General features: G+C 33.7%; 9 protein-coding genes across 13 annotated transcripts in view; 5 read left to right on the top strand and 4 right to left on the bottom strand.

Moving 5' to 3' along the window:
- Positions 1 to 296: 296 nt before the first annotated feature.
- On the top strand, positions 297 to 1,328 carry LOC108201471 (uncharacterized). Its single transcript, XM_017369750.2, has one exon. It carries the CDS (start codon positions 297 to 299, stop codon positions 1,326 to 1,328), a length of 1,032 nt encoding a protein of 343 aa, XP_017225239.2.
- A 3,560-nt stretch (positions 1,329 to 4,888) lies between these two features.
- On the top strand, positions 4,889 to 6,698 carry LOC108202152 (histone H1). The gene is made up of 2 exons (XM_017370533.2): positions 4,889 to 5,020; positions 5,652 to 6,698. The coding sequence occupies exons 1-2, from the start codon at positions 4,889 to 4,891 to the stop codon at positions 6,192 to 6,194; spliced, it is 675 nt and encodes a 224-aa protein (XP_017226022.1). The 3' UTR covers positions 6,195 to 6,698.
- Positions 6,699 to 8,395: 1,697 nt separating this feature from the next.
- LOC108200870 (serine carboxypeptidase-like 50) lies at positions 8,396 to 9,992 on the bottom strand. The gene has a single exon (XM_017369136.2). The coding sequence runs from the start codon at positions 9,908 to 9,910 to the stop codon at positions 8,537 to 8,539; it is 1,374 nt and encodes a 457-aa protein (XP_017224625.1). The 5' UTR covers positions 9,911 to 9,992; the 3' UTR covers positions 8,396 to 8,536.
- Positions 9,993 to 10,760: 768 nt separating this feature from the next.
- Positions 10,761 to 12,474, top strand: LOC108203061 (serine carboxypeptidase-like 50). Its single transcript, XM_017371774.2, has one exon. The coding sequence runs from the start codon at positions 10,907 to 10,909 to the stop codon at positions 12,278 to 12,280; it is 1,374 nt and encodes a 457-aa protein (XP_017227263.2). The 5' UTR covers positions 10,761 to 10,906; the 3' UTR covers positions 12,281 to 12,474.
- Positions 12,475 to 12,620: 146 nt separating this feature from the next.
- Positions 12,621 to 15,058, top strand: LOC135149300 (probable aquaporin NIP-type). The gene is made up of 4 exons (XM_064084691.1): positions 12,621 to 13,719; positions 13,935 to 14,132; positions 14,513 to 14,574; positions 14,690 to 15,058. The coding sequence occupies exons 1-4, from the start codon at positions 13,390 to 13,392 to the stop codon at positions 14,898 to 14,900; spliced, it is 801 nt and encodes a 266-aa protein (XP_063940761.1). The 5' UTR covers positions 12,621 to 13,389; the 3' UTR covers positions 14,901 to 15,058.
- A 1,283-nt stretch (positions 15,059 to 16,341) lies between these two features.
- On the top strand, positions 16,342 to 20,837 carry LOC108203079 (protein WVD2-like 7). Of its 4 annotated transcripts, none has more exons than XM_017371801.2 (10): positions 16,399 to 16,542; positions 16,669 to 16,755; positions 17,500 to 18,168; positions 18,384 to 18,593; positions 18,841 to 18,884; positions 18,964 to 19,056; positions 19,174 to 19,270; positions 19,399 to 19,470; positions 19,608 to 19,715; positions 20,140 to 20,801. In XM_017371801.2, the coding sequence occupies exons 2-10, from the start codon at positions 16,708 to 16,710 to the stop codon at positions 20,539 to 20,541; spliced, it is 1,743 nt and encodes a 580-aa protein (XP_017227290.1). In that variant the 5' UTR covers positions 16,399 to 16,542; positions 16,669 to 16,707; the 3' UTR covers positions 20,542 to 20,801. The 4 variants fall into 4 exon arrangements, with proteins under 4 accessions (XP_017227291.1, XP_017227288.1, XP_017227290.1 ...); XM_017371800.2 differs by having other exon boundaries at positions 16,654 to 16,755; XM_017371802.2 differs by having other exon boundaries at positions 16,342 to 16,755; positions 18,967 to 19,056; positions 20,140 to 20,837.
- Positions 20,838 to 22,065: 1,228 nt separating this feature from the next.
- Positions 22,066 to 34,013, bottom strand: LOC108202744 (uncharacterized). Of its 2 annotated transcripts, XM_064084581.1 has the most exons (8): positions 33,793 to 34,013; positions 28,825 to 31,061; positions 25,437 to 25,470; positions 23,806 to 25,279; positions 23,634 to 23,719; positions 23,331 to 23,564; positions 23,063 to 23,249; positions 22,066 to 22,974 (listed from the first exon to the last, which is right to left on the bottom strand). In XM_064084581.1, the coding sequence occupies exons 4-8, from the start codon at positions 25,276 to 25,278 to the stop codon at positions 22,231 to 22,233; spliced, it is 2,724 nt and encodes a 907-aa protein (XP_063940651.1). In that variant the 5' UTR covers position 25,279; positions 25,437 to 25,470; positions 28,825 to 31,061; positions 33,793 to 34,013; the 3' UTR covers positions 22,066 to 22,230. The 2 variants fall into 2 exon arrangements, with proteins under 2 accessions (XP_063940651.1, XP_063940652.1); XM_064084582.1 differs by lacking the exon at positions 25,437 to 25,470.
- Positions 34,014 to 53,791: 19,778 nt separating this feature from the next.
- Positions 53,792 to 55,206, bottom strand: LOC108200599 (uncharacterized protein At1g66480). The gene is made up of 2 exons (XM_017368813.2): positions 54,480 to 55,206; positions 53,792 to 54,099 (listed from the first exon to the last, which is right to left on the bottom strand). The coding sequence occupies exons 1-2, from the start codon at positions 55,110 to 55,112 to the stop codon at positions 54,043 to 54,045; spliced, it is 690 nt and encodes a 229-aa protein (XP_017224302.1). The 5' UTR covers positions 55,113 to 55,206; the 3' UTR covers positions 53,792 to 54,042.
- Positions 55,207 to 58,754: 3,548 nt separating this feature from the next.
- The window catches only part of LOC108200714 (uncharacterized), a 5,805-nt gene continuing 3,611 nt past the window's right edge, over positions 58,755 to 60,948 (bottom strand). The window contains exons 6-9 of the mRNA XM_017368956.2: positions 60,770 to 60,910; positions 59,278 to 59,454; positions 59,125 to 59,196; positions 58,755 to 59,015 (exon numbers count right to left, since the gene is read on the bottom strand). Of these exons, the coding sequence (XP_017224445.1) occupies positions 58,863 to 59,015; positions 59,125 to 59,196; positions 59,278 to 59,454; positions 60,770 to 60,910 (543 nt within the window). The 3' untranslated portion in view covers positions 58,755 to 58,862. The remainder of the gene's footprint in view (positions 59,016 to 59,124; positions 59,197 to 59,277; positions 59,455 to 60,769; positions 60,911 to 60,948) is intronic.

The raw sequence follows: 60,948 nt of genomic DNA, 5'->3' as shown, positions 1-60,948 counted from the left end.
ATATATATATATATATATATATGTTTCGGTTGCAAGTATAACTTTTTGTAGTTATATGTATGCATGTGAAAATTAAATGTGTAGTTGTATATATGTTTGGAGCTTGGGGTTTCTTTTTTATGTACTGTTTTATATATGTTTTAAGCTTGGGATTTGTGTTTTATGTTTTATGCACAGCTGTGCAAATATATTTGTGTTTGTTTAGTTTGTAAATGTAATTGTATAATGTGTTTGGGTCTTTGTTACCATGTAATTTGATATCATATTTATTGACAATCAGGTAGTTTGAGAATAACATGGACAAGTCTTGGATTTTCAAAGATAGGGATACACTTGACTATGAAATTGGGGTTGAAGAGTTTTTAATATTTGCCGAGGAAAATGCTAGTGATACTAAAAAAATCCCATGCCCCTGTAAAAGATGTGTTAACTTTAAAAAATTTGCAGTTAAGATTATTAGGGGACATTTATATGAATACGGTTTTAGTTTGGGATACCTTGATTGGATTTGGCACACACAAGGGTGTGGAATCACTGGATCAACAGTTCATGACAATGCCCCTAGCCCTGCACCTACGCTTGACCCTGCATCGATGCATTCCCCTGGTCATGCATCACAAACAGTCAATGTTTGTGATGCTGCGTATAATTCGAGTGAGTACAATAATGAGTCGTATCAGTTTAGGAGATTTGTGGCTGATGCTCAACAGCCTTTGTATGAGGGTAGTGAATGTACCAAATTGGAGTCGATGCTGAAACTGCATAATTGGAAAGCAAGGTTTGGAATTAGTGATAGCACCTTTACAGATTTATTGTCTACTGTTGGCTCTCTCCTTCCTAAAGAAGATGTGATGCCACCTAATGCATATGAAGTCAAGAAAACATTATCCAACTTAGGCCTAGAATACATAAAGTACCACTCATGTCCAAACGATTGCATACTATATCGGGGGGTATATGTTGATGCTTCTGAGTGTCCTAAGTGTGGTCTATCTCGCTGGAAGTTAGGAAAGGATGGTAAAGTAAGGATTAATGTTCCTGCTAAAATAATGTGGTATTTTCCAATTATTCCGAGATTCAAGCGAATGTTTAAATCTCCTTCTACATCTGAACTGATGACCTGGCACGCAAAGCAGCGAATAGAAGATGGAAAGATGCGGCATCCAGCCGACTCTCCTTCTTGGAGAAATATCGACTATAGGTGGCTTGCCTTCGGTAGTGAGGCAAGAAATATTCGCTTGGCGTTGTCTGCAGATGGTATAAACCCGCATAATAACGGTCTAACCAATAGATACACTTGTTGTAGGGGTGATCAGAAAACCGCATAAACCGCCCACACCGCACCAAACCGCACCACAAAACGCGGTTTTTAATTTTTGTGGTGCGGTTGCGGTTTGAATTTTTCACAAACCGCGCGGTGCGGGTTGCGGTTTGACATATTAGTAGTGCGGTTCAAACCGCACCGCACCGCGATATTATAATATATATATGTGTATATATATATTAGTGATTATCAAATAAAAATATATTAAATACATATATATTATTTATAATTATGTTATATATATATTTGTTAAATATCTTCAAATAATAGTTAAATATTATTTTATCAATCTCGCATTACTATTATACCAAATTTGTATGAAATGATTATATTATTATAATATGTCTCTTTGTAGTTAGTACTCATATTTATTATCATATTTACACTTTTGTTTGTGTTTTTTATTAGTTGTTGTAGTTTTAAAATGATAAATATCATATAAATTCATTACAAGAAAAGATTTTAATTATTGTATATTTAAATTTTATTTCGAACTTCAACTAAAATATTTATTCTTAAGCATACAAACCGCACAAACCGCACCGCACCACACCGCATTTTTGTGGTGCGGTTTACACGGTTTTTATGCTAGCGTGGTGCGGTTGTGGTTTGAGTTTTCAACCAAACCGCATGCGCGGTTTGGTTCGCGGTTTTAGCGAAAAACCGCACCGCCCGCACCGCGATCACCCCTAACTTGTTGGCCAGTAGTACTAGTGACTTATAATCTTCCTCCGTGGTTATGCATGAAGAGGAAGTTTATGATGCTAACAGTTTTAGTTCCCGGTCCTCATGAGCCTGGTAATGACCTTGATGTATATTTACAGCCTCTAATCGATGATTTAAAGAAGTTGTGGGAAGAAGGTGAACCAAATGTCTATGATGCACACACTGAGTCGTATTTTACTTTAAAAGCAATTTTATTGTGGACAATAAACGACTTTCCCGCATATGGAAATCTGTCCGGATGTGTTAATAAAGGTTATATGTCTTGTCCAATATGTGGTGATGATACTGTTGCAAAGTATTTAAGCCATAGTAGGAAGATGTGTTACCAAGGTCATCGACGTTACTTGGCTAGAAATCATCCATATAGGAAGCAAAAAGCTGCTTTTAATGGACAACAAGAATTAGGGCAGGCACGTCAACCTCTTTCGGGAGAAGAGGTTTTATTGCAGCAAGAAAAAATTGAATTTCAGTTTGGGAAAGAAGTAAGGAAGTCAAAGAAGGTTGACTGTCCATGGAAGAAAAAGTCAATTTTCTTCGAGTTAGAGTATTGAATCTTCATCTTGTATGAAAACATAGTCGCCTTGCTGGAGTTTAATATGATTGGCCAAGCAGCAATTGCTGCATACATGGCGTGAGTAAACTTTTTTTAATTACTGTCTTCTAGATCATGACTGTTGTTTAGTTATAATTCATATTCGTGTAATTTTATATAATTTCATTTCATTTACAATGTAGATACTTGCATTGCGTGGTTCGTGAAAATGGCACTAAGGATCAATTTGCTTTTTGTGATCCTGGAGCCTCGCTGAACTTGATGAACAATTCTTTTGAAGATAACTTGGTTAATCGATTTAAAGAGGGTAATCCTGATCGTCTCTTTTTGATGCCGCATAATAGCAAGTAAGTAGCTTAAGTGTTTTCTTATTTATTATAAATCTCTTTTATTTAGTTTTTTACATGACTGAAAATAAAATTTATATGATTTTGATAGTAATTGTGTTTTTCATAAATATTTGTTAAAAATAGTTTCCATTGGGTATTGGTTCTGTTTTGGGGTGGCGAGGTTTTCATACTTAATCCTCTGCCTCGTTCAACTAGTTTCCCCAACTTGGAAAAAGCAATATCAAGGTATTTTCATTTATTTTTTTATTGATTATCTTTCTTATGGAGATATAAATGCATGTGCATTATTAACACTGCCAAGATGACAGGGCTGTGATTACTTTCAATGTTCAGGCCGGAAGGGGAAATAAAGCCCCAAGCTTCAAATATATTACAGTAAGCTTTCGTATTTATTTTTAACAATTTGTGCTACTGATGCTTAGAACCAGGGGCATTACTTTACTTACTATTTTGAGTTTTTTTTGGTTAAATAGGGATGTCCTAAACAGCCCGGTGGAACTGAATGCGGCTATGTTATAATGCGGTATATGAAAGAGATTGTCATGGACAATGAAATGACATTTTTTAAAAGGGTATTTTTCTTTGCCTAATCCATTGTTGATATAATTAAATGGTGTACATATAAATTTAGGTATAATTCAATGTTATTGTTTTACATTTTTCAGTGGGCATCCAAGAATCGAAAAGTGATTTGTTCCAAGACTGAGCTTGACGAGGTTCGGTTTGAGACACTTAGCCATATCGAGTCCTTCTTATAAACAGGCCTTTGGTTTATTGGAGAACTTTGGTTTCCTTTAATTAGTTCAGTTTATGTAAGACAGTGACACTAGCTAGCTAAGTAGATTTTGTTGATAAATGGAGGGAAATGTAGTTGGTAAATTATGGTTGCTGGAGTACGTGGTGAACTGCTTGTAAATTATGGTTGCTTGGTTAATATTTAGGATTTGTGCAGTTTCTTTGATTGTGGGATGTAATTTGATTGGTAATGATTGATGGTAATATATTTGGCTTTTGCGGAAGTATTGTTTTGCTAGCTAGTTTTGTTTTAGTTATGTTATGGTAGGCTAGACATTGGTAATTGGTTGTTTAATTAGTATAGCTTTGGTGTTGTTTTGGAATTTGTTGGAAATTTAAATGAAACAGGGGGATTCATAAGAAACAGGAGGATTCATGGCAATTTAAAACTAACATTTACATCACTTAGTAAGCGATGTCATAAGAATGAATACATATCAATTAACAAGAAAAAGCCTGATGTTAAACTATATAATAGATATCAGAGTATAAAAATCACTGATGTAAAACAAGAACAAAGACATCGCTTTCTTAAAGAAAAGAAGGGTACCACATCACTTCCTATAAAAGCATGATGTAAAAGGTTATCATATACATCTATTTTACAAGTTTTAAGATGTTAAAGTATCATTTTATTAAGCATGTGACAAGTTTAAAATGATATAGAGGGCATAGGAATGAGGAACTGAAATTATAGTGAAGGTATCTACTGTTAAAAAATACATCAGATTGTCATATTAAACGATGTGTAAACAGGTTATAGACATCGGCTAGAAAGCGATGTGTAATGCACTTACTTTTCTCATCACCCACGAAGACATCGGTCTGATTTTACATAGACATCGCTTTTTAGCCGATATCTATTGACAAATTTCTAGTAGTGATCTAACAAGTAACAAAGGCCCCCCAATATTCCTCCTAATTTCGCCGATGTCTGTTGACAAATTTCTAGTAGTCATCTAACAAGTAACAAAGGCCCCTGATCATCTAACAAGTAACAAAGGCCCCCAATATTCCTCCTAATTTCACCGAACACTAGCTAACATTACGAAGACCCGAAAAAAATAAATTGCATGTATGCTGAAAAACAAACCCTTGTTACAGAAGTTCCAGTAGCCAAAACCCTAAAATTCAAGCACAATGGATAAACTCAAAGATGCTGTAATGAAGCTCTTTGTGAACATTGGTCCTGAACAGAAAGGTTCAATTCAAGCACACATCAACAACTTCGTCTCTGATTTCAAGCCTCCTCATCATCCTCCATACGCTGCGGTAACAATTATATATTTATAATTATGTATAGGATCACGTTCTATGAAGAACAATTTAATACTGAGAACACCGAGAATAATATATTGTTGTCAAAGCAATTCACACTGTTCTCGCATTCAAAACTGTGATCAACTATATTGTGCCTATATATATGTAAGATTTAGCATGGATGTGTGTTTTGATCATGTGGGCTTTTAGAATTTTGGCTAAATTTTGATACACATAGATTTCGATTTTTATTCCTCTCGAAGCCATAAATTATTCTATCTGTTGTGTTTTTATAATTTATTGCATGTCAATGTAGATAGTCTTTCATGATCCCATTCATAGCTAGAAGCTTTTCTATCAGTTAGCTGTGGTGCAGGGCATTCTGTTCATTCTGTTGCGGGCTATGATCCTCGTGTATGTGTAATGAGTCGTGTTCACCCCCATTTTCGTGGCTGAGAATATAATGAATGTATGTTAGAGAATTAAGTGGTATTAAGGGCCCTTGTTCATATTGAAGAATTTGGGGCAACCTGTTGAGAATGTGGTATTTTGGTCGATCTTTCATATTTAAGTATGCATGTGTGAACTATTTGATCAGCTTAAATTGAGAATAACCCCCAAATTTTGTTGTTTAATGATATAGATGATACATAGAGCAATTGAAGAGTTGAGCGAGAGAAGAGGTTCAAGTGAAGATTCAATATCACAGTATATTAGGAAGCAGTACACTGACCTTCCATTAGCTCACAATTCGTTGTTGAAGCATCATTTGCGCGAGCTGAGCAATTCTGGTGAGATCTTGATGACTGGTAGACATTTATATTTAATCCCTAGCACTGATGCCAGGCTGGAGCCTGGTGTTACAGCTGAGAAAGTTAAACTGAAGAGAAATAAGAAGACACGAAGGGGTAGTGGTAAGATTGGTAAGAAATATGAGGAGTCTGATGAGGATGAGGAAATATATTATGAGGAGTCTGATGAGCATGAGGAAAAATATGCCGAGGCAAAGGGAAAAACTGGTAGGAATGACAGAGAGGGAGATGAGTTGATTGGAGAACTTATTCATGCTGCCAACCCTGCACTGGAGTTTTGTGTTACAGCTGAGAGTGATAAGCCAAAGAGAAAGAGGATGAGGAGGGGTAGGGGTAGGATAGGTAAGAAAAATAAGGAGTCTGATGAGCATTGAAATATATGGCGAGACAAAGGGAGAGGCTGATAGTTGTAACAAACAGAGATGAGTTGGTGAATATAATGAATGTCGACAAAGTCAGAGAACTTAGTCATATAATAAACCTGAAAAAGGGAATTAGGAATAAACGAAGAGCAATCACTGGCAAGCTGTCACCTGGTGTGACTTAAACCAAGTAGAACTCTGAAGCCCCGAGAGGCCTCCTGGATTATAGGTTTTTAAGTTCCAATCAGATGGAAAAGATCTGATTGAACAAGAAGAAAGTGAAAGGAACTATAATTGGGAAAGGCTTTCTGAGTCTGAAACACTGCAGCAGCTTGAGAGTAACACCGACTACTACACTGCAAATTACACTATCTCTCCAAGTGTAAGGCCTTTTTATTATGCTTGAGTTTTGTGTCTAATAAGTGGTAACTCTGTATTAAATACACTATAACTTGCTTGATTAGCTAACAATAGTAAATTGCGACAGCTGCTGAAAGCTCTTTATTGCCATGATCATCATATATATCTTAAATTTGTGATTATACATGTCGTAACAAGAAAATAAAATAGTTTTCCTTTCCGCACTCCCCTCAAACTGGGGAATATATATTATCTGCCAATTTACTCGAAATCTTTTAAACTTGTGAACCATACTCCAACATGTGGAATATTTCTTGATCCGTTGATCAATTTTCTTGATAAAATGCTGCTTAATTTTTGTATGCTTGGTTTGGTCATGGTTCACCAGATCAATGTAGAGTAACGGAAGACATAACTGCTGAAACTAAAAAGATTGTGCAGACAAAAATCCTGGATCTTTCTGATCTAGATAAATATCACGAACTGCTGTAAAATAGCAGCAAAAATTTGAAATTTGTAAGGAGAAAAAAGTATGCGCGAATATGTTCTGTAGTGGATAACATGTTTCTTAATTTTATCTGGTAACATTGACTTACTCTGATGTAGATACAGATGCAAAGGAACCTCGTAGAGTAGAAGAACATGATAAATCAGTTTTGAGAAGTCAGCAACAAGGGACAAATAAGGTAGTACCAATCTTGACGGGTAAAATGGCGTTTTGGTCACTGAACTGACCTATAACTTTCACTTGGATCATCGTACTCAAAAAGCTGTCACTCAGGTCACTTAACTAGTAAAAATATTCAAATGAATCATCAAACACAATAAAAATTTCACAGCCGTTAAATCCTTTTGACTTTAGACGGTGCTTCGTTAAATTCTCACGCCTGTGCAGCCAGATCAGCGGGTTAACCCACCTACTAATAAAATCACCCAACTTTCTTATAACCCGACCCAAGTAATAAAACCCCCGACCTATCTCCCCAATTCATATCATTTCATTCTCACCTAAATTAACCCTAAATTAACTGATCTACACCCTAATTGCAACTATGGTACAGACTCGATCGGGTATTGAGGTTCGTGTTACTCAACCAAACAATGTTGAAGACGAAGTTAGTGTTGGAGGTGGATCTAATGATGTTATGGATGTTGAATTGGAGACTTGTGGTGAAGAATCGAATGGCGAAGATGAGAATCGAGCAACTGGGGACATCATCTTGGGTTTGAATGTACTTGCTTGTAATCATATATCTGCGCGTTCATTTGATATAATTTTTGGGTTTCGCGGTAAAAACAAGTGATGCCCAGATGGAGAAACATGTTGCTGTTGAAGATGTTAGAGCAACAATTACACCTCCGCCATCTTTCACTTTTGCTTCTTTTATTCATTCCACACCAATTTCTTGTGAAAAATGGAGGAACAAATGGGACCCTGTAAGTTCTTGTTTGTTAATCTTTTGAGTAATCTTTGATAGAAAAAGAGGTCTTTTTTATTTGTATGATTGATTTCATCTTCAATTTATAGGTATTCACAATGTTATATACTCTAAAGTTTGCATTTTTATGCTTTTAGTTCACTGGTTTCGGGGCTTGTTGGAAATTTTATTGTATTTATACCCGAGTGCCACATTTCACACTGCCACGTTGATGAATAACAAGCCACATCACCTGCTGATTCATCTTTCCGTCCAAATTTTAACGTTACTAACGGGCAGTGACCTGATTGAAATTTTTTAACAGTATAATCAGTTGACTGACAGCTTTTTGAGTACGATGATCCAAGTGAAAGTTATAGGCCAGTTCAGTGACCAAAACGCCATTTAACCCCAATCTTGACAGGCAATAGGCACTGAAAGAGAATTATAGTGTTTCAATATTCCCAAAACAGGCTAAAATGATGATCAATGATCACATTTTTATTAAAACGAGATGTTTTGTATTACAACAGACTTGTTTCAGCTTCAAATACCCATAGCAGGAAGTTGAGTAACTCACTCTGAATTGTAAGAAGGATTCAGATGCTCCACAATCCCGTTATCGGAAAACAATCCTCTATTTAACACCCAATCTTCAATCATTGCCTGAGAATTCACAGCCTGATCCGCAGGCACGAGATGTCCAGCATTAGACACAATAGCATGACTCAAGCTTCCCCATTTTTGTACATAGCCTGCAAGCTTCCCTTTCACTTTCCAGACCTTCCTATCTGCTTCCAGAAAATTTTCAATTTGATCCCATTTCATTTTCTTCATCCAAGCCTCAGCCGCGACAACACCAACCCTTAGATCAAACTCCCCTTGATAAAGCAACACCTTGGTATGCTTAACTAAAAATTCCACCATATATTTAGTGCTCTTCATCAAATCTTCATGCAATATCTTGCCTACAGTATCACTACATACCTCAAAATCTATCGATACATTCGCTCCTAATGCTTTCTTAACCTCCATGCTACTCAAATATGTCGTCACTAGGTCTTCTTCATAAGGAATTGATCTCCGGAAGTCATATAAAGTGGCCAAGCCCGTCATGTTTTGCAACAAGTTTAGGACTTTACTTCTTGCATCCGTCGCTACACTCCAGTTACCAAGTTTTGCCAATCCAATAGCTTCATCTTGAACTTTCTCCAGTACAGTCTTCTGCTTCTCATTGACAAGTCCAGAAAAATAAGCACTCATAGCATGAGTCGCCACTTGTGTGATTGGATCAATCAAACCGTTCCCTATAGCCACACCAACTAAATTCACTTGACTCGATGTTGGCAACCCTGCATTTCTTTTCAGAATATAATACCCTATTGCTGGAACATATTTTCCAGCATAACTTTCACCAGTAACATAAATGGGACGAGTTTTAAACAGCGATTCCAATGCAATAAACGCTCTTATGGCCTTATAAAGGTGCTTACTAACAGCTTGCTGGTCTCTTGGAATTTCTTCAGTTGTTGTAGCTAAGCTAAACCCAGTTCCAATCGGATTATCAATGAAAACAAGGCCAAATAACCTATTCCAAGAACCCTGATTAGGTTCCAGGGCAAGCTTTTCGACATTATGCCCCTGAGAAGAAACAACGCGCCAGGGTCCTAGTTCGTAAAAATTCCCTAACATGGAGGAACAACCAGGTCCACCCTGAAGCCAAATGAGAATCGGGGTTTCAGAAAGCAGTAAATTAGGCTCTTTCGCTTCGTAAAAAGTGTAAAACATGGCAGATTTTGTTGTTGAATTGACTTGGAGATAGCCTGATTTTGTCGGAAGTGCTTCATTTGGGATAGGGGAGATCGAGTGAACTCTTGATGGGGTTGCTAACAAGTAGTATTGATTGAGGATGGACAGAAGCAAGAGAAGCTTAGTTGAAACTGACTGCATTATTTGCAAGAAGACTGACTAATGTGCTTCAGTGACTCAAACATACACTACTATGATTAGATCAAGAACAACTTATTTAATCCATAAAGTAAAATAGTGCCTTTTACTTTTTTAAGAACACTAGGTGGGTTCGGATTGTCTCGTACGTATACGTATGATGTAGCATATTATTAACGTTTTCTTCATTGAATAACATTAATCATAAATTTCTGATAAAAATGCAAGAGATTATTATATTTTTCAGCGAAAAAATCACTCATTCTAGAATATTTATCATCCAACAGCACTTATAAACAAATGTTGTGCACTATTAGCCAAAGTAACAAAATATAAACTAGCTATTCTTGCAAATAAAAGGATTGTTGTCCCTCTTGCTCTTCATCATCAATCACTTCTCTTTTCTCGCAATCCTATCATTTATCAACCATCCATGCGATCTCTACTATCTCATATACAGCACTTCCCACTATGATTAATTTTTTCTATTTTAATTATACAATATCTTCTGTGCTAATATTCCTTTCTGCTATAAAGCTGTTGTGAATTTGCGAAACAGATTTGCCCGAATTCATAATCTCTCACGACAATGCAAGAACCTCATTTTCACCAAGAGACTTTTGTAATGTTCATCAAGCCACATTATTCCTTAAATATGAATTGTAAAATATTTATTTTATCGAACTACAAGTCTACAACATACTATAAGACTCGGCTAACTTTCAAACTTGGATTTTCGAAAAATTATTTATTGTATTGAATGACCAGCACAGCTGACAGAAAGTTGTACTACATAAAATCTTCTTGAAAAAGATAAAAGGTTCTTTATCTTGTTATCTTGTTATCCTTTATCCTTTATTTGTCAAGATTTTCTTGTTATTGTCAATCTACACATCCAACTCATATAATTATTGACTTGTCTTTTAGGTAATCATAGTAGTGAGTTTGAGTTTGAGTTTGAGTCACTGACACTCATTGAGCAAGTCTTCTTGTCCTAAAATGGAGTCAACTTCAGCTAAGTTGCTCCTCTTTCTCTTCATTCTTAGTCACTACTACTTGCAAGCAACCTCATCAAGAGTTCTTTCAATCTCTCCTATCCCAAATGAAGCACTTCCCACTAGATCAGGCTATCTCCAAGTCAATTCAACAACAAAATCTGCCATGTTCTACACTTTTTACGAGGCGAAAGAGCCTAATTCATCGCTTTCTGAAACCCCGATTCTCATCTGGCTTCAGGGTGGACCTGGGTGTTCCTCGATGTTGGGGAATTTTTATGAACTAGGACCCTGGCGAGTTGTTTCTTCTCAGGGGCATAATGTCGAACACCTGAAGCTTGAGCCCAATTCGGGGTCTTGGAATAGGTTGTTTGGCCTTGTTTTTATCGATAATCCGATTGGAACTGGGTTTAGTGTAGCGACAACGACAGAAGAAATTCCGAGAGACCAACATGCTGTTGGTAAACACCTATTTAAGGCGATAAAAGCGTTTGTTGCGTTGGACTCGTTGTTTAAGACTCGTCCGATTTTTGTTACCGGTGAAAGTTATGCTGGGAAATATGTTCCGGCAATAGGGTATTACATTCTAAAAAGAAATGCACGGTTGCCTAAAGGGAATCAAGTAAATTTAGCCGGTGTGGCTATAGGCAATGGTTTGACTGATCCGATCACACAAGTGGCTACTCATGCTATGAGTGCTTATTTTTCGGGGCTGATCAATGAAAAACAAAAGACTCGATTAGAGGAGGCTCAAGATAAAGCTATTGGTCTTATAAAAGTCGGTAATTGGAGCGGAGCAACCAATGCAAGAACGAAGGTTTTGAACTTGTTGCAAAACATGACAGGCTTGGCCACTTTATATGACTTCCGGAGATTAGTTGCTTACGAAGATTACCTAGTAGAAGATTATTTGAGTAGCATGGAGGTTAAAAAAGCATTAGGAGCAAATGCATCAATTGCTTTTGAGGTATGTAGCGATAAAGTGGGGGATATATTGCATGAAGATGTAATGAAGAGTGTGAAATATATGGTGGAGTTTTTGGTTAAACATACTAAGGTGTTGCTTTATCAAGGGCAGTTTGATCTGAGGGATGGTGTAGTCTCAACTGAGGCTTGGATGAAAAAAATGAAGTGGGATGGAATCGAAAAGTTTCTGGAGGCAGATAGGAAAGTTTGGAAGGTGAAAGAGAAGCTCGCAGGCTATGTGCAGATATGGGGAAGCTTGAGTCATGCTATTGTGTCTAATGCTGGACATCTCGTGCCTACAGATCAGGCTGTGAATTCTCAGGTGATGATTGAAGATTGGGTTTTAGATAGAGGGTTGTTCGCCAATAAGGAAATTGTTGACCCTTCAGCTCCTTCTTACGACTCCAAGTAAGATATATTTTGCTTATTGTTGTTCAACTTGAAGTTATGTGTAGCGGGAGCTGATATATGTATGTTGTTAATACAGCACATTTTGTTCCAGCAAAATTACAAAATGTTGATTACTGTACTAGTAGTTTGTTTTAGGAATAATGTAACAGGATGATAATAACCAATTTGGTTTAACAAGGCTATCTCTTCTCAGAAGTTAGCACAAGGCTACAGTCTACTTGTGATTAAGCACGTTCACTGTTCTTTCAGTAGTGTCTATTTCCAGTAAAACTGTGACTGAGTACACAAGCTTGATAGCTCTTCTGGATTAAAACTGGTCCGGCACGTTTCTGAGAAATGCTAGGGATCCCGAAAAGGTTCCTGAATTTGTTCATGAATGTCAAGAGGTATGATTTAATTCGTCCTGTTCAAGTGCATAGGGCCGTTTATATGTTCAAGATTCACATCCAATTCAATCTGCTAACATTTGAGGACGAATTCGGGTCCGTGCCATTTTTCTTTCTTAAATAATATTTCATTTTTTTCCAAAATTACTATTGCATGTGACTTTTTTTTTATTTCAAAATACTATATTTTGTTCGCATTATTTACTAATTCTAATTGTTTACTATTCTAATATGTTCTTTTGATACCAGTATGTTTAGTCGTAAAAAACGAGAATCAGACTTAATCGGCAAAGACACGGGACAAGGATTAATAAAAAATTAATTGAATTTATCGAGATTAATAGGAAATTTAATCAGTTCAGTGAGTTACGGAACAAGGATTAATCGGTGATTAATCTTAATCACCGACTTAGAACAATGCTAGTATGATCAGTTTCATTTTTTTATATTTAAAGTAAGCTGTTAACTGAAAATAAATAATTGCCAGATGTTAAGAATATGACCAGGAAGAAGTTGGCTAAGTTTGAACTAATAAAGACCGTAGAAGAAACTACTTGTCTTCGCTCAACTACACAACCTCTAAAAAACAGCTTAGCCATTGTTCGCAAACTCACCCCATACATAAACAACACCACTGCTTCACAACGCAAAGGTACACGAAATAAATAAATAAATCTCGACTTCAGAATTTTAGGAAGTAGGTAAAAAAATCAGTACATAGATAATGACAAAGAGTGAAGATATTGAAGAAGGCATTGTAGAAGAAGAGGAAGAAAAGCCTGAAGCTACTAGTTTCTGGACTTCTGTAGAGGTTGTCTTACTATTACAGAAGATTTTCGCAGAACTGGTCGGCTCGTATTTCCTGTTATTCATCGGGGGCGGGTCGGTGGCAGTGAATAAGAAATATGGTTCGGTATCGTTTCCTGGGATTTCTTTGTGTTGGGGACTTGTTGTAATGGCATTGGTTTACTCTGTCGGACATATATCTGGAGCACATTTTAATCCAGCTGTCACGGTCACATTTGCTGTTTTCCGTCGTTTCCCCTTGAAGCAGGCATGTAACTTTTCTCAGTGGCGGAACCAGGCCAAGGCTAACCTTCCTTGGAAAATAGCTAAAATTGATCTTTTACCCAGAGCAGAATATTAAAAGCTAGTTTAAGACCTTTTGGAATTGTTCGTCTCATGAAATCTTGGTTCCGTCACTGCTTATTTCAAATCAAATGATCTAATTTATCGGTTGCTAGTACTGAATTCACATTAAACGTGCAGGTACCTCTGTACATGGTGGCACAAGTACTGGGATCAATTCTAGGAAGTGGAACTTTGGTCCTTATATTTGATTCAGACAATGAGCATTTTTTCGGGACAACGCCTATAGACACTGCTACTCAGACCTTTGTCCTAGAGATTGTCATCACCTTCATTCTCATGTTCGTTATTTCTGGAGTTGCCACAGATAGCCGAGCAGTTCAGTAACGCACTCTGTCTTATTTTTATTTTCTTAAGATTAATAACAGGAATTCAAAATGATATCACTCGCACCCAGGCCTGCACTAAGGGCCTAAGGCTAGCTTAAACTACCAACTTCTCAGTTTTCATGAGAAGAGCATATTAGTGTTAAGTGATCACTTCTCCCAAAACCTCAAAGTGTTGAAAGGAGGGCTTACAATGATCATATTATATTCTAACATTCCTCTTCACTCAAAAGCCCATTTTTGAGCCCGTGAGCTTGAGCTCTGATACCATGTTATGTGACCAGTTCCCCAGAATCTCAAAGTGTTGGGACTTGGGAGGAGGGCTTACGATGATCATATTATTTTCTAACAATTAATGTTTCCATTTTCTAGATTGGAAGTATGGCAGGACTTGCCGTTGGAGGTACTATAACCATGAACGTTTTCATGGCCGGGTGAGTAAACATTGATAGCATACACACATACATATGTTACGTGTCATACGAAGTACACACACTGATTGTGTCATTTGAACTGAATGTGCAACATCTGGTGGTGCCGTAAATGCAGGCCAGTATCAGGAGCATCAATGAACCCCTCGAGGACACTCGGGCCAGCTCTGATATTTCATATATATAAAGGATTATGGGCATATATGGTAGGCCCTTTTATTGGAGCAATACTTGGAGGATTTGCCTATAACATGATCAGAAGGACTGATAAACCGCTGCGCGAACTCACCAAAAGCAATTCATTCATCGCGAGTTGTGCTCGAAGGTAGAATCATTAGACTGTTAAATCGAATTTTCATGTATGATGCTTTCTCCTCAACCTGGGTTATGAGATGAAAAAGTGTAACTACTGTTTCCCAGACTTTCTTATACCGGAAGGAGGATGCATCGATCTATTTTAATGAACATTGACATCATTTTTTCTGAACCATAGCTTCTTAATTGTTCATTGTCTTTAGAAAAAGCAAGTGTCATTTTCTCCGTCGATAAGGACTATATTTATAAAACCAGATAAATATTCGATCCAGATTTTAACGAACTCAAATGCCAATTCAGTTTTTGTACAAATGCTAAAAGTTAAGGTGCCTGAAGGTTAATATTTAAGGCCATACACCAGCCTCAGATCTATTTTCTGAACTCATGACAGTTGATATACACAAGGAACTACTGATCTTATGGTAGTATTTAGTTAAGGATCCAGGTCCTGACATACGTATGTTAGTAGTATATGTTCAGCGGAAAAAAAAAGCATCGGACAGTTTAATCCTAAATTTTTGATATATATAGTGGGTGCTACAGTATCATTTAGCAGAAAGTTGCCTCATTCTAGAATTTTTCAATTCCAAAACTTTTTTTCTGCTAGATATATGCTACTATCATTCGTATGTTTTGAACCAGCTCAGTTAAAACATGAACTAGATTACTATGTTTGCTAATCATTAATTCAGAATGTAATGTTGTGAACAAAGTCAAAATAATGGGCACAACTACATAGTATCTCTTAGCCCACATGCTGGGGCTTGAGGTCCACATGCTGCTTAGATCAACCTCACGAGACCTATCAAAATGATTACAATCTTCTGAAAGTTAGTTTCACTATCTCAAATCCCCAAATCCCACTCTATTGTTTCTCATCTTATTAACAAATTATCAAATCAAATCGAACCAAACATATGTATCAGATTTAGAACACGGTCGAGTACTGTTTTCGTAAAGATCCCGAGTTAACATAAAAAATGTAGTGTGCCTGATACTAGTATCAGTGCCAACTTCCCACCAAGATTTTGTGGTATACTCACATTCACAAATACAATCACCATCGGTCATTATTTAAACGCCAACCACCTTCTGTACAGTAAGATAGGATGTATACTAAGCAACCACTTCACAAACATATTCTGTGTGTTTGATTTCAGTAATTTTTAAAAAATCTGACTGAATTTTCTAACAAGTTCAATTCGAGCTTGTTTTCGATGGACTCATCTAGATTTAACTAGACTCAAGTTAGACTCGACTCAACTCGACTTAAAAGCATTGCTCTTTTCTTTATAAAAATACTGGACTTCTTTAATGTACAAGATGAGGCCAGCAAGTAAAAAAACAAGAAAAAAGAAAAAGGGAACAGAGCACATGACATTCTGATATACCTTTTATGTATCTGAACTCTTGATAATTCATATTTGTACTCTTTTTAACTACCACTTTCTAATCAATCAGTTCAGACATTAAAGTTTCTTTATTTATCACCTTTTCTTTCTCTCCCTTTAAATTGATACCAAAGCAGAGATTCATTTCTTTCCAATCTTGCTCAGTTTAAGCTTAAAGGTTTCATCTTTAGATTTCTTGCTTTCCTTTTGAGGCACCAATCCTTCCCCACAAATCTCTCTCTCTCTCTCTCTCTCTAATCTCTGTGTAATCTCTCTCTCTCTCTCTCCCTCCCTCCCCACATATGAATATTATGTACAACTTTTGATTGCTTTTGAAGTGGGCTTACTGTTTTTTGATTGCTTCTGTTGAATATAGTTTGCAAATGATTAGTGTCTGTAGGAGTGATCATTGGAGTGTGATGATACAAACATGATGGCTGGTAGCAAAATTGAAGACCCTTTTCAACTTAGTTTCAAGGTATCACTTGTTCATCACATAACTATTCAGCCTAATATTTGATTATACTTTTGATCTCTAAATGATTTGCATTTAGGTAACTTCTGGAAAATTTTATCTTTGACCACAGTAAACATGAACTCTTAACTTTTCACTAGTTGATTCATAGATAAACGTCGCCTAATGAAGTGATTCTTCTTGTTTGGATCTGATCTGCTATTAAAAGATAAAATGTAAGTTGCATAAAAGGAATTATTTGGCCTAAACAATTAGGTTGAGTGAGCTGTGAAGGTTGGCAGAATGAACTATAGTATAGTGATCACAATATGTCAACATTGGTCATTATAGTAGTTACGGCATAGATTTTAACTTGTGTAAACTTGAAACAGTTTTTCGAGATTAAACCAAAATTGGTTTGTGCAGACGTATGTAAAAAATAGACATATCGTCAGGTAAAATAAAAATTCAGAGGATGATATTGGACCTTTTGAATTCACTTGTATTAATATAAATTTGGAAGACGGCCTTTTGATCTCTTTAGGACTCGTTGAATTTAGTTGTATGCATAGTTTTCTGGCCTAAGATACACTTCATTTGTTTGAGGAGTCTTCTCCTGTATTTGTAATTAAGGATGTGGAAGTGTGATCAAAGACTTAGACAGGAATGTTGATATGAACAAGGTCTACAATTATATACAAGACGACTAATTTAAGGCTTCCTGTTATTGTGTCACTGTCCTTTAATATCTACACTAAAAACTGGCAGGCAGATTCATGGCACTCTGGCTCAATCTCATTTGGAAGGTTTGAAACTGAGTCATTGTCCTGGGAAAGGAAGTCTTCTTTCTCACATAACAGATATCTTGAAGAGGTCGAGAAATACTCAAAGCCAGGTTCTGTCTCTGAGAAGAAGGCTTATTTTGAGGCTCATTACAGAAAAAAAGCCCTCTTGAGACAGAGGTTGTCAGAGAGCCAAAATGGATCAGAATACCAGGATGTTGAGATTGAAGGCTCAGAGAACATGGATCATGGAGAGGATTTTGACAATTCTGATGCAGAAATCCAACAATTTACACACTCTGAGGAGAGTCCTGACGGTTGGGAATATGGCGGGGAATGTGCAGTAAGCAGTCATGAAGGAGAGGGTAAGGGAGTCTTATATTCTGAAAATGAGATTCTAATTGCTATGAGCAGCGGTGATGCTGTGAACATCACTAGGGAATCTGTTAAGACTGGTCATGAGAACCTTATACAAGTGAGTCAAACTGAAGTTGAAATTTCACCACATATCAATGATGAATCATCCGTTAAACAGGATCCAGAGGATGAAATGTTACAGGTTTGTTTGACATCTACAGCTGTTGGCTCATCCTTAAGTAGTCAAACAGACAAGAGAGATGATAATATAAGCTCCAAACAAGTTTCATCTTCCAAGGTCTGTTTCTACATCTTTACTATTCAGCAATATAGTTTACTGTATCCCTATTTATCTGACCAAAAATCTATCTTATTTACATTGAATTCTTATTACCCCAACAACAATTCTGATGATGGCTACAAGAAGAACTTATCAATTTTAAGTAGTCAGGCAGTTAGTCTCATCTTCCAAGTCATATCTTTAATGTGGTTTAAGCTATGCCTTAATTATAGGGAACGACTGCAGTAGAAACTAAACTTGCAAGGCGAGGACTGAAGCATCATGCTCAGCAGGGTATCATTTCTGGTGGAGCACCTAAGAGAACTGAAAAGAAACTCAGTAGAAGTGAAAAAGGAGGTCCTCCTATACTGAAAACGGAAAAGAAGTCATTACAAACTGCTGTTCCATCAAAATGTTTGATACGAAAATTTCCAAAATCAGAGGTAGAAACACTCATTAATTTGTCTGTATTTAATATTTTCCCTCTGTTGTAGGATGTCTTCCACTCTTCTTTTTCGATAGAATATGGGATGGTGTGATTGTTTAGTATATTGCTTCTTGCCTATTTGAGTCCACCAGTTATGTTCTGAAACTGATTTGGGACCCAAGAAGAGCTTTCCAATTAGTAGTCTGGTACTCTGGCATTTTCTGGTTGTTAAATTGTCCTCATGAACATTTCTCTTTGTGCAGCATTTATGTAGGTCAAAAGCTAAAACAAATCTTGAGAACGGAAGGTATGCTTTCTTCCTGACTTCTAGTTGCAATTATTTGGCTATGTTTAGGATTTGAAAGATGATTTTGTTGTTTATATAGCAGCGAAAAAGAAGCTAGAACAACTAAAGTAGCTGGATCTCAGTCATCTGGATCTGAGCAGGCTGTTCGTAGCGGACATCAAATGGAATATAGGTTTGTAAATGTTAAACCTGCATAGTGTCTCAAAACATACACATTCTGAAATTCTGAGTTCCAATAGCTTTCATTGGCCTTTTTCTCTTTTTTATTTACTATTTTTGCATTTGGCAGGTCGAATCAGAGTTTAAGTTCAAGGAAGGAAGGTGTGAAACAGTTCTCTTCAGGCTTTAATTTTAAAAGCGATCAACGAGCTGACAAGAGAAAGGAGGTAAGAAACTATGCTGTGCTTGACAATCACGTTTCATTCACTGCCAATCAGGAAATAATCTAGTAAATTATGACTCAACGATGCTTCGCTAACAAAGCAAGGAAATTTTTGCTATCCTTGTGCATCAGTATTTCAATAAATTGGAGGAGCAGATGCATGCAAAAGAAGCTGAGATAAATCAAATACAAGCAAGGACACAGGTAATTGTACGATTGAAAAAGTTAATCATCTTCTTTGTTACCAGCTTGAGTGCTGACTTGTCTTAAAACCTTTTATGACTGTATTGTAGTTCTATAATATTACCAGGAACTTCTGTAATCTACTTTGGTTTTTGCAGGAAAAGACGGATGCTGAGATTAAACAGTTAAGAAAAAGTCTTAATTTCAGAGCAACACCAATGCCTTCATTTTATCATGGAGCAGTATCTGATACTGATAGAAATAAGGTACTTAAAATGTTATATCAGTTGAAGATCTTCCAAAGGATAAAATGTCATCTCCTTGAGACGAATCTTGATAGAATCGTTCTTCTACGTTTTCTAGAATGTAATATTAGTCATACTATCATTTTAACATTCAATTAATATCCACTTCTAAGGGTAATCTCCTCGAGTTAAGGGTTTGAACAGGCAAACCTTGAAAAGTTAACCATATCAGTTCAGTCATGCACATTCTTGATTTGTAACAGAACTAGTGAAAATTTTATTTAACTTGCAGGCTAGGCAGAAGTTATATAGAAAGATTACATGGTAGAGGCAAGGCTTAGTCGTAGATGTTACATCTTTACTCTAGTAGTTCTACGACCTTCGTGGTGTGTATAAGTATAAATGAGAGGCATGTCGTTGATTTTAGTTGAACTGATTGTCCCAGGCTAAACCAAGTAAAGTCCAGAGCAAGTCTTTTTCAAAGAGGAGGCCTGGTTCTACAAAAAGCAAGCCTGAAAAAGGCCAATGTCGCGAGCCTGTAATTATCAAAGAACTGCCAGAGGTGACAATGTTGACAAACTCTCATAAAAACTCCGCGGCTTCATCAAGAGAAAGAAACCATCCTTCAGAAGCTGGAGGAAATAGTGAAGCTAATCCGAAGATTGTCCAACCTCAAAAACTTAAATCAACAGTTGGAAGAAAGGTAGTAAAGGAACAAGTGGTTGAGAGTAAGCAGAAAGTAGGATACAGGAGGAGTAGCAACCAGATGATGAGGAAGAATGTGAAAGGTGTTGACATGGGAAGCGATTCCAAGATGGGGCATCGAGCTGTTGGCATTGCCTCCTAATACTCTCTCCGTCCCAGCTGGTTCAGCTCCATTACGCGGACAAGGGGGGGAGATAAATCAGATGGTACAATGGTAGGCTTGAAACCTTACCACATATGCTTGGACTATATATTGCATTGTGATCAACAATTCAGTACAGAGCAAGACACAGTTGTAGACAACACTGCAAGATGAAGATGGTCTTCTTGATTCTAAAATGATACTCAAGTTCAATAAAAGAATAGGTATGTATGTATGGCATGAGGTCGATGAGTTTAAACTGGCGAATGTAAATGAGTGTATTTATCTTTTCAATCTTTCATATTTAACACCTCAATATTTTTGAGGAGAACTGATCACTTAACATGATCTTTGAACCGTCTGACTTGAGGGATCAGACAGGAAACATCACTACGATATTGTATCAGTCCCAACTAGAAGGGCTTGAAGCCGCGATTTCATTGTTGCTTCCTGTAAATAATGTTGTGCCAATGTCCAAATGTATACTCACTAATCAAGTCATTTCCAACTTAATGCTTAGCGCCCCTGTCCAATAGACCCCCGGACCGGATAAGATTATATTATGAATGATTCTGAGACTGGAAACTCTTTCGAAAAGAATAATTTAGTCAAATTGGTTTAAATCGACAATCAAATTTTGACAAGGAATGCTTTGGTTATGATTATTGTTGTGATTCCAAAATTATTATAACCTGTGACTTCGTTATGATTGATTCAAAATTATCCGGACTTATGACTTGGTTACTATGATCCATCAATATGATTGTAAAATTATCATTTCTTAATTTTATAGGACTTGATTAGTTGATTATAACCATTTGAAGTCATTCAAATACTTGCATACAAATACTTTTGAAATTCATCAAAATTTACTTTCTTTCAAAGAATTAATTAGATACTTTTAGGGAAAAATATCAAACGCATGATTCACTTCTTTAAAATGTATCAAAATCATCACTAAACAGAAAATTGACTCAATATCATCATTTATTTTAGAAAATTGATCAGTCTGTCAAAGTCAACTCATATCTGAATCAACTATAACGTTTATGTATTCTGATGTGGCAGAAGCTCGGGACGTGGCACTGTGACCACTTTTTTTATCATGGCTTGCGTATCTACCTCCAGAGAGCATTATATGCATATTAGGTATATTAGGATTCATATTTTTTTTTGCCAAACATATATTTTTGTAATAATTTTTTTTTGCTAGACATATATTTTTTAATAATTATTCTTTTTTGCCAGACATATATTTTTTTTAATAATTATTTTTTTGCCAGACATATATTTTTTTAATAATTTTTTTTTGCCAAACATATATTTATTTAATAATTATTTTTTTTGCCAGACATATATTATTTTAACAATTATTTTTTTTGCCAGACATATATTATTTTAATAATTATTTTTTTTGCCAGACATATTTTTTTTTTAATAATTTGCAAATCTAGCATAAGTTAAATTGTCTCCATTAATTCCTGTTTTGCAGTTAATTGTGATGGCTAAGTATTTATTAAAAAATAAAATAATATAGTTACTGAAGTAACATCTTCATTCCACAAATAATAAAAGAGTGCATACATTGTGGTACAAAAATTACTTAATATTGATCATGAACAACATACCAAAATACTACTGCAGCCTGTAACAAAAGCATGCAAAAAACTAAAAAGAGTTCGATGATATTTAAGGTTTTTTCTTCCTCAAGCAGTTAGTCATCCAGTAAGGCTTATCCTTCCTTTTAGTGCATGATGTTTCACTAACTTTGTCCTTATTTTTTTTTAGAACATCATTTAAATCAGGGGTTGTCTTTGGAGTCGGTATGGGGTCTTTGATGACCACACCAGGTGCTGCAGGTCTCCTCACCGGTAACTTGGGCCTGCATGTGCCACTCTGTTTATTCACTGTGGTGTTCTGATCATAAGTATTTTCAGCTTGTGCATCATTCTCTTGTTGTGCATTTCTTTGTTGGTCATGCCTAGTAGGACAAGTTGTCTTCTTATGTCCAGGCTTCTTACATAGACTGCAGTGCATTACTTTACCTCCCCTATATTTCTGTAAATCCGGGACATCATGAACTTGAGACATGTTTGCTTGACCCTTATTTTGAGTCCCTCCTTCCCACTCCTCCCTTCTCCTCAACCTCTTAGGTCTCCCTCTTAGTGCAGTAGGCATTTCAGGTGGTAGTAGTTCACAAGCTGAAGTGAATTCCCAAAATTCTTCTCCCCTTAGAGCTGAGATTGATTGACTATAAGCCTTCAGATACATGTCTTTAGAGTAATACTTTGAAACATAATCAATAGGCTGATGTCTCCTGTCGTGAATAGCACTCACAGCATGTGGACAGGGAATTCCCGTCAAATCCCAGTGCCTACAGTCACATGTTTTTCTATCTAAGTCCACAGTGACAGACCTTGTACCCTGTCTAACCTGTTACATAATACATAATTTCAGTTAGCGCTTATTCAGCAATGCAAGTGCCTCATTCTAAAACTGCAATTTAACATAAGAAATTCACCATATAAGTTCTATCACCATCCCATGATGCTTGCCAATTCCTGGAAGCAGTCACAGCTTTGTCAAGTTTGAGCTTAATGTTAGGACAGATTGTACATTCAGTCGCTAACATTTTCTCCCTGTTTTGTCTAATTCTTGTCATGAGTTTGAAATGTAACTCCTGAAACATACTCAAAATTGGCAGAAATCTGCAAATTCAAACATTAAAGGTTGCTAGCATTATGGTCAATATTAGTTAATTTAAGACGTAATTGTAATTAGAAACTAACCTTTCATTTAGGATCCAAGAGTTGAAAGACTCGGACATGTTGTTCTCAACATTGTCACATACCGAGTGTGTTCCAAAAAAAGCTTTAGACCAGCTACTTGGAGGCAAGTTTTTTAATTTATCAGAGAGAGGCTTTGATAACTTTTCTAAACCCTTCATGATTCTCTGATGAGCAGCAGGGTATGTTGCACAAGCAGCAAACCAAAAAGCCTTTCTAATAGCACCGGTTTTGTATCTACAAGTTAAAATAACTAATTCAATATTTATATATATGAAGTTACAAACTTAGCTACTTATTGCATACCTTTTTCTAATGTTAGCATAAAGGTGCCTTGTGCACAGCCTGTGCTCCACTCTTGGAAGATAGTGTTTAATTGCATTATCCAAACCCTACGACAATTACATAGCCTTTATAAGTAGTGATATAAAACTGAAAAATACACATATAACAAACTTTACAGGTAATAGTGGTATACCTTCTGCTGATCAGAAATGATGGTATAACCATGACCATCTCCAAGCGACAAATCCTCTCCAAGCAACTCAATGAACCACTTCCAACTATCTATACTTTCAGACTCTACAATCGCATATGCTACTGGAAACATCATGTTGTTTCCATCCCGGCCTACTGCACTCAATAATTGGCCCCCGCAAGGTGTTTTCAGAAAACATCCATCGAGTCCTAATACTGGCCTGCAACCTAGTTTCCATCCCTGTTTTAGTGCATGATAGCATATATACATCCTTTTGAATTTGTTCACATCATCATCACTGACCCTGCTTGTTCTAATATCAACTCTATTTTGAGGGTTATTTTTCAGCAATTCATGACCAAAGTCCCTTACCCTAGAGTAATGTACTTTCAAACTATCAAATACACCTTGCAAAACAGCTTTTCTAACCCTAGAGCACTTGATTCTAGGCACTTCTACTTCAAGCTCTTCTCTAATTGTTTCCATCATATCCTTCACCTTCCATTGTGGATTATGTCTAATCCTATCACCATATTTTTCTGTTAAAAACTTAACACTTATCAGATTATTATAATAGGGCTTAGTGCATAGATGGTCGTCAAGCAATGTCTTAATCTGAACAGCCTGTGCATCTCTTAACTTGCCACACCAAATATAAAATCTGCAGCCTTTCTCACACCCCACTTGGACCCTGTCATTGTCATTTGTAATGAAATGAAGAGCTCTTCTCTCCCTGACCCCATATTCTCTAACAACAGTCCTAAATTCCTCCATAGATGAAAATTTCATGCCAATTTCAAACTTAAAAGGACCATCTTTGTTCTCATTATATAACTTGAATTTTTTCTTTGTTTTTTTACCAGGAGCAACACTCACATAACCTTGTTTAACATATTCACCCCCACTAGATTCATTTTCAGATCTTAGTTCATCACTAGCAAACTCCTCCTCATCAATATCTATATCTAAATCAGGAACCTTGAAAGTGTTCCTGCCTTCCTGTCTGTCAGCATCACTAACATCACCTTCCTCATCATATTCACCCTCTTCTGCTTCATACTCCAAATCAAAATCACCACCCTCTATTTCCTCTTCATCTAAGTAATGATCAGCACCTCCCATTTCATCTTCTTCCAAATCATAATCTTTGATATTAAATTTTAATAATTTATCTTTGTTTGGTAGTTCATCAGTACATTGGAACCTCTTTTTATGATCAACATAAATATTAATCAAATTATATGGCTTACAAACTTTCAACATATCATCCAATGTGTTCTGATCATACAGTAGTCTTACCCCTTTCTCAAAGCTATGCCCATCAGTTTGGAAGTAAAGAAAATCATATTTGCTATACTTAAACTTTTCTGAATATTTCAACAGATGGAGCATACATAATTTGCTAGTATCCACATCTTCAATAATGTCAGTAGTACCATGATGGTGTACACAAATCTTAACCCTAGAACCCATTCTGCATAAAAATTATGGATTGTAAAGAAAAACCCATATACACAGCATATCAACAAACAAACAAGCAGCAGAGTGGATAAACGTGATCATTCACACAACAAAATAAAAGTAAACAACATGCACGACATATCAATGGAGACTAAGTAAAAATAAGTTACCTTGCCTAGTGATGATCCACGTGTTTGATTTAGCCTGCAATAACCTTGAAGAATCAATCAAAATCTTCTAGATTGCAAGTTGAGATTAGGGTTTTATCCCCTTCTAGTTCCCGCCTATCGACTCCACTCTCTATTTGTATGTTCTGTAGCATATCTTATTTTATTGTGTTTATAATTCTCTTTTTTTCATTATTTTTATTTTGTTATTACCAGCTAAGCAGCCTACCTGGATCCACCTAAATGACATGTAATACAACTAACAGACTATTTAACCAAAAACGTTAAAGTTGACTAAAAGTTGTATTGACCTTGACGGACTGATTACTTTTCTAAAATAAATGATGATATTGAGTCAAGAATCTGTTTAGTGATGATTTTGATACATTTTAAAGAAGCGAATCATGCCTTTGATATTTTTCCCGATACTTTTATGTTTATATAATCCTAATTAGGGGTGATCAGAAAATGGCCCAAACCGCATAAACCGCCTGCACCAAACACGGTTTTTAATTTTCGTGGTGCTGTTGTGGTTTGAATTTTTCACAAACCGCGCGGCGCAGTGCGGATTGCGGTTTTAATTTTCTTGAATGCGGTTCAAACCGCATCGCACCGCAATATTTAATATATATATTTTAAAAATAAAAATTATATATATTTGTGTGTATATTATAATTATCAATTACTCTCGCCCCATTAAAGTTTAATACCAATAGTCCAGCAGGAAACATGCAACAGTGAGTTGAAGCTAATTTTTGCAGAGCTTGAAAGTTGAAGCTGATTTTTTTATATTATTTGTACTTAGAGTTAAACTTTTCACCTCAACTATTCCAGTGTGTTTAAAACTTTTAAACTTTAAGAAGTGTGCTGTAACTGCCATCTGAGACTTCAAGCATTTTCCGAATCATTGATTGAATTTAAGTATTGTTAATCATCTTATCTATTAAATTTTTGTAATAATTCAGATATTTATATCAAAATTTAGAAATAATTGGTTATTTTATCTCAGGTGCAAACCGCGGTGAACCGCACCACACCGCACCGCATTTTCGTAGTGTGGTTTATGCGGTTTTATAATTTCGTGGTGCGGTTGCGGTTTGAGATTTTGACAAAACCGCATATGCGGTTTGATTTGCGATTTTAGACAAAAATCGCACCGCCCGCACCGCGATCACCCCTAATCCTAATCATATGATTAGGGAGACGGAATATTACCAGCTGTAGCAGGTCTACGTCAAGGCAAAACTATATAATATTAAAATTTCCTTTGCTGGTGAAATAAAACAGTAGTCACCGTTGACCCGTGCTCTGCGTTTCCACAAAACTTAACCAATTCGGTGACTATTTAATAGCTTTAAATTATATTATTTTGTTAAAAAACAAAGTTCGTCACACAAATCAAAATACATTATAGCGATAATAATTCATAAAATTAGCTAAAATCGAGCTCGAATATCAAGAATAATAAAAGATAAACCCACTACTTAAGATATTGTATATTTTAATAACACAGGTAATTTAGTATTGAAATCTGTACTAACCTCCTCTGAATAAAAAGAATTCAAAAATGTAAAATCTCGAATATTTAAATTTTTATAAACAAATAGCATAATTACCGAAGTGACCGCACAACTGGCAACTAGAAGCTGACTTGAAACGTTACAAGAACTCACAAGTTAAATTCAAAACCGTAAGAAAAAACAAGAACAGAAGTTGTTGAAACGATCACAGCCGTCCATCCCGAAAGACGAGTCGATGGTGATGAAGATTGATCCGAGCCATGCGGTGGCTTCCTGAAGTAATAAGGAAACCAAGGCACCATGGCATTAGGTGGCGGTGGTGCATTAGTATTGAGATAATAAGGTGGCGGAGGGCCATTTGGTAAAAAGCCGGTAGGCGGAGGATTACCAAATGGCCCGGGAGGTGGTAAAAAAGGCCCGGGTGGTGATGGATTATTCGACGGCGGAGAATTTGCTCCTCCGCCGCCTATCGGAGGGGAAGGTAAGCAAGGGTAGGGGCATTCTTGGGAGGTGGTGGTGGTCGGAGAGTTGATGAATATTGATAGGAGGATGAAGGTGGTAAAAATGGCTTTGTGAGGTGAAGTCATGTGTGTTGGAGGAAAAAAAATGTTGTGAGAAGGTGGAGAGTGTAATGAAAGAGTAGATTGCAAGGAAACAAAAGAGAGAAGGGGTTTGTTTGGTGGGTGATGTGGGGTGTTTGTTTATTACTACAAAAATAATGTGATAAGCTTGGACTTATCAACAAAAGAAAGGCCAAAAATGCCAGCATAGGAAATTAAATTATTCTAGAAAATGACCGCATGGTCTTTGATTCTTGCGGCCTTTAAAATTTGAATTATGATCGGCTGGTAGTTTGGGTGTCACATACATGCACCATTTTATATTAATACATGTAGGGGCAAATTTAGTAAGAAAAACGAATATTTTTATGTTTTAAGAAATAAAAGAGTGAATAATAGGACAATAGCTAGAGAGCCGGAAAATACTCAGAAGACATTGAGGGAAAATATATTTTCGAGAAAACCATAAAATTCATACAAATTATTTATAAATATATATTTTCAATGCTTCAAAAGATACGCTCTAATATTCAAATATTAATAGAAAAAGAATTTAAAAGTAAGCAATAAAATTATCTGTACCTTTAAAAGTTGAAATGCTTTAAGTAATTGGAAAAACCGTAAAGAAACGAAAGAAGGGAAGACCGAGTTAAATTAATGCAGGGGCGTCTCCAGGATTTCGGAGGCCCTAGTAATATACTACAAAGAATCAAAAATATGTAGTATCTAGTATAGAAAATTAATTTTGAATTAAAAATCTCAAAGTAGAGAAGAATTGAAGAGATTACTATATATTACCTTTGCTGGCTTGCTGCTCTGGTTCTATATTTGCTCTGGTTCTATATCTGCTCAATTGAGCGTATTAGGTTTTCTACCTTTTTGGATATATTAAAGACTTAAAGTGATTTAAAATATTGAAAAACATTATATTTTATTGGGCTTTTATCTATTTTTTATTTTATTACATGGGTCTAAAGTTAAAGGACTGTATATATAAGAGGCCCCTATATGGATGGAGGCCCTAGGCAAATAGATGGGAAGACTCCCCCTAAGACGCCTCTGAATTAATGTGAAGTTGAATGATATGTACTCTGTGTAAAATTTGTCGCCCTGTCTTAATCCAAGTAGGGTGGCAAGGAGATGCTCAGAGCTTCTAAATCAGTGCAACATGTCTTAATAATAAAATAAAACGATTTAATTAGTGTAGATATGAGGTCAAAATACAGCCTTAACTCGTACCGAAAAGTTAATTACACTTTTCACTAATCAACCATTAAAATAAAATTGAAGTTACAGTAGCAAGTACAGTACCATGATAGCCCCTGTGAAAGCAGAGGTTTCCAGAGTATCTTCCTCGAAATCGGTGCCAACAGAAGCTTCCTACTGACACGTGGGCATATTCTTTCCTTGTACTACTTGGAACATGTGAAATTACCATAAAACCATGAGGCCTAGTAGCCCTGTGACAAGTGAAAATGGTAAGTTTACCATGAAGCTTTGAAGACAACCCGAAATATACGGATAAACCGGGTATAAGTTTCCGGGTGGGCCGGTGGGGACCGGGGTATACGAGGGCGGAGGCGGGGCACCGGGGATGGGAACGTACGAAGGCGGCGGCGGGCAGTCCAAGCTCGGCGTTGGTGGCTTGTTTGGCGGTGGAGGTGGTAGTGTTTCGGGTGGTGGTGGAGATGGTGGAGGAGGTGGTGGTAGTGATGGTGATGGTGGAGGATTTGGGGTGGGGCAAGTACCACACTTGATTTCGGGTGACCCGGGTTGTTCGTCGAGCTTCCTTGGACCCGACCCGGTTATTGGAGCAAGGAGAGCAAGAAGAACAAGGAGAGTTGCAAGTAAAGATGACATGACTTTTGTGGTGTTGAGATATTACAGGTTGAGGAATTGGTGTGAATGGTATAATAAGTTTGGCGTGGTGCTGCGATTTGAGTGGTGTATTTTGGTGAGAACGAGAGAAAACGAGAGCAAGTTTGTTACGTTATTAGATAATGCATGGAAAGCAAAGTGGACCAAACGTCTAAATGCACATTTTTATTTAGCAAGATGAAGCATGGTTGTCAGATGAGTCATGATCTCGTAAATCGGAAATTGGAACTAATTGATTGATCCTATCAGCGAACTTTTTGATAAATCAGAGATTTTTTGTCCAATCGATATGTAATTCATAAATTAGTAAAATATTATTAAGAGATTAATCGGGGATTTTTCGATACCATTTGATAAGATGGGAATCAACGACATGGTACTGCAGGAGCTTCATTGGCAACTTTTGACGTGTTGCCTCCACAAATTTTAAAACTTTGTTCTAACAAAGCAATAATACTATACAGGCTCTGCCTCTTTACAAGACTTACTCAGGAAACAATGAGCATAATTGGCACCTTAGCAAATCAGACAATACTTTCTACAAAACATTTTTACTATGAAATGAAAGAAAACGAAATTTCACTCTGTTTAGACAGCTAGTACTCTGTAAATAAAATAATCTACAGAAATATTTCAGCAGATGTGAAATTTAAAATTGTGCTACATATTTCACTACCCTGTTTAGACAGCTAGTACCTGATTAGAAATTTAACCATATTGAGTCACTAAAAGATACTCATCAACAAACAGGGCAGTGCTATTATGACCAAAAAAACAAACAGGGCAGTGCAAGTTGCCGAACCATAATCAAGTAAGCCATACTTACTTCCAATATTCACGTTTTCACCAGCCCACATAATTCTCACGACAAATATCAGCAAGCAGTTAAACTGGTTAACTATTATATCTGTAAACCAAAGTTCAACAACAGTACTGTAATTCACTGATTTCAGCACATAAATTCAACTTACCAAAGGCAACTCGAAATTTAGAAAATCTTGGATATTAGCATGTGAATCCATTCACTAATTCATTACCAAAATTTTCAAAGCTTAAAACTAATTGCTACAGCTAGTGCAAGTAACATGTCAGTGGTTTATGTGATAAAACAATGACATAGATATGTAGCACACCTTATTACTGTAAGTACCACTGCAGCAAAAATCTCAAAATTGACCGATGAAGTTCTTTAACCGACAATATCTTTAACTAGAAATCCTTGTACGATAGAACTTTATTTCAGGAGCTTGTATGCTGGTTGCTACAGTTCAAAAGGTTATGCAGGCAATCTAGTTACCTATTATTTAACGTAAACATAAATTTCATGGAAGACTAGCTTCTTACAAAGCTTCTGCTGTCTGGACAGGAAGAGGTGATAGGGGCAGACGAGGAAGAGGTTTTTCCTTCTCTGCTGCTGCTGCTGGCGAAGAAGTCTTTTCCCCATTCTCAGTATCTCGTTTAGATAAACCAACCTTTTCCCTTAACAATTTTAGCTTTTCAAATATTTTCCTCTTGATTTCAGGATTCAAAATTTGTGCTTCAGCAGACTCTGGTAAAAAGGTAGTGGTGGCAACCAAAGAGGCAATAGCCAACTGTGTTGCTAAGGCTCTTCGGGAGACGGTTGTCAAGGTTTTTCGGGACTGATCCTTTTTTTCTTCTTTGCTTCTCACCTGTGAGAGAAACAAAGTTATGAAACCTGTTTAGCGGACAATCCATTTTTTTACGTACTTTACAATGTAAATTTGCAACCTTATCCATTATTTCGTCAATAGAGTCATTACTATCACTCCGTTTGGTTAGTGGAATGTAACATTGAAAGTTGAAATGAAATGAAATGTGAAGAAAGGAATAAAAGTCAAGGGACTAGAGTGAAGAATGTGATGGTTTGAATATTCAATGATAACAAATGTAAAAGACAGTAGTTGGAAAAGAAATGGACAATTATCCGTAAACTAAGAGCACTGTAATATAAATTTGGGGACTAGAATGAATGAAGATTTTGCATAAATTAATATGTCTATATCACATTTTATCATTCCTACAATGCTACGCAATATAACTAAAACACATCCAGGCATACCCAATATGTCGTGCTCAAAGTAGGTCCAGGTAGGGTGGGATGTACACAGACCTTACATCTATTCTTATTAGTTAAAAAGCTATTTTTATGAAGATCTCGGGTTTAGAAAAGTTTCTTTGTGAACTTTTAAGAATCTGAGGGTTTTTTGAAAATTTTAGAGCAGTCGTATACAGGCATTAAAAGCCTAAAAGGTAAAATACATTAAAAATTGCAGAAGGTAGTAGGAATAAAATCTGTTTGGGCAACATATATCATCATAAAGCATAACAAGTAACCATGATCTTCGATCAGGATACGAAATTGTTGCATGTTGAGATATATAACATATATTCATATGGGTATATGACTAGCTCATTGTGGGCAACCAAATATCTCATGTTTGGTGTGTTCTAAGACATTAGATGCTACCACTAGAAAACCATTTTCATCTCTGATTGAAAAAAGAAAACTATCATTTTCAATAAATTGGCCAATGTACACTGTTATAGACTTATAGCTTACAGATATAACATGCACCTCGAGGGGGTAACAATAGAATCAGAGTTACAAATGGCCTCTTGATCCAGCAGTATCAACCTCATGTGCTTTACAGGAAATCGATGGTTAAAATCTAATTAAAGACAAGGTGGGGTGGGTGTGGTGCTGATTGTTTTAATTATAAAAAAAAAATAGTATCAGAGTTGGCCAGTTGGGTAATGAAGGAAGAATGGGTTTGTACTTCTGTGCAGAAAGGTTAAAAAAGGAAAAGAAAAACATCATTGATCATGGAATGACTTTCCAAATCCTAACCAAAAAGATAAAAAAAGAACAGAATCCGGCTCATGATAATATACATTCAAACAAGGTCACGGCATTTAGGTATATATCCACAATTTAAAAATACAGGGCCTAATACACAATTTAGGACGGCGTGATGATTTGTAGTCAATCTAAAATTGTTTTGAGAAAAATTAAAGACAACTCTTTACATGCCAGGTTTGGGTAAAACATCAGAATTCAGATGTCTCAAGCTAGATAAATTTACAATTATGAAAACCAATTCTATCATTTAGGAGGGTTAAAGGGTTTGTAGTGAGTATGCTCGAGTAGTGAGTATGCTCGAGCAGAGATCAGGCCCAGGATTGGTGGCTGAACATCTTTATCTCTTTCTGTTAATAACAAAATTATATATATATTTGTTATTACAGGTTCTTTTTGGCAACTGGAGTTGACAGACACAAGGCACAACTACACAAACTTTGCCATAACGTTAACTACGCAGAAATTAAGTTTGAATTAACTCCATTCATTAAATAAGCCTAGTATTTGAATGCTAGAACTGATACAAGTGAAATTTACTCAGAAATGTAAATAGCATAATTAGTAGCTGTCGACTGTCTTATTATGATTGATAATGACTTCAATACTACAAAAATTTCACTGTAATATCATCACATTCTGATTCAAGTTTCATTCAATTATAACCTCTTTAATATATAATTACATTACTCTAGGTTGCCCTTCCAAGATTTATAGATGCATCATATACTCGAACATATATAGAAAATCATATTGCAAGTCTTTATATTTTATTGGTATTTTGCGCTCTAAAACTAGAATTTCACTTCAAGCCCGAAGTTGCGCATCTATAGCAAGGCAATTTGGTCTCCCATGTCAAGAACACGATGAAAAATGCTAGGGTGTCTGGTATGAGGTATCCCTTATTTTTCAAGAACAAACTCTTATTTCATGGAGAAAAAAGTACCTAAATATGTAAAAAAAAATCATAAATACTACTTATTTTAGCTACATAACAAATATGAAACACTTTTTAACATTTAATTCATTTCAATATGTAAATATGTAATTTTCTAAAAATAAGTATATTTAGTAAACAAAGTTTATATCAAAGTGGGCACTCAAATGTCTCACTTGACTCGCTGTGTGGAAGGGGAACTCATTTCAATCACTTAAATCATCATATATCACACTTTGTTCAATTTCTAAAAAATAATTATGGAAAAAGTGACAAAATAAATACGCTGGCCTTTGAATTGTTGTAAGAAATTTAGTAAAGTGATATGAATGATTTAAGTTGTTTAATCGAGTTCACGGCAAGTCAAGCGAGCCATTTGAAAGCAACGAGCGACTACTTTGATATAAATCCATTTAATAAATTGGGTCAAACATGTAAATCTCACAATTAAAAAACCCAAGCAACAGATCATCAGTATCTCACTTATCAAGTTGACCATTGTGTGTGTCTACATGTATGCAAAACAAAATATACATAAGAAACACCTAGCTAAACAAATAAATAAATTTATGAATATGTAATGAACCTGAATAGGAAGATCTTGAGTTGTTTTAGCCACAGCAATACACTTCACTTTGACGCCGGAATATACTGAATGACTGGACGGAGAAACAGGGACCCTTACAAGCGAAGAAGTCAACGACATCGACATTTCTTGATTTTCCGGCGAGTCTTCTCTTTTTAACGTTTGTACTATGTTAATGTACTTACTTAGGTTTGACTTTGACTGACCGGTTGCCACTTGGAAGTTGGAAGTATTAACAAATGTTTGATTTGATACATGCTGGGCCATGCTGAAATTAGGTGAGACATGGGCTCACGTGAGGCTTCATTATGGGCCGTATGGTCTGTAATTTAGTAATTTTATAGTAACAGAAGGGGTAGCTTAAGGAGACTTGCCTATCCTTCTTAAGCCAAGGGCCCAAGACTCACTTTGCTGACAGAAATTTGTTGCAAAACTCAATGCTAGATTGCTAGTATGTAGACTCAAGTGTACAGCTTTATAAAAAGGAAATCTTGCAAGAAAAAGGCCTAAAAGACTTTAAAGTTCATATTACTTTTTAGTGAATTTTAAGAAATACGGTAAAATAAAATTGACCGACAAATCTATTATCTATCTAACTGAGCAACTGCGAGTAATTTAATTCGAAAACTAAACTACCCAGTAGAGCTTATATTCTTCCCAGCTTTCCATTTCTCAACTATGTGTTTGTGTGGGTGAGAAGAGAGAAAAGGAGGGAGGTGGCCTAACACTACAAACAGAGATTATAGGTGTAAGGAGAATAGGCTTCTTCCTCTGTAATCTCTTTTGGGAGAAAAGTGGGGAGTGAGGCTTCGAATACATGAATAAATCATATGTATATAGCGAGAGCATCCAATATTACGTGGGTCCTTCAAAAATATACACATAATTTATTATCTAATATTGAGCAACTGCGAGTAATTTAATCCGAAAACTAAACTACCCTTGCTCACAATACATATATTAATATATATAAAGGTTATTATGGATTTTTAATATTAGTCTATTTATTAGACATTAATATCTATATCCGAGGGACCTTAATCCAAATATAATGTCCGGAAACATTATAGATAAAAATGAACAATCAAATTGGATATAAAATATTTGAGAACAAGGAAATAAGTGTTAAAGGAGAATTTTCACAGTGGAGGGAGGAGTTGGCCGCACTGAAAATGAATTAACCTTGAGTTTTAAAACTTTTGGAGAAGAAATTCCTCTGCAATATACAATTCAAGTTCTTGATGAACTGACTAATGGAAGTTTTAAATTTTAATATTTTACTTGATTTGTGGCAAAAAAAATAAAAATATTTTACCTGATTATTTATCCAATTTTTGACCAATTAATCATCGTTTTAACCGAATTTTGTCGAATCGGATTAAAAATCCATTCGATTATCGATTAATCGGCTGCTTTTTAGAATATTTAATTATTATGTTTTAATAAAACTATGTATATATAATTATAAATATAATATATAACTATATGATAAAAACTCTGATATGGCAAAAATCTCATTTTTATCAAATTTTCAACAATTTTTGGTGGGTGGTAATTTAATTATATAATAAAATTTTAAATGGTGATATTTTTCATATCTATATTTTAACAAATATCATAATAACGGTAATATAAGTACATATAGACATCAACATAGTATGACTTAAAAAATATGAGCCGACACATCTGCGTAGCTGAAAGAAGGGAAATCAACCGAGACTCTGTTACTAGCTTAAAATATGAACCGGAACATCTGAGTAGCTAAAGGAAGGGAAATCAACCGACACTCCATTACTAGCGGCGAGCGAGAGCGGATTCGGAATTTGAAGAAAAACAAACAAGAAGCTTCGTTTCTCAGGAAAGTGTTCACTGATTTTTCGTCATGTTTCATTCGATTTTTTTGATTAGATAATGAAAAAATTAAATATCAAACTAAATTTTTTTTTTATAACACAAATAATCTTAATTTAAAAAGATGAATAAAGAGATATAAGAAATATTAAAAAAAATAATTTAAAACATAGAAAGCTAGTTTCCGGTAAAGTGTGATTTTGCCTTCTTGCTTCTCCTGCAGGCTGGAGTACAATCCTCCTTAATATCTGCCTTCCAACAGCGTGACCTTCTTACTTCTTTGTTCACGCTATGTTTTGTTTTATAAATTGTTATACATAGTTCTAAATATTTTAATTATATGATGAAAAGTACTAAATTGCACAACATACACTTTACAAACTGCAATTTACAGGAGCATTAAAATCTGTGCCGCGTCTCGTTCCTCTAATGTATACCATTCAGGATGACGGAGGAGGTAGTTTTATAATTTTTTTTAATTTTTTCCTTAACAAAAGTTTGATGCTGAACATTTTATCTAAAATAAAAAAATGGAAAAAAATTTATGTAACCACACTTCAAGTACATGCAAGGGTACATCCCATTAGGAGAGAGTATAATTGTCTCCCCTGATGTCGAAGCTTGGTGTCTTATATGTGAATAAAATATTCGTTTTTACCACCGTACAAAAAGTCTATTCATGGCAATAGAGAATATCACGAAAAGGGATGGCTACAAATGCGACTAATAAAGGACACAACATAATATTACGAAACATTACAATTCCAACGTATAAAGTAGCAAGGACCAGTCATGAGAATATGAGATGCTCGTCTTTTGCGAAAAGTTCCACCACTGTGGACACATTCTTCCGGCAATGTAGTGTTGGATTCCATGCAAAAAGCCTTGTCAAGCTAGCAGTCATTGCTTTGCTACCTCACATTCGTTATCTGTTCCACCTTAATTTATATATACGTCACTCCAATTTTGTTAATTCTATTTATTTCTTCGTTCATCAAAATTCTAGTCGAATTACATAGAACACCTCACATGTTCGATTTTCGCTAATAATTTTATATTAAACTCGATTTCCTTCGTGCCTTAAATTCATCAATATCCTTGCACATGTATTTGTTAAAAGTTTGTCTGATAAGATTATGATCGAGAATTTAAAAATGTATTTATAGTGAACAATGGCAAATATGAGTAGTTCAGAGTCACAAATTTTTTTATTTTCACATCGGGGACTTAGTTGTATTCTGAAAGAGTTTAAAATTTAGAAAAATAATTATTTTTTCTTGATTTTACAAAAAGTTATATTGGACTTGCTGGAACACAGACAAGTCAATCAATATTAAAAATATATATATATATAATTATATGCCATACTAGTGTAAGTATTAAAAAAGTCGTGCAATCGAAGGTCACCTAATCACCGAAGACATAACATCATGAATGGTAGATATGTGTAGCTAAAAAACAGACAAAGTATAGTACATTTAGCAACAAAAAAAAGGTATAGACGTATTGTTTCTCCGAAAATAAATATTTACAAAATTCACTTACTCCGAAAATAAATATTTACAAAATTCACTTACTCCAAGCGTGCATCATGTTCCTCCTTCAAATGCGGAAAGAATATGAATAACAAGACAACAAAGGCGCAGAAATAAGAAATCAACTGGATGTTTGGATTGAAATTGGAAATGAAAATCGGACTGGAACTAAGAATGAAAGGCATAAAAATGAGATTGGTATTAAAATTCAATAATGACAAGAGTATGATTTAACTATCTAAAAATCAGGAGTTTTTATTGCATGACAGCAAATAACTAATTTAGACATTTATGATTAAAATTCCAAATTTCATTAACCATGTTCATTATTCATAAATCAAACATCTCTAAATTTCATACACGAACTTCATCACATGCAAAATTACTGGTCCATTTCACATTGGCTACCTGTGTATGAATATTTAAATATCTGTAATCGACGGAAAAGCAAAACACGAAAGAAGAATCTAATTACATCTCAAGGTCGAACAGACAACGAAAGAAAGGTGAAATGCAAGAGACTGCTCACTTGACAAGCCTAGCATGGAAACCACTCACCCATACGTCCCCATGGAGCCACCGCACGATCCGTTTAATGCATCTAACGAGATGTAGTGTGTGTTTAATCAAAGTATATATGAGTTGTTGTGTAAGAAGGAGGAGTACAAGTCGATGTATATATAGATATTGTTATGCAAGTCGAGGATCCATGAAGTATAATTGACAGGAGGTAAGTTGGTAGGTAGACATTAAGCAAGAGAAAACCTCTACCTACCTCCTTCGATCGCGACACTCACGGGGGTTCTCTATTTATTTCTCTCTTCTCCACATTATTTAATTAGTTTTCTAATTATTTTTGTTAAAATAACGGTTTCAGGTCTGAGTAGTGGTGGGCAAAACCAAACGGTAAATCTATAATAAATGAGTTAATATAAAGAAAATATATTAAGTAGTCGTTTGGTTGACAGGAAGTTAGTGAAATATTTAAAATACCTGGGAAGTGACTATCTATTCAGTTGTTTGGTTTACCATAAACACCGGAAGTTCAATTCACTGGGAAATTCTAATTATATACTTATATATAATAAGCGTAAGAGAGATAATTTGGTCGCATGGTCCCATGGTCCAAGAACTTATCACCCGTTGGATCGTATATTGAACACATAAGCACCGTTAGATTAGAACAAAATTAACTTCTGTTCTATAAGACAACTGATATCTTGCATGTTTATAATTCCTTTTCTGAATGCAAAACAAATTCTGTCTTTCACGTGTTTATGAATTTTTTTTATTGCAAAATAAATATTTCCTACCAATTTTATTTGTAAAATCATATAAATCGCACCGTCACAATTTTTATATAATATATTTTAAAATTAATAAGCCGGATTAATGTGAGGAGCGAATACAAAAACTTTTTCTTAATCCAAAACAGATTCTACTATCGCATGTTTATGAAACCAAATTAACATATTAATTTTTAAAAAAATATTTAAATCACATAATTCGAATATAAAATATATTTATAAATATAATCCAATAGAAGTTGGCGTCACATATTCTACTCAAGATATATTAAAATTTGATAGAAAGAATTTAATACTTTGTCATGATACATACGAGAAAAGGAATGACTTTTTTTTTTCGAAACCGAAAAGGAATGACTTGATTACAATAGTTTATTTGAAGCCATTAATGACTGTGATGGTGTATTTACAACAATTCTAACTTACAAATAAATCATAATTTCAAATTTTATTTTATTGAAAATTTTAATTTATTATTTGTAAATTAAATTTTTTCACACCATTTAAAATATATTTAAAAAGTTTATAAATAATTAAAAAGCTCCCGTGCCTTGCACGGGCTATAAGCTAGTACCCATAAAACCTAGGAAGTAATTTACCCAGTCCCCCTCGGTAACTCACACTTCCAATAGATTTGTGACTCACACTTCCCATAGATTTAATTCATATGCATTACATGATTGACATAAACCACTCTAAAATAATATATTAAAATAATAATAATAATTAGTTAAATTTAAAAAAATATAAAAATTATTATTATTATTATTATTATTATTATTATTGTCATCATCATATTTAACTCAAAATATTATTGTTGAATTATAGTTCTTCATTAAGAATATAAAATATATTCTTTGAATTTAATAAAAATATTGAGAAAATACATATTAATAATATTTTTTTGTCAAAATTTTAAAAGCATAAAAATATAATACAGCGTCACGAATAAGTTTGAATAATTAATTAGTTTAACAACTTTATATACAATTTTATATAAAATAAAAAAATTGTATTAATTATTGTTTTTGTTTAGTTATCAGTATGGACTATTTTTATTCCCAAAAAGATTGGAGTAATTTTAAAAATTTATAAAAAATTTTATGATTATTATTTTTGTCAAATAATATTATCTATCATTTAATTATAATAAAAATATTATGATTATTAAAATATAATAGGTCGGAAGTTAAACATACAAGAAAACAAACAATATGCAGGAAATATATTATCCTGTCAACCAAACAAATTTATTGTATTTACCCGGTATTTAGAAAAGATGGGAAGTTGAAGTTTCTGCAGGAAATCACTTCCCGCATGATACCAAACAAGTAAAAATAGATACTCATGTAGTTTCGGTTCCCAAGCTACTTCACTAAAATCTTTGCACAATATTCCTTCTTTTCCAAAATAAATATGTCTTTTACTTTTTGTAGGTAATTTGAACTGTAAAAAAGTCATATTTTTATATATTATTTTCCAAATTTTATTTTAATAAAAATTTAACATTTATAAACTAGTTCAGAAAAAATTGAAAAATAACATATTTAAAAGAAATTGCACTTCAAACTACTTGTCAAAAAGCAAAGCAATATTTATTTAGAAAAGAGAGAATATAATATAAGAGGCAAGAAGTATTGGAGTCCAATATTCTGGAGATAAAATATAAATTAAAATATTATAAAACATATTATTTTTTTGAATTACCACACATAACATTATTCTATTAAAAATCTTACGCGTCTCATACATTTTACAGATATAACATTATAAAATATATTATTTTATTAAACATGCTTAGTTCGCAAAATATAAATATTCATGTTACCTAACATATACTCCCTCCGTCCCACCCATTTCTTATCAAATGGGTTGGGCACGGAGGTTAAGAAATATGTATAAAGTAGTGGAAAAGAGGAAGAAAAGTGGGTAAAGTGGTGGGACCCATTGATTTTCAATGTATAAAAAGAAGATAGTGGAGTAAAAGTAGTATGAAAAGGAAAGAATATTGAAGAAGTGGTGGGACCCATTGACTATTTTTGGTAAGTTTTGAAATGTAAAGAATTGGATGGAACATCCCAAAAAAGAAAGTGTAAAGAAGTGAGTGGGACGGAGGGAGTACTATATTATACTCGTAAATTCATGACTTCGTACGACTTGACTTATGTACTATTTTTTATCTAACTAATGGAATTTTAATCCAAATTCGGTTCCTGCCTAGCGCCCTAGCCTAGCCTTGGGCGTCCCCAGAACCGCAGAAAAAGGGGAAAATGTTTTTGACTCACCGGTAAGAGGATTTTATATCTTAAAGTATAGTAATCCTTAGGGGTGATCGGAAAACCGCCCAAACCGCATAAACCGCCCACACCGCACCACAAAATGTGGTTTTTAATTTTCGTGGTGCGGTTGCGGTTTGAATTTTTCATAAACCGCGCGGTGTGGTGCGGGTTGCGGTTTAACATATTAGTAGTGCGGTTCAAACCGCACCGCACCGCGATATTATAATATATATATATTAGTGATTGTCAAATAAAATTATATTATATACATATATATTATTTATAATTATGTTATATATATTTGTTAAATCTCTTCAAATAATAGTTAAATATTAATTTATCAATCTCGCATTACTATTATACCAAATTTTTATGAAATGATTATATTATTATAATATGTCTCTTTGTATTTAGTGCTCATATTTATTATCATATTTACACTTTTGTTTGTGTTTTTTAGTAGTTGATGTAGTTTTAAAATGATAAATATCATATAAATTTATTACAAGAAAAGATTTTAATTATTGTACATTTAAATTTTATTTCGAACTTCAACTAAAAATATTTATTCTTAAGCATACAAACCGCACAAACCGCACCGCATCACACCGCATTTTTGTGGTGCGGTTTACGCGGTTTTTATACTAACGTGGTGCGGTTGCGGTTTGAGTTTTCAACCAAACCGCATGCGCGGTTTGGTTCGTGGTTTTAGCGAAAAACCGCACCGCCCGCACCGCGATCACCCCTAGTAATCCTTCCTTTTTCATATATAAACCTACGTTACTAGTAGAACAACTTCGTTTTCATTCATAAAAAATTATTAGATCCAAATTGTTAGATTTACCTCAGTTTTCATATTAATTTATTTTTGTCAGACTCTCAGTTTTCATATAAAACGTTGGTCATGTGATACTACCTCCGTCCCATTTTATGTGAATGAGTTTGACTTTCACGGAGATTGAGAAAAATGTAGTAAATGTAGTTGAAAAGTAGGTAAAGTGATGGGACCTATCAATATTTAATAATAGATTTGAGATAGTGGAGAAAAGTAGTGGGTGTAATAGTGTTTATTTAATAATAAGAGAGTATAAAATATAGAGTTAGTGGGTGTAATATTGAAAAGTAGTGTTCAAAATAGTAAGTATTCTAGATTTATTCTTTTTGGGACATCCAAAAAAGAAATGGGGTCACATAAAATGGGACGGAGGGAGTATTTGTGAAGGACGTTAAACTTGCACGCCGTTAAAGACGAACAAATTTTCTAGACCCTTCTTATATATGACATTTAAAGCATAGAAATTCACTCAAAAAATTAATTGTGGTTTAATGCAGCAATTAAATTGATTTCAAATATAGATTTCAATACTCATATATTCCGTGCATGTGTTGTCAAATCTTAGCCTTACTGTATTCTCTGATAACCACACATCTCACCTAAAATTCAATTTTGAATTTCCATACTTGAGGCGAAAACACAGTTGGACAGTGCAGTAGTCAGTAGATAATTATAAATGAGGCAAAGTATATACCTCAAAACTGTCAAAAATGACAAGAAAATTGAATTATTTTTATGTATTTATTATAAAAAAAAATGAAAGAAAAAATAAAGAATTTTTAGAAAGTTTCCCAGCAGTGCTAGTTTTCAATAAATATTTATTTTGTTGTACATCGAGAACTCGAGTTAACACCTACCCAGGTAACCAATTGCCAACTGAACTGCCCTTTTCAGCAGCATGTCATGTTTCACCAAGTACAAAAAGATCTAACAAAAGGCAGCTGTCTTTACTTTTCTGAAAGTTACTATTTCAGCAAGCAACAAATGAGTTTGATAGTTTGATATATATTGCAGTATACATTCGGTGGTGTCGGCAATGGTAATTAATTAATTATAATTTAAATTTGAAGAGTCAAAATCAAATAAATTTTGATATCAATCTACACGAACAAGATTCAATATCTGGTTGAAGTTTTTATGTTACTTCCCTGCAATCTAAGATTCGAAGAGGTGAAAGACTATTAAAGTTAGGTGTACACTGATGATGCCGTTCAATTTGGTGACTCGGTGTGTTCAATTCGGTGTGGTTGAGGGTAAAAATTGAACTAATCACATGTAGCGATTTTATACTTAAATCATGATTGAGATTATGATTAATTGCAACATTTTTCAATTGTGATTATGAGTAATCGCAACTTTTGTCTTCAACAATTATAATATGCTTGGCACAGCTTAAATTTCAATTAGTCACCTAATAAAATGAACAATTATATTAATAACATTAATTATAAAATTTTAGTGGCATAATTATTTATAAATTCTTTTTTTCTAAAATTTGAAAACTATCAAGAAAAAAATTAGAAGAAGAATTACTTACTTTTAAATCAGGTAAACTTGTATTTATAATTTTCTACTGAAAATACCTTCATGTTATGTAAAATTTAATTGAATTGATTTTAGATTTCTCAATTAAATTGTATATCCTGAAATCTTTGTAAAAAATACATGAAATAAACTTTTAAATCATATTAATCAGAGCCAAACTATGTGAGATATAAATTATCAAAATTCGGTTATAAAATTTAAATATATCTCACTTAATTTAACTCAGTTTCAAAGGTCTATTTCATGTATTTTTAATAATAATTTTGAATATACAATTTATTTAATAATTTAAGAATCAATTATATTACGTTTTTACATAACACGGGGATATTATATGTGAGAGATCATAAGAGCATCTCCAACAGTGTTGGCTATAATCGTTAGCTAAATTGAACATGTAAGATATTATGTAAAATTTGTTGAAACCTGTAAGACACTGTACTTCAATGGTATTGACTATATTGGTTGGTTATAATTTAAAAATAGAATGTTATTGATATTTTAGTTTGTTAAAATAGAATATATCAATTTAATAAGGTAATAGATGATGTCTAATCATTCTACAGATTTCTTATAAATCAGGTTAAACAATTATAGCCATCCCTAGGAAATTGGTTATAATTATAGACAACAGATTCACCTGGTTGGAGTATAATTTTTTCAACAGGTTGGCTAAATTTTTTATATTTGGAATGTCAAATCATTTTTTTGATACTCTCAAGGTTTTGATGATGACACTAACAGCAAGCTAATAACATGAAACTGATATGTGTTAGCATGCTATCAAAGGTTGTTTATGCGGACTAACAGTATTTCAGGATGTTAGCATGATTATAGCTGTCAGCAAGCTTACAGGGATATTTACAAGCTATCAGCAGGCTAACAGCGTGAACAGAGAAACAATCGGATAAAGATCAAAGTCTATTTTCTTGGAGATTTAATAGGAAACGACTTTGTAAGGATTCTAATATTTGTATATATCTTATATAAATATTAGAGCTCAGTTTTATAAAGAGTTTTGTTCAAAAACGTTTTCCTAACTAATAGGAGATTTTATCTCAAAGAATCTTATCTTTAACAAACTCTTATTTAGTTTCAAACGGATTTTATTTAAATACTTTACTGAGATGATTTCAAACGTGAATTATCTTTCACTCAGTAAACTTATGTCATCCAAACGTTCATTATTCAAATCAAATTTAAACGTGAGGTGGTTACCAAGATCGTTGGAAATTTGTTGGATTATGACCGTTAGTGTGATGTATATATACTTGAGTGTGATTTCGTTTTTCAGAACAAGGAGAACACACCAAGCTTTCTGAAATACAACTCTTTACATTGCTAAATTTTTTGTTGAGCTCTAGTGCTTATATTCGTATATATATCTATATTGAGAGTTCATAGTTTCGGTTGTATTACACTTATTCATTGTATTGTTCAAAGTGTAAAGGTTTGTTGCTGTGTATCGAGCTTGTGAAACAAGGGAACTAGTTAGCTAGAAGAGTATACTTGGGAAGTATAGGTCTTGGTAGGCTTTTGGTTCGTGCTTCAGAGGTTTCAGCAGGCTGATAACAGGAACAAGGGAGAAAGGGAGTTATATTATTGAATCTTGTAATCGTTGACATTTCTTGATTAATAATATAATCTTTTACCAGTTGGTAGGGGACCAGGACGTAGACCATTAGGGTTAGGGGTCGAACCTGGCTAAAATTCTTGGTGTTGCTAGCATACTGCTTTACATTATCTGCATTGCATTTATCTTATTAGTAGGCTAACTGTTTACTCTGAAAATTAATAGCAGGCTATCATTGACAGATTAATTATTCGGTAACTTATAAAAATCGGGTATATTAGCCATAACACCTATTCCCCCCCCCCTCTAGGTGTGTAATTTCATTTTTTAGCCAAAGAGTTTGTATGGTTGGAATACCAAATCAATTTTATATTTTTATAATTACTTAGAGCATCTCCAACCCTACAAACTCCTTAGCTAAAAAAATGAGGATTTAGCAGATGAGGAAATCCTCATAAGGAAATCCTCATTTCTAGTTTGTACGTTACCAGATCAGTTAGAAGTCAAAAACATAATCTATGCAAGATACGTTTTATATAAAAATGAATAATTATAAAAAAAATAATCATCCCTTTACCCTGAGAAAGTAATTATATAAAGCAAATCTAATTAAATGAAATAAATATACAAGACGAATCTGTGCATGAAATGAAATTTATTAAACATTTCCCTTTTAATATAAATATTTCACTAAATACAATACTTCTATCCGAGTTTATCATGAATATCGATGTCAACCCAACACAGGGACGAAGCCAGCAAACATTCATAAGGGGGGCCAAAAAATTTCTTCGACACACTAAAATTTTTCGTCAATGCAGTAAAATATTCAATATAAAATAAATACAAAAATACTAGATAAAAAAATTATAGTAAAACTTTGCGTTCTTATAAATCAAGATATCAAATATATAATTGTGTCAACTAAATTTAGCTATTTATCTTTAAATATATATAAGTATTAAATGATCGGAAAACTCATCATAATAACTCTAAGTTATACAGTAATCTTTAATTAGCAATTAATACACATTAAATGAAATTATATTATGAATAGAAGCAAGTAAAATTTTAACAATACCTCAAAAACTACATATTATGCCTATTAACCTTACAAAAACAATATTATGCTTATTTAGAAGATGACAAGTTACAGTTTAAACAAGTAAAAATGTTACTTGGATGATGAAATTTGAATTGACGATGAGTAAAATCAATATTAATATTAATATCAATTTTAATTAAAAAACTGATAATACACAAGGACTAACTCTATTTTACAATAATGAGAAGTGGGGTATAAGTTTCTCAGACCTTCACCAAAGATTCTTATTTTTTTAAAAGAACCATATTGACATTTAACTTTATCACATATTACATTCTACATTTTTTTTAAAAATATTATAATTGTATGTATATTCATATTTTTGTTTATTTTTATTTTTAAATTTGGTCTAATACATGAATTAGGGAAATCTAAGAATTAAAACTTTATTTTACAATATTAAATATTTTTTAGGAGCGAACAAATATTTTTTTAAAGGAGCCAAATTTTTATATATATATATATATATATATATAAATATATAGATAAAATATAATTTTTTCAAAATTGTTTTACACAAATTATAACAAACTTTAGGGGGGCCATGGCCCCCTGACCCAACACGACATCATTATAAATATATTTCAAATTTTAGTTTATTATTATTCAATATATGAAATGATAAGAAAAATAGGAACATGGATGAGCATTCGCCATTCAGGGATGAGCTTCTATACCACCCTGACCGGCTGACCCGATTTGATTCCCGTCCTGTTTGAGGGGAAATCGGAATTTTCTGAACATGAGATATGGCTGAAGGAAAATTATTAAGAAAATGGGGGATAGAGACATAGAGAAGGATTCGAAATTTTTTTTTTCCCAGTCTCGACACGGCGACACGTCCTGAAATTTCCTATATTATATTATATTATATACTTATATATAATAAGCGTAAGGGAGATAATTTGGTCGCATGGTCCTCTGGTCCAAAAGTTTATCATCCGTTGGATCTTATATTGAACAAATAAGCATGTTAGATTGGAAAATTAACTTCTGTTCTACAAGGCAACTGATATCACCTTGCATATTTATAATTCTTTTTCTGAATCCAAAACAAATTCTGTCTTTCACGTGTATATGATTTTTTTAATCCCAAATAAATATTTCCTCCCAGTTTTATTTGTAGAATCATATAAATCTCACCGTCATAATTTTTTTTATAATATATTTTAAAATTAATAAGCCGGATTTATGTGATTAGCAAATACAAAAACTTTTTCTTAATCCAAAATAGATTCTACCTTCTTATTGCATGTTTATGATTCATTTTCTTAATTCAAAAACAAATTATGTTTAATTTTAATTTAGAACCGTATAAATTTTTTGAAAAATATTTAAATCAAATTATATATTTTTTTATTTTTTTTAACCTAGGAACCCGCAACCGCTACCCTTCGGATCACGCAATAGCGTTAATCCACCCTTTGGGAGTCAAACCTGTGACCAAGAGGATACATGTCCTCTCTTTAACAAGCTAAACCAACCCTTGCGGGCTATTTAAATCACACTGTAATAATTCTAATATAAAATACATTTATAAATATAATCTAATAAGAGTTGGCAATAACGTATTCCACTCAAAATATATTAAAATTTGATAGAAAGAATTTAATACTTTGGCAGGTACATACGAGAAAAGGAATGGTTTCATTACAATAGTTTATTTGAAGCCATTAATGGCTGTGATGATGTATTTACCACAGTTCTAACTTACAAACAAATTATAATTTCGAATTTTATTTTATTATTTATAAATTAAATTTCTTCACACCATTTAAAATATATTTAAGCAATTTATAAATAATTAAAAAGCTCCCATGCCTTGCACGGGCTATAAGCTAGTAAATATTAATATTATGTAATTTTAAAATGACTATACTTGTAGATAACTAGATATTCCTAAATTACTAGGTCATAACCCGTGCAATGCACAGGCGGTTATAATATTTGTTATTTTATTGTATGTATATTAAATTTAATTTTTTATTTTAAAAATAAAATTATGATAGAATAATATGGTTAAATAAATTTTTTATCTAACAGTCGAATAAATTTTTAACAATTGAGCCCGTCAAATAGCTAACTAAAACTTAGATCGAACATATATATTTTAATGAGAATCTTAAAATATATTTTTTTGACATGTTACAGTTTAAGGATACCTATAGACCTGGATATAAACCAATCAATCAACCTTTTAATTTTCGTTATTAATAAATAATAATATAATATAGAACATATTATAAGTTAAAAAGACGTGTATACCCAAATACCGATCCATCATACTAACCTAATTTTTAATGTTTTGGTTTAAAAATTAATAAAAATATATTATAATATTTTATTATTTAAAGACGTTCATGGGTCGATTACTAACCGGCTCACCAAACTCGAGTAACCGGCCGAACAATTGACCAACTGAATTTTTCATGTTTCGGCTTTAATAGTATAATAATATATAGTATAATATAGATTTATAATATTACTTTTTAAATGAGACCATTAAAGTATTATAAAATAATATTAACGTAGCCCGTGTTAATAATAGAAACTCGGTTTTTTAGTTAGAAAATCTAAAAACGACAATGTGTTTTAGTTAAAAAGGTAATTACTATGTTGCTCGATGTTATTTTGAAAGATTAAATTTTTTATCTAAAAAATATAAAAAAAGATGATATATTTGAATTAAAAAAATAACTGGTTATATAGATAGGCCCGTATTTTGGCCCACGTACTGACCGACCAAACTTTTAATGTTTCGGCTTTAATAGTATAGTATAGAAGGGGTTAATTATCAAGTTGGTCATTGAAGTGAGCTTAATGTATCAAGTTGGTCACTGAACTCAAAACGGTATCAAGATGGTCACTGAAGTGGCCATAAATATCAAACAAATACTTTGAAATATGAGTTCAAGTAGTAAAAATATTATTTATAAAGTTTTACACATTATTTTTTAATGTTACCACAACCAACTAAAAGGTTATGACTTCTAATATTAAAATAATATATTTATATTTTATCAAGTTTATTTATTATTCATATTTTATTATATAGTTATTTTCTTTGTTTTAATTAAAAATAAATAATAAATAAACTTGATAAAATCTAAATATATTATCATAAATATTAGAAATCATAACCTTTTACTTGGTTTTGGTAACATTCGAAAATAATGTGTAAAACTTTATAAATAATATTTTTACTATTTGAACTTTTATTTTAAGGTACCTGTTTGATATTTATGGCCACTTCAGTGACCATCTCGATACCGTTTTAAGTTCAGTGACCAATTTGATACATTAAGCTCACTTAAGTGACCAACTAGATAATTAACACAGTATAGAAGTATGGATACTATAGATAAATATGAGTCATCGTCATTTCTTTTATGTCAGAGTCATCGTCATTTTTTTGATCAAATAATTTTCATGTCCACGTCAGGTTACTTCCGGACACGAGATGCATCGCAGCCCCATCCGTAACCCACCGTGAAGCCCAAATGAGGATTTCCTTGTTCCCTGATAAGGATTCATTTTATTTGCTCCTGAATTCTTTATTTTAATAATTTTTATCCTAAGGAGGTTTATAATACAGTAAAATCCTATATATACACACTAGAAATGTTTTTAAAACAAAATTAGTAAATTTTAATATACATATATACAATAATACTTCAAATCGTATCAAAATATAATATACTATATGGTATGCAAATTGATGATCGAGAGTGTAGAAAAAAAATACCATAAGAGCATATTTCAAAAAGAAAAAAAACTCACTAATTGACGGGAAAAATCAAATTAAAAATTTTGAGAAATATGCAGGTTCATGTATAAGAGAGTGTGTTTAATTGCGCATGGTATTTTCTAGAAACCATTAGATTAAATTGATCTAAAGGCTAATATTTAAAATCACTTAAATAAAAATTAAATAGAAATCGGAAAAAACTCACGCTATACGATATTATCACCTCCTACATGATATTAGCTACCCCTCATATGATGTTGTCCAGGACTGAGCAGAGGCTTACCAAGATATTAGACAGGCTCGAAACGCGTCCAAGAGTTCTCACTTGCCCCACCCATACTCATTAAAGCCTATCTCAGGGTGCATCCTCATGTTCCACATGCAACTCTTTACATTCTCCTGTTCACTATTAAGTTTCTATTTAATTTCTCTCTGACGGATTACAACTAGGTATATCTCTAGGAATATGAAGGTAGAATTGAGTTCTCGATTTTAAACTTTGCTCTTTAGAAGGTAGACTTGAGTTCTCGGGTCGATTCCTATATTTATTTATGATATTTTTGGATAATTAAAAATATGAATATGTTAGAATTATTAAAAATGAAAGGTCATATGTATGCAAATCTATTACTCCCCTGTCCCATTTTAGTTGTCACATTTGGTTTTGTGCCGGTCAAATTGACTAAAATTTAACTGAAATTTATTAATATTTTATTAATTGAAAAAATAAAAAAATATGCCAGCGGAAATAACTTTTAATCTACTTTAAGATATAATTTTCAATTTTTAAAAATAATGAAAGAGTAACTTGTAATCTTTGGTCAAAAATTAGTTAATTTGACCAAAAAAAAAGGAATGTGACAACTAAAATGGGACAAAAGGAGTATTTATTACACTAAAGCCGCAGATGTTTCAGAAGAAAGAGATGTAATATAAAACTGTGTGTTTGATCATTGAAGACTACACTAATACAAATGAGAACTACTTGGTTTATAAGAACTCCTAACTATACCAAAAGACTAAACACTGTAAATATATAAAATGTTTGATAATTAAGCACACGACACACTTTTTCTTTGACAAGGTTCGAACCCTCGACATCTTGTAAAGGAAGCGAGTGATAATTGATGAAAAAAATGAGTTTTCAATCAAGGACACATAATAAAATGGGCCTGTCCATAACTCTCCATGCTGCCTTCATGCATGAGCTTGACTCTGTTATGACATGGAGAAGGGTCTGAAGGAGGCACCGGACCTCTCGGAAGCTCGCTTTGTATCGAACCGAAGAATTCCATGCTCTTCACTTTCATCGAATCTCCCTCAGGAGCCATCACTCCTAATACAATCATGCATATCACTAGAGCAGCTCTTATTTTCCTCAGCAGGCATGATCTTACAGGGATCATCATCGCAGCCTCACTTGCAGATATTTAATTTGCCGATTCGCGCATAAAATTTGAGAAATGCACTAGACAGGACTGCAGAACTTTGACATGAGTTGGTTAAGAGTGCTTCTTGCCTTTTATAGCTCTTTGCCTCTTTGAAAGTGATAGATGGTTTTCAAAATATAAATTGAGGGACAAGTAGACAATGCTTTGTATTTGGGACAATTTTTGATACATTGCTAGACATCTGATAATTTTCCTGCAGAAAAACATGTTAAAAGAGTGGGATACGTGATTAGAATTAGTTGAGCACGCCATATATAGCAGCCGATATAGAAATAGATTAATATAAAAAAGATGAAAAAGTGTTCTCACTTTGCAAGTCCTTTGTCTTACTCCGCTTGCTGATGTCTTATTTCATGGCCGACGGAGGCTGAGGAAAATATTGTGACATATTATTATTCAACCTTCGATAAAATAGTGACTTTTATATAATATTTTCATTCAATTATACGTATGAATCTGTTGGCGTTTAATATACGGGTCCTGGTCCCTGACATAGGATTGCCAAGAATCTGTTAAATAATATACAGGTTCTGAACCGTTGGATTAATATCTAGCAGTCAGGATTATAACAAAATTTTAACGCTTTTTAACCACTAGACGGAGAAAATCTCATCGACATGTTAAAATTTTATTATAATCCTGAGTGCTGAATATTCATCCAACAACCAAAAAATTATATGTTACTCAATATGTCCCTGACAATGATATGTCAGAGACGAGTACCCTTGATATATTTACTCTTAATCGGTTTCATGGAAACCTTGTACCAATTTTTCAGCTTCACTCGCACACTTAAAAATGTACTACCTTATTTATGATTTCTGAACAAACCCAAATATTACCCGCTTAAACTGAGAAAAGCGTGTCAAACTTTAAATTACACAATGGCAGATATACATACCACGTCTTATACGCACAATTTCGCCAACAATATTATAACGAGCATTATTAAAATTTATATCAAAGATGAGTTCGAAACATTATATTATTGTTGTTTTATAGTTTTCAAAGACGAATAATCTGGTTGGTTCTAGTAGTATTTGTGGTCAGCAACTCGCATAATTAAGATTATCTTCTTGATCGAGCTCGAGTTTCCACTGTCCCTTCTTCATACCGGAAGCTGTTCTATTTTTTATTTAAACGAAAGCTGTTTCTATTTTTCAATTTAAAATAAGAGAACATAATCCTGAGAAAGGAAATATGAATGTCATTTAGCCATGTAATATACACACTTACAATAGATTGATTAAGGGGACACTTGGATTGTGGATGAGAACGTCGAGATTGGGAATGAGCGTATGAGAATGCACGTTACGAGAATGGATATCTCATGGACGGTGAAAAGAATGATTACCTATCAAAATAAAACTTACTCCCTCCTTCCCATTTTAATAGTCCACTTTGCAAAGAAAAAATTTCCCATATTATTTGTCCTACTTCTTTGTCCAATACAATTTTATACAAGTTTCAATGTTAACATTTATTAGCATGTACAATTTTCATGATTTACAATGCAAACTATGTTGACTTTTAACAAAATGAATGAAAATTTAGTAGTGTTTTTGTATAATTAATGCATAACAATGATAACAACATATCATATTTAATTTTTCTTAATATGTGTGATTTGAGCAAAGTGGACAATTAAAATGGGAAGGAGGGAGTATGAGATTCTCATATCATACAATAAATTTACTAATTTATATATCAATACTTGCATATGAGATTTCGATTTTCATTAAATAAGCGCATTAATTATAATCCGTTACTCACCAAAATTTGTAGACACATGCTTACATTTTTGGAGACATGTTCTTAAAATTTAAGCTATAAATAGCTTCTAGCCGATATACAATTTTCAGAATTTAAGTTTTTAATAGCTTTTAACCGATATACAATTTTCATTTTCAGATTCAGAGATTAACAAGCGAGCAGCAGTACAGATTTATACTATAGCACTACATGAATCAAGGACGGATTTAGAAAATAAGTTTCACATGGACTAGTTTTAAAATTTTTATCTTTGACTTTATTCCAGTATAGTAGCAATAAATACTTATCTAACAACCATGACGATGAAAATAAAACAAACAAACTTATGCGATTGGACATTTCTTTGGTATAGAAGAGCAAACAAACTTTTGAAAAGGGATTGAGGCAGGAACTTTTGTATCATGTAGTCTTGATATTTTTGAAACACCACCTGATTCGACTAACATGTTTAGATCTAGATACTCTTTGACATGTATCCGGTTCAATTTCGACGTTCGAATATATTCAACCCTTATCATTTACAAAGAAAGAAAAAAAAAATCTCACCTTATCATCTACAAAGAATGAAATAGGATATTTCCAGACGCAAGATATTTCTAATGTAACTAAAACTTTGAGGATAAGTGTTGACAGAAAAAGAAAACTTGAGGATAAGCACTATGCGCAAGAGAATCATTTTATTAAAAATATTCCATATAGCAAATGGGAAAGATCAATAACAATCAGGTTTTGAAATAAGTGTCGATTTTGATTTTCTTTATAAAAGCTCAAAGACTGACTATTGTCATTTATTCATGATGAGTGAGTTCCGTTAGTGAGAATCGAAAACTCAATCCACTTCGAAGTAAATGACTCTTTACGGAATGTTGGGACACTCTTCATTCCTATTCCAATTTCCACCCCATCTATTAAATTTGTTTTCAATCGAAACTTTTATCTTTAAAGGATTATGATGGAACTTTACTCTATTGTTTGATCAGCTTGTGACAAGGAAATGTAAATGAAGAAAGTAAGAAAGCGTTCACATGATGTGTTTTCATAATTTACATTCGCTGATAATCCCCTAAAGCTAGCTAAAAGTCAATACATATCCCAGATTCAAGTTGATTAACTAATGCCCCTCACTTTCCTCCACGATTTGTTACAATAATAAAGCTAGTGCATTTTCTTGATTCTGAGAACTCTGCCGAAAGTTGGAGAGATAGAATTGACTGTCTAGAATACGATTCCTCCAGCTTTCATTTTATATCAAGCCACTGCCACTTGAGTCTCTCCCTCGTTGATGGCCATGAATCCAACTCTCCTCTGTAAATATAAACTACCAAACTTAGAATTTATATAGACGTGAAAAAAGTTAAACATCTTACAAAATGTTTTTGCATGCGAGGACCATTCGGAATCAATAAACATTCGACAACTAACTAAAAATGATTATAAATATACCCGTAATATTAGAAAATATTACTTGACGAGAGGCCAACAATAAAGTCAATGAGAAAATGGAAGATGCACAAAAGGGAGAAAAGGGTCAAACATGATGGTTATGATGCAGGACAAGAGGTACTTTAATTAACGCAACTAGACCTTGCTGCCAACATGCCACAAAATTAAAGCCGATTTTATCCAAAAAATTTAAAAATAATAACAATTCACTTAATAATCACAAAATGAAGCAAGTTGAGTACCTCACGCGCCTTCACTGCCCCACTAATCCTTCCTAGACCACCCTCATTCCACCGCACTTCTCGACGAGCCCCCGACGAACCATGTTCCTGAACCTCCTTCCCCTCCACTACACTTGCACTAATCCTCTTATACAATTCCATAATCTTCTCCGCAGCCTCAGCTTCACTCTTACTCTCCCTCATCAACTTCTCCACCTCTGCCTTCGGCAACTTAATCTTAATCTTCAACATTTTCGAATCATTTTCGACACTTTCTTTCGAAACCTCCTCAACCATACTGCTCTTGGGCTTCAACAACGAAAGATCCGAGACCGAGCGCCTCGCCAGCATTAAGCTATCCAGCCTCTCTTTAGCACTCATGTTGATCCCTGACCTAATCTTTCTAGGCGCTTTTTCTTCCGGAAACTTCGGTAGCTCTACAAGAAAATAAAGCCTTCTAGGCTTAAGTTCTTGATAAATACCTAACGGCTTTGCTCGAATGCCGAAATGCTTAACCGCCTCCGATTCTAACAAAACGAAGCCTGGATAGTCTTTCGTTACTTCTCCGGCTTGAATCGGAGTTTTTAACTTGATTGTTTCTCCGTTGATCTTCATCACCTTTGTTGTCTTCTTCCCTCCCAAGGTGTTACCCATAACTCTCGTTAACTGACCAGTTCTGCTAAAATCTCGAGGATGGATAAATTTTCTTTGCTTTCCTTTTAGTGTGTAGGAAATGAATGAAGTAAAAAGGGGATATAAATAAACATTTATAGAGATGGTTACATGGGTACGTAAATTGATGATGTTGATGCGAGTAGATAGGTCAAATAAGGAGTGCATGCGGTTGAATAAATCTAGTGTTTTAAGAAAAGTGCTTGAACGTTTCTTTCCCCTAATTTTAACAAAATTTTGAGGTTTCTTGTTTTTTATATAAAAAATAATAGAGCCGTAAAGTTGTGAGTTGTGAGGTTACTGCGTGCTTGTTTCTTTTGATATTTGACATGTGTTTTCAATTTCTAATATTGCTAAAAAAATTATTGCGATTTAGTTTTGGATTTTTAGTTTATCTGATTTATTAGAAAGTGTATATGAACTGAGTTTCAATAATTGTAGTAGAATTTTGTGAGTTTAGTTGTCAAATTTATACCAAGGCAAATATCAGCTCTCAGGCCAGGACCATGTACAGAACCTGCCCTTGAAGATTGAGATTCTAAATGTGAAGGTCTAAAAGGTGGAACTCCTTTTAATTATTATGAAGAATTTATTTATATTCAAATCATGGGCTCATGGTATTCATATTATTTTTATATACAATAAATGAGGAAAAGATATATATATTTATATATACAGTAAATCAGTAAAAGATACATATATTTATTCAAATCATGGCATTCATAAATGATTAATACATGGATTCAAAAATAAATGGACGCAAGGGTATCATCAATATGTTCCTACAAATTTAAGAAAAGTAATATAGCATCGTTTAATTTATGAAGAGAAATAATAGAAAAATACAAAAAAACTACTCAAATTCAGATAAAATTTTAACTAATATTCCATCTATTTCAAATTAACTATGATGTTATACCAATTCTCTGGTCAAATTGATTGAATGTTACCTGAAAATTGCATATAATTAAAAATTAATTATTTACAAAATTAACTTTTCCGATTTCTAGAATTACATAAAAATAAATAATAAAATTGAGTATAGTCTACTCCAGAAGAATAATACTCCCTCCGTCCCTTTTTACATGTCCCTTTTGAAAATTTTTTTTGTCCCAAATTACTTGTCCACTTCTCTTTTCAAAGCAACTTTTTGTATGTTTTTTCAAAATGTAACAACTTCCAATGTTTGACTAGCATATACTCCCTCCTTCCCATTTTAATTGTCCACTTTGCATAAATCACACAAATTAAGAAGTATTAAATGTATTATGTTGTTATCATTGCCATGCATTAAGAAGTACTAAGTTTTCATTCATTTTGATTAAAAGTCAACATAATTTGCATCGTAAATGATGAAAATTGTGTGAACTAGTAATGTTAACATTGAAACTTGTTATAATTTGTATTGGACAAAGAAGATGGACAAATAATATGGGAAATTTTTTTTTGACAAAGTGGACTATTAATATGGGAAGGAGGGAGTATATATATACACAACTCTATCTAATTCATCACATTTATTAGGGATATGTATGAAAACAAGATATCCACCTAACATTTTCTTAAGATGCGTTATTTTTTCAAAAGGGACAAGTAAAAGGGGACGGAGGGAGTATAACATATATTGGAAAAGTAAGGTGTGAACTCTCCTCTGTGGAATTCACACCCTCGTCTTTCAGTTATTACTAAATCATTAATCATGAGATTATCATTAATCACGCCACTATTACGAGTTACTTACGACCGTAACTTTGTCATTGCTCCATTTTCAAATGACCCAGCTCCTCGTTCAATGGAAAAGTGGATATGATGAGTGGTGAAAGTTAAAAGTAGATGATAATGAAGCAATCATATATAAATATAAATTTCTTAATATAATATGAATTGCGGTAATCACGGTGTGAAACTGTACGTGAATTCGAGAAATTTTGCATATTAGTTTCAACATTTATAATAATATATATGCATCAGTTCTTGACTAGTTTTACGCTAATCAAAGTTGAATCTAACGAACTATCAGAACTAAGAAATACAAAAATAAAAATTAGTCATGTAGAATATTAGTAAAATATGATTATTAAATACTATAAATTATACGACTTCGGCAAATAAAGTCATGTTGAAATCCGCTGATCAATTTGGAACTCACGGCGACTATCTCGAATCATACTAGTACTAACTAATCGTCACGAGTTTATCTCAGTTGGTATATTTTTGTACGAGAATTGAATTTCGTAAACAAACAATTTGGTAAAAGTACGTAGAAAGAAAAAGTCAATAAATAAATGCCCACATGCATATTCACACAATTCTACTGTTCCTTCCATCCCACCAGATTCTTAACAATTTTATTTTTAAGTCATCCCACTCATTTTTTTTACATTACAAAACTTTCTAAAATAGTTAATAAGTCCCACCACTTTTCAGTTTTTTCTTTTTTTTTTCACACTCTTTTTACTCCACTATCTCTTTTTTATATATATTAAAAATCAATAGATACCACCACTTCACCCACTCTTCTTTCTATTTTCCCCTACTATCTCATATTTAACAATAAAAACTACTATTACACCCACTACTTTCTTCCAATATCTCAAATTTATTATTAAATATTGATAGGTCCCACCACTTTACCCACTTTTCATCTAACTTTACTAATTTTTTATACATTATCTTGGTCTCCATGTCCCCTTTCAATGTAAACAATTGAGGGGGACGGACGGAGTATTTGGCATCATGATTCTTCTGCATTAAAGATAAGATACACGTAAGTTGTACAACAGGAGTTTCGTTGGAGTGTTTAAAATGACCACATTTTGTTATGAATGTTTCGGTACATGCTAATAATTATATTTTTAATTTCATTTTTATGAGATTGTAATTTATTGATAAATTTGGATTAAATCCGAAAGAAACACTTATCAGTTAAAATCAAAAGAAGGACTTCACGTCACTAATTGAATAAATTTTCTATTGTGAGATTGTAACTTATTAATAAATATAAACTAAAATTGAAAGAGAGGTCTCATATCATTAATTGATTAATCTTTTCTGAAAAGGTTTATAAAAAAGGTTCGATATAATCATCGTAAAATATCTGTGCAAGCGGTCCAAACGTCTTGCTACTTGCTGGTAGCTTTACAATCAATCAATCAAATCACTCTATTAATGGTTGAAACGAACATGTGCACGTTTCGGAGGAAAAAACACAGATAATTCAATGGTCCGATTTAGTGTATAGGAGGAAGTGATGACTTGCTACGCTATTGGTAGAGCACACGAGCGACTTGTTCGCACCAAAAGTTAAGTCCTAACGGCAATTTACGATGATTTTGGATAACTGATGGTACTTCTTCGTGCTCGTCCATTTCTGATCAAGCTAAAATCATTAAAATTTTAAAAAAAAATTAAAATTTAAGTTTTTAAAAGTGAAATTCTAATTTCGGATTAATCAGATAACTTTCAAATAACTTTTAAAGTTTGTCTCGATAAATTTAGGTGCAGGTTCGGGTCATGATTGATATCGCTGACAAATAATACCAGGTGGTTGAGTCGTCTAACATGAAAATTCAAATTTCAGATGAGGCTTATAACTTGACCATTCATCCATCCCTAAATTCAAGGTAACAGGACAAAAATGCTACGATGTTCTGCATTATAGACGAATTTCTCGTAACAAATTTAAATCCAAATTATTTTAAGAATCTAATCAAAAGAATATGAGTGCACATACTATCTGGCTATGGCGACAGTATGGCCATTGGAAGTAATCGAAGACTTGTGTTGAATGTTTTTGATTCTGTTCTTGCGAAGAGAGTATGGATCTACTCCGGCCTTATGAGCTGCAACGACACCTATGGCTTCCCAGTAGTTGGAAACTGTTACCTGAAACAGACATTCCCCCAACTTTACAAAGCAAATTTATTAAATTCTAACTTTAGTCTTGAATTTAATGAAGAGGGGATATAACACGAAAAGTCTTTATGAAACATACTGCCTCTATTCCGAGTTTAGCTGGTGTGTCATTCAGAACTGTTGTATTCTCTTCCACTGCGATTATGAGTGGCTGCACAAAATCCAACATATATACTTATAACCGATAAATAGCAGCTGACCACCTAATACTACTAGCTACATTAGTATGTACCTTGTTCCTTTTGCGATTTGCAAATGCAAGAGCCCCGTCTCCTCCACAAGCATCTAGAGGAAGTATGACACTATCAACATCACTTGCCAATATGCAATCCCTTTCCCGCTGATCGACCACATACTGTGGTGCATTACTTAGCCCAGCAAGGACACAGGGTAAAAATGTGTACCCAATCTGCATAGTGTAATGAGTCAGATAAAATGAACAAAACAAGGAAGAGATTTAGGGAGGGAAAAAATGACAAGTCGAACACACATGAACTAACAAGAAAACAATAACTTTTTTTCTCCAATGGGGCTGCAGAATTAGTACTCTACTGCCGTGCACAGTTCCACATTGTTGTATATCTGATGAATGGTGATAAGATATTAAAGCTGAGGCATTTGTGCATTGTTAGGACATTTTCTTGACAGAAAAGCAATGTTTTATTCATAATTAAAACCATGCACCAGGATAAAGCACATTTTACATGATTCCATCTACAGATACAAAGCCCACAGCAATTTGCAAATTGCAAGAAGTGACTCTTCTTGCCACACTAAAATATCCAACTATTATACCTACTGCAGTGCTTACCCGAGGATAACTATAACAACTAAAACCAGCCACATGACAGAACATAGATAAATACTTTTTTTTTTTGTTCAAAAAGCATAGAAAAATCTAGGATCTTGAAATAAACATATGCACAGAATATACTCAGCAGCTACAGAACTTTCAATAAGAAACTAAAATAAGTAACCAAAAAGGAGGTTCAGAATCTTAGAAGATATCCCCACTGAAGGGAGGGCAGGGAATTTTAGTCGGCCAAATCTGTGCATAATTACTAACTAGAATTATAAATTATCCACGTTTACCTTCAAAAAAATACAATCAAAAAAAAGGTTTGTATCATTGTAACTAGCATAAATTGAAAGTGGACCTAAACCAAAATCTAATTACAGCCACTAACCTCTTTTTGCACTGAAGTATCCATTACAATATATATTAATCAACCTCAGTTTACAAGAGAAACAAATTACTTGAAGGAATCCGCCTTCCTACAAATGCAAAAAGGTTTCCACCGATGTCTACTGATTCGAGTCTCTCAGCAAAACAATGTCAAAATCTACTATTTTGCATTCAGACCCATAAGACATTTCAAACCAAGTACCAACAACATGATGGTGTTTAGGTAAAAGAAAGGGGATTCTTTCTTCTTCTTCTTCTTCTTTTTTAATTTGGTGGGTTGGCCTTGGGGAGTCTGGGGGAGACCGAGTGTTTAGGTTTGAGATATTCCCCTTAGCGAAGTAGAATAAACAAGTCATTAGCTGCTATAGAAAGATTTGGTTTTTCTATAAAGAAAAGAGTTGGCTTCCAACCCATTATAAATCAACCACTTTTGTAAACTGAGCTTATTGCTTGTTTAAATTTTATAGAAGCAAGATGATTCATGATAACAATCACATGGAAAAATTTATCCTTTGCTTTCCAGAAAGATTGCACTCACCTCTTCAGCAGCTGCTTTTGGGCTAACTGGCGTGCTTAAAGGCATAGGTAATAAAGCAGGAGCATGTGCACAGGGGATTCCGAAATTCTTCACTACCATATGGCTAATAACCGCCTCCACTCCAGCTAAAAGATCAATTCCCTGAAGAGGAAACACCATTATATTATTATATGAAGTAT

The sequence above is a fragment of the Daucus carota genome, chromosome 9, assembly GCF_001625215.2.
Source record: "Daucus carota subsp. sativus chromosome 9, DH1 v3.0, whole genome shotgun sequence".
Lineage (NCBI taxonomy): Eukaryota > Viridiplantae > Streptophyta > Magnoliopsida > Apiales > Apiaceae > Daucus > Daucus carota.
The sequence above is the reverse complement of the archived record's forward strand: the minus strand, read 5'-3'. Positions and strand labels throughout refer to the sequence as shown.

Coding starts and splice junctions, on each gene's coding strand:
- LOC108203061 (XM_017371774.2), top strand. CDS start 10,907: ATGGAGTCAACTTCAGCTAAGTTGCTCCTCTTTCTCTTCATTCTTAGT.
- LOC108201471 (XM_017369750.2), top strand. CDS start 297: ATGGACAAGTCTTGGATTTTCAAAGATAGGGATACACTTGACTATGAA.
- LOC108203079 (XM_017371799.2), top strand. CDS start 16,708: ATGATGGCTGGTAGCAAAATTGAAGACCCTTTTCAACTTAGTTTCAAG. Junction 19,057..19,173: donor GGACATCAAATGGAATATAG/GTTTGTAAATGT, acceptor TGCATTTGGCAG/GTCGAATCAGAGTTTAAGTT. Junction 19,716..20,139: donor CTGATACTGATAGAAATAAG/GTACTTAAAATG, acceptor TGATTGTCCCAG/GCTAAACCAAGTAAAGTCCA.
- LOC135149300 (XM_064084691.1), top strand. CDS start 13,390: ATGACAAAGAGTGAAGATATTGAAGAAGGCATTGTAGAAGAAGAGGAA. Junction 13,720..13,934: donor GTCGTTTCCCCTTGAAGCAG/GCATGTAACTTT, acceptor TTAAACGTGCAG/GTACCTCTGTACATGGTGGC. Junction 14,575..14,689: donor ATGAACGTTTTCATGGCCGG/GTGAGTAAACAT, acceptor CCGTAAATGCAG/GCCAGTATCAGGAGCATCAA.
- LOC108200870 (XM_017369136.2), bottom strand. CDS start 9,910: ATGCAGTCAGTTTCAACTAAGCTTCTCTTGCTTCTGTCCATCCTCAAT.
- LOC108200599 (XM_017368813.2), bottom strand. CDS start 55,112: ATGGGTAACACCTTGGGAGGGAAGAAGACAACAAAGGTGATGAAGATC. Junction 54,100..54,479: donor GGGCAGTGAAGGCGCGTGAG/GTACTCAACTTG, acceptor TTATATTTACAG/AGGAGAGTTGGATTCATGGC.
- LOC108202152 (XM_017370533.2), top strand. CDS start 4,889: ATGGATAAACTCAAAGATGCTGTAATGAAGCTCTTTGTGAACATTGGT. Junction 5,021..5,651: donor ATCATCCTCCATACGCTGCG/GTAACAATTATA, acceptor TTAATGATATAG/ATGATACATAGAGCAATTGA.
- LOC108202744 (XM_064084581.1), bottom strand. CDS start 25,278: ATGGGTTCTAGGGTTAAGATTTGTGTACACCATCATGGTACTACTGAC. Junction 23,250..23,330: donor TCTTGGATCCTAAATGAAAG/GTTAGTTTCTAA, acceptor TTGAATTTGCAG/ATTTCTGCCAATTTTGAGTA. Junction 22,975..23,062: donor ATGGTGATAGAACTTATATG/GTGAATTTCTTA, acceptor ATTATGTAACAG/GTTAGACAGGGTACAAGGTC.